The sequence below is a fragment of the Ctenopharyngodon idella genome, chromosome 23 (genome assembly GCF_019924925.1).
Source record: "Ctenopharyngodon idella isolate HZGC_01 chromosome 23, HZGC01, whole genome shotgun sequence".
Classification (NCBI taxonomy): Eukaryota; Metazoa; Chordata; class Actinopteri; order Cypriniformes; family Xenocyprididae; genus Ctenopharyngodon; species Ctenopharyngodon idella.
This window is the reverse complement of record NC_067242.1, coordinates 23528044-23600132: the sequence shown is the minus strand read 5'-3', so window position 1 is coordinate 23600132 and position 72089 is coordinate 23528044. Positions and strand designations below refer to the sequence as shown.

The following is a 72089-nucleotide window of genomic DNA, read 5'->3' as shown; positions in this document are numbered from 1 at the left end:
CAATCTGCTTCAGGCTTGTAATGTGCAGCCTGTCCTTCTCTAATTTCTCTGTAAGCATCTCTTATGTTTTCCTCTATCTCATCTATTCATCTATTACTGTCAACTGGCCACCACATAAGTCACCAATGATAGGCACCCTACTAGCCCTGACCATCCCTAGTGCAAGGGACAGACAATGCATAAAGGCTTGTCTGAGGGGGACTCTCTGGCCCCTATTCAGGATGGTGACACCCAGCTGCTTAGCTGCGTCCTGCAGACTGTGGCCCATTGTATTGCTTTAGTCACATCTTTGCCCAATAGACTCCCCCTGATGATCTATAGCTGGGCGGCAGTGCCGACCCAGACCGGCTCCATGGACCTTGCTGGGTGTCTCACTCCTGGGGTTGACGGATAGCCTGTCAGTTACTGTTTTCCACAATAGTGTCTTAAATGAGTGACTCATCTGTCAATATCATACATTTCTTCCACCACGCAGAGGGTCTCTATCTGAAAATCAGTTTATTTGCTTACATTTTAAGTACTGTATTTTTTGGAAGCTGTTTACCTATTGAAACAAGACTTTTTTCATTTAGCAATGACACAAATCAAACAAAGTTTTTGTATTCTTCGTTTTCTTTTCCCAGTTCTTCGATTCCAAATCAAAGGGTAAACACTCTAAATCTCTGCATGGTTTCAATCAAATTCAGGTAGAGCAGTTGTTTGGCATTAAAGACAGGCAACACAGGAGATGTGTCCCGTTAGCCCGAGCAGTCGTAAAGGGTATATTAATGGTTTATGTACCTCACTGGTGCATTGTTAATGGCAAATGACATTTACTGTGTGATGCAGTCCAGGCCATTGTGAACACTTTATGGTTGATCTATCATGTCAAACGCTCAATAAAAAAAAAAAAAAAAAAAAAAAAAACTCTTGGTAATGTCAAACGAGACTCAACACAAAGACTCTATCTGAGGACTAGAATATAAACCCCTTCACTGCTCTTCACACCAAAATGAATATATATATATATATATATATATATATATATATATATATATATATATATATATTATATATTTTTTAAATCTTCCAGAATTTAATTAAACCTATTTTATATATAGTTTGTGGATGTGTACAAACTCACATTTTGCACAAACCGCAATTTGTGTCACTCCCACAGTTATACTAAAAGACATATATATTGTGAGCACTTCCCATTCTGTGACGTTTGTTGTATTGTGCCATTAAAAAAAAAAAAAAAAACTCTACCTCTCAGAAGAATTCAATTTTCATCTTTATTTCTTGTTTTGCTTTTTGCTGTTTGGTGTTTTCCATACTACAAATGTGCCAGTGATAATAATGACGATAATAATCAGAGCCTAATGATGGTGCGTCAAGGATTTGTGTTTTGTGGACTGTGACAAACATGAAAAAAGGGCAAGAGGGAGCAAATGGTCTTCTTTTAAAAAGCGTGACGCTTGATTGAAGTGTAAGGTTTGGGTTAATTGCAGCCAGAGCTTCAGACCAGGAACAGATGCCACACTCGTGCATCAATAAATGCTTATAAGTTACTTATTTAGTGCTGCCTGCCATGAAGGGAAATGACACGACTTTAAGCACAAGTGCCCCAGGGGCGATTCCCCCACTCTTTGTCTTGTCATCTCATATCTTTGGATCTACTCTAGAATAAACAGCTGTAGACAACAGGACATACTGAAAAATACAAATGACATACGGCAAAATACAAATGTTCATGCTTTACAGGCATGTTATTCCTTCTGTTTGGGTGCCTCACATCAGAACAATTCTTGACTGGCAGATTTCTTATTGTGGAGTTTATGGTAATATTGGGCATGAGGTACACACACACACACATTGTGATTCAAATACAATATTATTCAAAATTATTTTACAATAGTACAATATTATTTTCAAGAGTGTACTTGCCTCTGACAATGACTTTTACAGTGATGTGAAATTATTTTTCTCATTAATACTTATACAGAGCATATAGTGAACATCACTTTTTTTTAAAGGATACTGATATTACTGAAAAATACTGCTTTTTTATTTAGTTTCTTGTTATTCTTCCAAGCTAAATACTCACTCGACAGATGTGTGAGTTATTCCTTTGAAGTCAAACTGTCAGATGCTTTGACACTTTCTCTCATTGTCATGAAATATGCTCTCCCTTTCTCTCTCTCTCTCTCTCTCTCTCTCTCTCTCTCTCTTTCTCTCTCTATGTCTCACAAACACATAAATTCAAGTTGCTATCGAATTGTTGCAGATCTGGTTAATCAACTTCTATTTGCATATTTGAGCGCAACCTGGTCTCAGCAGCCCTCACAGTGACAAAACACGGATCTGAGGTCAAGGTAAAGAATACTTCAAAGGAAGCTCATGTTTGTTTGTGGCTAAGGACAGACACATTGTTACTTCACAAATGCTAGAAGAAGGACTGCCACATATAATAAGTGCATTTGCACATTTGCACAATACTATGACATGGGCGATTTGTAAAGAATGTGCTTTGAATTACTTTACATTGAACTGAATTACTTTGCTAGCTCATCCATATATAAGCATAGATTTGAATGTATGGGTATATATATATATATATATATATATATTTTTTTTTTTTTTTTTTCTATTTTAAAATAGATATACTAAAACCCACACAGACACACAGCTACAAATGATACAACTGTTTAAAAATTCACGCATAACCTCACTACCATCCGGGTCAAGGCACCAAATAGAACCCCTCCTGTTCAAACCGCCCGCTCTAAGCGGGACTCGAACTTGGGTCCGCCAGCATGGGAGTCAGGCACCATAACAAGGAGGCTAAAGACCGCAGTCTGTAGCGTCAGTTGCTAAAGCGCTCTTGAGATCAGTGGTGTGAGGTTTACATGCACAGCTCTTACTGGCCTACGACAGTTCCACTAAAAAAAGAGTAGAAAGTGGAGAAGCTGATTTAAAGATCAGGAATCACCGACATCTGACCAGCTCAGCTGATTTCAGATTTCGGCCCAGCCCAGCACTCTGGCCATCCTGTCGTAGCAAAAGAGTGCAGATCAGATCACTGCAACACAGCTCAACAGCACAGCCAACTTTTCCATGACATCATTCATCAGGCATTAACCCTGTTAGCTGGTCATTATTTGCAGCGTTTTCTCCATCTTCCTCTTGCTCTCCCTTTCCATGTGCATCTCACCTTTCCCTCTCTTTGTTTTGTTGTGGGTTTATGTGTGTGTAGTGGCATTGTGCCAAAGATCTGCTTGTGCATTTCATCTTCAGGCTAATTTCTGCTCTGTGTTTAAATGGTGAATGAGCACTGTAGCCCTCCACTGCCCTGTGAGCATATGTACGTGTGTGTGTGTGTGTGTGTGTGTGTGTGTGTGTATCTGGTATTCCTTATGTTATGGGGACCAAATGTTCCCACAAGGATAGTAAAACCAGTCATTTTTGACCTTGTGTGGACATTTTTGGTCCCCATGAGGAAAACAGCTTATAAAACATACATAATTAAGTTTTCTGTGATGGGTATAGGGGTAGGGTTATGGGATAGAATATACAGTTCGTACAGTAAAAAATCATTGTGTCTATGGAATGTGTGTGTGTGTGTGTGTGTGCGTACGTGCGTGTGTGCGTGCGTGTGTGTGTGTTTGTGAGGGCCCTGTGCTGTTAAAGGTCAGAGTGAGGCAGCGTTAGGACAGGGGTAAGTGAGTCACTCTTTTTGCTACTCTCTGTCATATACTCTGCTGTTCCCCAGACACTCACACTTGACACAACCTCTCTCTCTCTCACACACACACACACCATTATCTGTGTGCGTAAATTTAGCTAGCTTTAGCCACACACCATCTCTCTAAAACCCCACCCTCCAAAGAAATGTCAGCTAACCCGATGTCTGCAAACCTGAACGTGCAAAATAATTGACAGGTAGGGTGTGTACATTGGCTAGTATTCTGAAAGCACAGGCTACTCCTCTGACTTGTATTTCAGTTATATTTGTTAGGTAGTAAGGTAAGGATTCTAGGGTATTTTGGGTTGGCAGGACATTGCTGTGCAGTTTGTGGGTGGCTGCCTTTTTGACGCTCAAGTCTCTGATATTATGCTCTCTAGATATGGTTCGGATCACCTGCTTTATCGTCCACTAGGTGACAATTGTTAGTCTGACAACTTAGATTTGATACCGCACATATCCTATGTTATAAGCGTAACAGGCTGGAATTTTAGTAACAGCATTTTACAGTTTCTAACTGTAATGTCATTCAGTTGTATACTGTTAATATACCTTTTTGAGATATTAAAATCTGTTTGTTACTAAAATGTACTGGTAATAATGTAGATGGTGAGCACACTTAAATTTAATCAAAATTGTCCAAAAACAACCATGTAAAGATAAACATGACACTAAACACACAGGTCACCAAAATTTAATATTGCTTTAATGAATAAATAAACATAAAACTCAAAATAAAATGCACATAACTGATAACAAAAATAAGATGTACATTTATTTAAATTAAATGTAAACATGTAGGATGGTTTAAATGCTCTTATTGGATGGTTTAAAAGGTTCTTACTTTACTTTTAATTCTTACTTTTAAAAAAAAACAAAAAACATAATTTTAAATATTTTACCATACAAAAAAACTTTTTTTAAATGTAAATATATTTTACTACACTATCTTAAAATGTTTTAAAAATATTTTATAATATGTTTACTGCAAGTGGTAAGGTGACAGTTAACAGGTTTTACTGAATTTTCTACATTTTTTTTATCCATTAAAATGACTAACATTTTATTCAGTGTACTGAAGAAAACTTTCAATGCATGTTTTGTAATATGTGTGGCGCATTCTAAGATCTCTGATTTACAGCAGTGCCAGCACAGCCTGCAATGAAGCTTCTCAAAGTTGCAGTGATGTCAGGCATGTATTTAGTAAAAATAAGGGCACTGCAGTCTGCCTGAAGACCGAAACAATGTACAGTGGGTACGGAAAGTATTCAGACCCCCTTAAATTTTTCACTCTTTGTTATATTGCAGCCATTTGCTAAAATCATTTAAGTTAATTTTTTTTTCCTCATTAATGTACACACAGCACCCCATATTGACAGAAAAACACAGAATTGTTGACATTTTTGCAGATTTATTAAAAAAGAAAAACTGAAATATCACATGGTCCTAAGTATTCAGACCCTTTGCTCAGTATTTAGTAGAAGCACCCTTTTGATCTAATACAGCCATGAGTCTTTTTGGGAAAGATGCAACAAGTTTTTCACACCTGGATTTGGGGATCCTCTGCCATTCCTCCTTGCAGATCCTCTCCAGTTCTGTCAGATTGGATGGTAAACGTTGGTGGACAGCCATTTTTAGGTCTCTCCAGAGATGCTCAATTGGGTTTAAGTCAGGGCTCTGGCTGGGCCATTCAAGAACAGTCACGGAGTTGTTGTGAAGCCACTCCTTCGTTATTTTAGCTGTGTGCTTAGGGTCATTGTCTTGTTGGAAGGTAAACCTTCGGCCCAGTCTGAGGTCCTGAGCACTCTGGAGAAGGTTTTCGTCCAGGATATCCCTGTACTTGGCCGCATTCATCTTTCCCTCAATTGCAACCAGTCGTCCTGTCCCTGCAGCTGAAAAACACCCCCACAGCATGATGCTGCCACCACCATGCTTCACTGTTGGGACTGTATTGGACAGGTGATGAGCAGTGCCTGGTTTTCTCCACACATACCGCTTAGAATTAAGGCCAAAAAGTTCTATCTTGGTCTCATCAGACCAGAGAATCTTATTTCTCACCATCTTGGAGTCCTCCATGCGGGCTTTCATGTGTCTTGCACTGAGGAGAGGCTTCCGTCGGGCCACTCTGCCACAAAGCCCCGACTGGTGGAGGGCTGCAGTGATGGTTGACTTTCTACAACTTTCTCCCATCTCCCGACTGCATCTCTGGAGCTCAGCCACAGTGATCTTTGGGTTCTTCTTTACCTCTGTCACCAAGGCTCTTCTCCCCCGATAGCTCAGTTTGGCCGGACGGCCAGCTCTAGGAAGGGTTCTGGTCGTCCCAAACGTCTTCCATTTAAGGATTATGGAGGCCACTGTGCTCTTAGGAACCTTAAGTGCAGCAGAAATTTTTTTGTAACCTTGGCCAGATCTGTGCCTTGCCACAATTCTGTCTCTGAGCTCTTCAGGCAGTTCCTTTGACCTCATGATTCTCATTTGCTCTGACATGCACTGTGAGCTGTAAGGTTTCATATAGACAGGTGTGTGGCTTTCCTAATCAAGTCCAATCAGTATAATCAAACACAGCTGGACTCAAATGAAGGTGTAGAACCATCTCAAGGATGATCAGAAGAAATGGACAGCACCTGAGTTAAATATATGAGTGTCACAGCAAAGGGTCTGAATACTTAGGACCATGTGATATTTCAGTTTTTCTTTTTTAATAAATCTGCAAAAATGTCAACAATTCTGTGTTTTTCTGTCAATATGGGGTGCTGTGTGTACATTAAAGAGGAAAAAAAATGAACTTAAATGATTTTAGCAAATGGCTGCAATATAACAAAGAGTGAAAAGGGGTCTGAATACTTTACGTACCCACTGTATGTTTATAATGAATACAAGTCTTTAATTCAATATATCTGTTCTGCACTTAGAGGAACAAGTGTAAAGTGCAGACGAAAGCCAAGAAAACCGAATCTGGTGTCAACAAATCTCATGCTGCATCAACATTTTTCTTATTCTTTTTTGATCTCATTTCTTTCACCTTTTTTTCTTTCTTTTCCCTCCTCTTCTTCTTTTCCCCTGAAATTGATTTCTTCTTGTTTGTCTTGGCAGTAATGAGATCAGCTGTGGGATTACATTTCAATGGCATAGCACCTTCAACCCCAGGCAAATGATTTGTCCAAACTTAATAATAAAACACTTACAATGTATTGTCAGAGGTAAACAGTAGTTGTAATAAAACGTTGCCTGGGGTACAGACTTCTTTTAACTTGTAAAACCCTATTTGGGTTGGCCTACACACCTACTGTAGCCGCACCGATATGATAAAATGAACTGCATTTAGACGTGAGGAGTCCAAATCTAAGCTATCTGCTGGATGAGGAAAACCCAAATATCTGACCCAATGAGACAAACAAACCAATTAAACAAACATTCATTAAGTCTTTTTAACACAAATGTATAAAACAGTCTGTGTGCTGAAACAGTCTTTTCTGATGTGTGTGTTTGCATTGGAAGGTATGTGTCGTCTGCATACACCTGTAAAATATTAGCTATCTTGTTAGCATTGCATTGTAAAAGAAGCTAACTATACTGAAGCTACTTAAGGGGCAATATCTTCTTAAATTTATAACTATCAAATGATTTCATTTAGGTGTGTTTTGTCTGGGACAAAATGTATTGAAGGACCCTATTTGGTGACACGCTTTATATTTTGTGTCTTTAACTACTATGTACTTAAATATAATAATAATAATAATAATAATAATAATGTACTTATTTTGTTTATGTTGTATTGCAAAACTCTTTTGCTGCTATAGGATATATGAGTAAGGTTAGGGAGAGGTTTAGTGGTATGGTTATGTTTAAGTGTGGGTTAAGGTGTAAGGCAAGGGTCAACAGTGTAATTAATTATAGATGTAATTACAGAAATTAAATACAGCTGTAATTACATGCAAGTATTTGGTTACACTTTATTTTACAGTACGTGCACTTACAGTGTACTTACCTAAGAAAGTACTGGGTATGGTAACTACATGGGTTAAAGTTTTGGAGTAGGTTCAGGGTTAGTACCTAGTTACCCAGTTATTGCAATTACTATAATAAGTACATAGTATGTACATGGGGAACAGGACTGTAAAATAAAGTGCTATATTTTTAAAATACAATGTAAAGCATGTATGTACACAGTAAGTGCATTGTATCAAATGATTGATTTCAAAGTTAGTACAAAGATGCTTTATATAAAGTGGGACCCAATATTTTTTTAATAAATAAACATAACAGAGTCATAGATACATTTATACTAAAACTAAAATGCACCTTATAAGTTGAAAACATGGATTAATCACAGGGATGTATCAGTGAATTTACATGTCTGTCTAAAAAATATCATAGCAGATTGAAACAGACCTTTTCAATGCATTTGTTTATTATGTCAGTTCACTCAGCAGTAAAGCTTTCTGTGTAAGCACTTAAACAGTGATGTAGCGTTTTATCATCTCTACAAAGTAGCTTGTAATACCGTGAAAGCTGAACTACTGTTACACTTCTAAAAATGCAGTTACGTTAGTGTTCTTAATTTTAATTAGTTTTTCTCCAACAGTCTTGCTTAATTCTATTAAATAAAATGGTCAAATTCAATCTTCCCCAAATTTAATTTCTCATTCTGATGCATTTTGACTCATCCACCTAGACAGTCTAGAGTAGACTGTGACACAAAATCAGAGAAAAAGACATAATTTACTTAAGTATCAAACTAAATTACCAATAAAATGATGGTATTACTATGCATATTGTTTTCTTTTTGGACATGGTACTGTGGTACCTTATACTACCATGTACAGTAAATAAAATTAATTATTTAGTACCATGGTATTATTGTAACTGCACAATGGGTGAATTGAAAGGCTTGCATATGTGTGATTCTTTCAGTATGCTCGTGTACATGTGTCGGTACCACTGAAGTGCAGAGAGAGTGTTCTTATATGGAGTTTTCAGTAGATTAGTCAAACACCTGTTTGCAGTGACGGAGAACAGCAACCGTTAATAGCCTGTCATAAATCGCTCACTCTATTGTGCTGTCACCAAGTCACAGTACTACATTTTTGGTGGCCTGGACTTTCAGTTCAACTCAACAGTTTTTGATTAAGATCACTAGAGCAAAGTATGTTTCAAAGACAGCCCGAAGTGAGCTAAATCTGATAGAACTTCCTTTTTACTTTTAACTCAAAGATAATAATAATAATAAAGATTAATAAATAAAGCCAACAATGTAAATTTATTTTAGGGGTAAGGTAAGGGTTAGGTAAGGTAGACTGTATGTAATGTACTGTAAATTTGCTACAAATGTGGAGTAGAAAAACATTATAGGCTTTAGGAGTTGATACTGCAATCATAAAGTACTGGATAAAGTGTGTATGCATGCTTGTGTTTATATATTCAAAATATACAATCTTGCTGAAGTCAGTCTTATTTGAAATTTTCCCATTACTTCAAATGCGAAAACATTGTTTCTCACAAAAAGTGTGAATTTAAATATTGCACTGATTTGAATAACCAACACTGAACGGGTCTTACACTGCTCTGGGGCTGCTTAAATTTGACTTGTTATATTTTCATGTTAAGCACATGGTATTGCTTGAAATAACACATAATGCTGACTATATATTATTTACATTTTTCCCCCATGCAGAATACCACAATTTACATTCTCTAACATTGTCAGTGTGAAGCGCACTTTTATCAAAACAAATGCTTTTGACTTGAAAGATGCTGAGCATCAGATTGGAGGAAATGAAGTCAGACAGTCTTAGTAAAAGAGCTATTTGAAACAGACGGCCCTCTCCATGTGGTTAACACATAAACACAAAAATCAGCAGCATGCTCTCTTTTGTTTTCATTTTTTTCTGTTTCAAGTCACACAAAAGAAAACGAGCAGGAGGGGAGGAAAAAAGAGAAAAAGCAACACCAGAGATGGGATCAGTTGTGCACGGTCCAGAAAAAAAAAAAAAAAATTTTTAAAAAGACTCACCTTTTGGGCCAAGCCCATTTAAAGCTGACACTAAAGAGAGCGAATGAGAGGAAGGGGTGGAGGACTACAGGACGCAAGGGCTGCGCAGACTCTGCCACAGTCTCTGTCTGGTTAATGCGGGTAGGCTGTAATAAAAAGCCACCATGTGCCAATTGAGCTTCCACAATTAACAGATTAGGGTGATAAAGAGGTGCATGACTGCGAGGCAGGGCTGCCCCCCTAGGCCTCAGGGCATCATGGGTAGGGAGTGGGCCGCTCTCCTGATGAGGGGGCCAGATAATCTCCTTCTCTCTCGCTTTCCATCCATTCTTAACCTCTCTCCCCCTCACAACCTTGTGCCCCGAAGCACCTCTGCAAATACCTGCTCAATATTCAAGCGAAAAGTGTGTTCAGGGCAAGTGGCACGTCTGCAAAGGAGAGATACAAAAGCCAGGCGGAAACAAAAAGTGTGACATCTGCTAAAATGATTGCGAGTAAATATGTTTGACAATTATTGTTTACAGTGACAGTGGTAACAGTTCACGAGATCCAACCACATTTCTGTTTGCATTGAGGCAGATGGGCCTACAGCGATTCATTAGCAGCCTGTCAAAAGCTTCATTCCCAACTTACTTTTATTGTGTGGATCTGTTCAACAGTGGGAGGAAGCCGCTTATTTGGCATAATGATCACGATCAATTTGCCTGTTATAAATCACTTGCTTTTCTGTCATTCTTGTTGCTGTCCTTTTTCGATCTTTAAATTTTCTCTTTTCTCTCCCACTCTTTCAAGTCTACCAATGTAAATATTTACTCTTCAGTGATGGTTCCTTGAGTTTGTATCTTTGGGCCGTAAGTTAAAATTTGCTTTTGTGTTACTGAAGGATGACTTTAACCTTTGAGAATACTTGGAGAGGGAAACAGCCGTGATGATGTCCCGAGGGAAGCAACAGAATCTTTCGGCAGCCAGAAGATTTTTCCAGGATCGTTCGTAATCAGCCAACATTCTGGCTTCCATTGGAATGGTTAGACGCTTTCAGGATCAAACCTCCTTTTTCTCGATAAACCTCATAATCTGTAGATGTGAGTCATTTCTAACCGCAAACAGTATTATGTTGGTGTGTGTTCTTTTTCTTGCCTATATCCCATTACACTATTGATAGTCTACAGGGGCAGGTGCGTGCAGTTATAGACATGCAAAGCGCATGGTTTGAATGTGGCACGCAAATATGCCTGGCGTGATCTGACACAAGAAGCTTTGAGAGTCCCATACTGACAATATTTAGCCACCGTCTTTAACACTGTGAAACAAGGACACAAATAGAGACTAATAAATGAGTCCCTCTCCCCTTGAGTCCCCATCACTGCTGATCTGATCCACTCAATCAAATGTGTTAAGTCATAATTAACCCCAGCTCCCGTTGCTCTAATTGAAGCCTATTAGAAGGCGCGTGATGCCGGCACAAACGGAGGAGGAGACCAACAGCCGTTGGATTGGTAAGCAAAGTACAGCGACACCTCACACAGTGAGCAACCAACACTTAATTATCAATGAGCTTTTCTCAGCTCTCTACCCTTCTTTCGTTCTCTGTCGCTCTCTCTTTCTCTCTCTCCTGCTGCTATCGGGCCTCAGGCTCTACAAGTAATGGACTACTTTAATGAAACTTGTGTTAAACACAGTCAAGGATGAGATATTTATTGTGCATTTGATAACAAACATCAGGGAGGGAAGTGACAGTGCAACTGTCTTTAAAGCTATTTTATTATGTTTACATGATCATCAATACTTGGTTGTTTATTTGCCCTTTGAAGGTACATATATGGCCATTTCTATACACAGTTAAGATCCTGAAGCTGATAAAATGACAAATAACAACTTTAACAAGTGACATACTGTACGCTAAATCACGGTCTGCATGTTACCAATAATTCCGTTGTCATCTTTCTGATGAAATGATGGCTCATTAACAAGACTTACTTAAACCAATATGATAATAAAATCTAACCAAATAAACCAAACCCTAATGTAACGGTAATAAATTATTTTTTTAGTAATGATAAGCTGAACCATTTCAGTGTTTCATGCAGCTGAGATGAAGCAATAGATGATGGGTTAAATAGGAATTGTTGGGAAACACCTTCACTGACTCAGGATCGTTTCTTATGAGCGTCTTCTATTCATGCCCTAAAAGAGTTCTGGCAAATTAGCATGAATTAGGAAAAAAAACGCTGACACATAAAATGAATTTCAAATTGCTTAGCGCAGAATTTCACAATAATGGGGCAGCATAAGCCCTGATGTATTTTTGATTCTATGTTCCTATAATTAGTTATCTGAGTAGGTCCCTACTCTCAGGAATCACCCCTAACCAAAATAAAACTGTTACCCTGTTGTGACCTTACATCTGTTACATGCAAAGGCCTTTTTTCTGGCTGGATCCTGGAATACCACAGGAGAAGTGATCAGTTGTGCTGCATGATGTAGCATTAAACCATTTCACCCTCATTGATAGATCAACATTCCCGGAAGATGAAGTGAAAGAAAGGGGAAAAAATGACACTCCCATGTTCTTTCCAAATGCTGCCAGGTTTGATAACAGAGGAAGAGAAATGGGTCGGGTAATGCCAAGTATTTTCAAGATGTTGTCAAATCTGGCCATTTTTTAGATCAACTTACTTAAAACCCCGGTGTTTTCCTGTCGAATTATTTTTGTCTTGCGAATTGGTGAGGAAGAATCAACTGCTATCAAAATTATTTTGGATTAACCCTTTCAAATCTTTTTAACAATGTTTAGCAGCGGGCTATATAGTCCCACAAACAGTGTTGACATATACTTGTCGATTCTTTTCAGATGTCTCCAAGTCTTGTAAGCGGATTTGAAGTCTTCTCTATCGCATAACATTGCAAACAATTAATTAGATGTTTGAAACAACAGACGCGTAGTTTCAGCATATTCTTAGAAGGTTTACTTTTTGATTATAACCACTAATTTAATTATTAATTACTTTTATACAACAGAAATATACCTACCAATGAGTCAGACATCCTACAGCTTATTTCACAATAAAGAATAATATTAAAGCATGTTTTAAAACGCAATTCCCAAAGGGGTTTCAGTCAAAGAAAATATATATTATATGTTTTGATTTTTAAAAACATGGGTGAAACGTAGAAATGGTGCCATGAATGCTGTTTACACCTGGCATTACTGTTCGTTTCTGGCAAAGTAACGGGACGACGCTAACTACAGGTCTACATTGGTTATATATATATTTTACGGAACACAACAAATAAAAAGAAAGTAGACTAAATAAATAAAAACAATTTTAAATGATTCATTAATGTCATTAATTGTTTTAAATGACATGGCAAATAAACTCATCTAAAGCTTGTTATGGTTTAAGTTGTTGGTTGCAGATTTTCTTCTTAATTATCATATCCTAAGAGTTATTATAGCTATACACACGTTTTATAAAGATGGTACTGAATCCAGCATGCTGAACAGAAATGTAAGATTCTCGTCTCATCAAACGTGTGTTAAAATAACAATTTCATCAAATCAAATTTAAACAGATTCGCATTTGTGCTGTACCCTCTGTGATGTTTGTATAAATAAATATATCCGGTAGAGGTGCAATAAGCCAAACTGAGTGTTGTGTGTATTGTGGGGGTAAAAAATGAAGAGAGCAACACAAGTGATCTGGCGAGCCCGTGTGTGTTTAAGTCGTTTATCAGGGTCGGGCACTGGCGCTGCCTGCAGCTATGAGTCGCCTGGAGGAAGATTCAGACCATCATCATCAAACTTCATCATAACAGCACAGCTGCGCTCTGATGGAACAGATAGAGCCACATGAAATAGTGTTCTTCTTTACTGTGAAATTATCACGTCTATTAATTCACTCTCTCTCTCTCTCTCTCTCTCTCTCTCTCTCTCTCTCTCTCTCTCTCTCTCTCTCTCTTCTCTGTCCCCTATCCATGAAAACATGCGATTCCCAAGCAAATGGACCGTTTTACATACTACTTTTTCATCGTTGATTCACCGAGAAAAGGTTAAGACAGAGTAAAAAAGAAAAGCGTTCAACAAGTCAGGAAAACAAACAAAATATCATGAACAAATTTCATGAGCAAATTCACCAAGAAATCATTATATTTAGAAAGTAAACATTACACATACATATTCAGTAGTAGTATGCCTATATCATTTATTGGTTACATATGTAATGCAGGTAAATCAAAGCCTACAATGTACTAATAACATGTACACAATAAGTAAATTTAAATGCACAATTAAAGACCTAATATAAGGTGGGTCCTTATTATTACTGTTATTATTATTATTATTGTGGGTTAGCTAATCGCTATTTCTTTATTAGAATTTGAATGAACAAAGGAAGTGGGTCAATTTTCAAAAGTCAAAAAAAGTCAAAGTCGAAAAAGAAAAAAACAGGCTGTTTAGCCCATGTGTCTAATTTTTTTTTTAGTTTATTTATTCAGTGTTAAGCTTTTTTCTTCTTCTTTTTTTTTCTTTTTTTTTTTTTCTAAATGTTGACTTCTTTTTATCGGTTACATTATATTGTATAAATTACTCTTATTTCTGTTTATACAACAGAACTACTACCGCTACTGCATGGCCACTGTATAACCCCTGACCTTCATATACCCCTTGGAACTTTTGAAGGTCTACATTTCGATTTCTGAAGAACAATATTGCATTGGCATGAGATTATTTACTCATGCATGATCATTCGCGACAGAAGAGGCGAATGACCTATCGGGTGACAATTGACAATTAGTTGTAATTGTTTTCAAAATGTATTGGTTTATTCAACGTAAACGTTCCGTTTAACTAAATATGTTATTATATCTAAATTAAACATATTTTTTATTCGAGTAAATAATATATAGACTAATATAATAAAGTGTCAAATTCAAGTATAGATAGAAATAGGCACTAAACAGAGCGGGCTGATAGTGTCGGCATTTGTCACAAGATTTGGCTTTTGATAATTTCACAGTTATTTGATCATTTGACTCGTCGATGAAATTGACCCCGTGAGGCATCACTTTGACAGAATACATCCGGATGAGCAATGCTATGAATATAACTCTAACCAACAAGGAAATACAAACAAGCATATGAATAATAAGATGCAATAATGAGACTGCAGGTCCCTTCATACGCAATGTACATGCTCTTGGTGAAGCGTGAAGCGGTTTGTTAAATGTTCACATCATTGGCGAGGTTCTGAGGTTTGATAAAAAGAGACAGCCCTCAAAAGCAGTTGATTGAAATGGCGTGTGCCTGGCTGACGGGAGCCAGAGCGGGACAAAGCCCTGCGAAAGCACGGCCACTCCAGCAATTATTCCTGCACGCTGAATTTGGATTAGTGCAATGGAAAGAAGCATATGTTTGGCCCGCGGCGACACTCCCCCCGGCTGGCTTCAGAGAATGAGAGGAGAGAGAGGGAGGCAGAAACTAGAATATCAACTATTTGTAGGAAAAGGGAGAAACATAACAGTCGTGGATGCTTTATTTTGGGGTGAACATGAACACTATGTGAAGACCTTGGACGGAGGAGGTCAGGACGTGTAGTTCGATTCAGATTTTAATGAATGAAAAACAAACAGAAGCATATGACACTGAAATGATGAGTTCCTATAAGCTACACGGTTAGCATGATTAAACATTTAATCTTCTTCAATTGTCATTTTTGTCTTTTTATCTCAGTTTTTTAATTTATTTATTTTTTTTTATTGCGCCCTTCATTTTATTTACTTAGCTTTTATTTTCCATTCCCTTCACTCATAAGGTTATAATTATAAACATAATGTCTTGCAGGTCAGACGACCGCCTGAGGAAAAAAATGTATTCTTTTATTTTTTTTTTTTAGAAAATCCAGAAACTAATACGTGGATCTGAAGATTCTTAGAACATCAAGTAAAAAGAACCATATTCAATTCAATATGGTTCTTTGCCGAACCTATTTTAAGAGTGTATATTTTATATTTCTGTTCTGTAAGTACTCTACACCCTTTGGCAATAGTGTGTAAATGTTAACAATCAAGCAATGAAGCGCTGACTCTGAGAGAGAGAGGGAGAGGGAGGGAGGAGGGTGTAGAAGAGAGATTCATTCTATCCAGACCTTATATTTAAACGGAACATTTCTACATTCAGAGGTGTCCCCTTATTTACAATAATATGTTTATTCAAAGGCACTTAATGTTATCTAATCGATTACCTTATGTCTCAAGTAATAATGGGTGATTTGATGAAGCTTCTGACCTCTTTTGACATTATGGGGGCCCGCTCTATTTAGTCGGGAGGGGTCAGTTGAGGGGGTGATGAAGTTACGAGTCCAGCGCAATTAACCATTTTGCGCTCCATTGAAAACTAGAATCACGTCATTTGATTGCGGACGTGTGTCATTTGTCTAGGAACTTGCGTTTTTCCTTTCCTAAAGCATCCCTAAGTATCAGGGTTAATATATGCAATCTGCGTGAGACAACATAGGCCTAGACTATAATAAGTCAAAAAAAAAAAAAAAAAATTCTTGTTTGTATCATGAGCGTCATCATTTGTTTCCATTTGTTTCATAATGTTTACTCATACTTATGTAGGCTAAGTAGTGACAGTTTTATGGATCGCTTTGCATCCTCCATTTTAATTTTATTAACGAAGGTTAAAATATTACTGCGCATTTAGTTTATTATTTATTAAAAAAAAAATACAATATGCTCGATATGATTCAGTTTAATTAGTTTCGCGTTATTCGCTTACAACAACAGTGCATAATATCAAATGCCGATTTACTGGTTGTGCTCTTATGATCATCTTAACTCACTTCGTAGTCGTTATTTTACTAGGGGGCAGCGGTGTCCAAACCAGCACACAGATCGCCCAATATTACATAAACTTTCTTTACGGGAGCTGTCAAGTCCAGAGGTGCTGAACTAAGGCCAAAATCTTCTTCAGTATCAAGGAGTTTTTCTCCCCAGCATGTAGTGGAGTATCTGTAGATGCGTGGAATGTTATCAACGAACAGGCTATGTTAATCAATTGAAAAAAAAAAAAAAAAAAGTTATAAATGCACAACTACATGAATAATAACCAAAATAGCTCAAGATGAACGCATGTAATGAGATTATGAAGAGACACTTTGTGTATTCATATATTATACGGTTTAGCTTCTAAACACTGTGCTACAGATACTTGTGTATACCAATGTGCAACATATGTGACTGTCATGCTACATCTAGATAAGGCTATAGGAGAAAATTTGAACTTGCCTCTGGAAGAAGATAAGGATGAAGAACAGAGAGGAAGACATTTAACACGTTCACTCAGTTGACATTTGTTGGTTTTATTTAATTGTAGAAAGTATTTATTTTAAAATTAATATTATTAAGAATAGCCTATTTCATAACAAGACTGCAACAAGATATTTTTGATTATTATAGGATGCCCACAAACAGTTTTAACTTATTAGTCCGTGGCTTTCGTTTGTACTGAGATTGTTAAAGCAAGTTCAAAATAAAACAAGAGTTACAAGTAAAGAGTTAAAGGCAAATCCAAAGGCGCCTGCGTAAATGTCTATTATACCCAAACCCTCCTCTACCGACACACACTGTGTGCACACATGCATAACAGACCGTTTGTGTGTGTGTGTGTGTGTGTGTGTGTGTGTGTGTGTGTGTGTGTGTGTGTGTGTGTGTGTGTGAGAAAGAGAGAGAGAGAGGGAGAGCGAGAGAGGGAGAGAGAGAGAGGCCTACTACATGTCTGTACATTCTAATATTTTTCGAAATCGAAAGAATTGTGCAAAATTCTATTCAACAAATGAATAATTATTTAGGGAAAATGACATTAAATGACACATGTTAATTATTACAGACGAATTATGTGTAATTGATATAACTGGTGCGGGAGGTTATGTAGTGAATGAACCGAATTCAGCTGGGTATTGCAGTAAACTCCAATTTGACTAGCCTATTCTGCGTTTTATTTTCATTTCGCTGCAAGGCATAGTTGTGTTCAACTAGTTCAACTAAAAAGAAATGGGTAAAAAAAAAAAAAAAAAAAATACAAATCTAAATTACGGACTACCGTCTCTGTATTGATGTAAATACACGCGATGCGTATTTTGTTTTTCTTTATAAATCAATGCGAAATAACGCTCTTGCTTTGTGTGGCGTATATACAAATGCAAAAAAAAAAAAAAAACGTTGGACCTCTAATATACTTAATCAATGACATTAGCGTTAATGACACAGATCCACGTGAAGGAATTCCTAATTCCGATGAATACGATTTAACATGATTGTGATTTCCCTTAAAATGACTATTCATGCGCTTTTTTTTCTGCGCCTGAACAGGAGGAGCAGCCGGGTATCCTTTCTGGGAGAGCTATTGTGCCCGAGGTTAGAATCCCACACACAATCTGAGAAGCAGCCAACAAAAACAGTCTTGACAGACAATGCCTCGCTTCACCTGCTGCTGCACTGTGCATTGCAATTATGCCAAGGACATGTACAGTTAGGCTCCGTTCATGTTATTTGAAAACAACTGCATCTGAGTCGAACAGACTGTCTGAGCACAAAAAGAAAAATTGCGATTTTTTTTTAAACGAATAGCCACTATGGTGAAAATATTGTGCAGGCAGTTCTTTCCTCAGTGCAATGACAGACGTCTTCTGTACATGACCAGAATGCATACAGCAAATCCAGCAAGCTCTAATGGAGATTGATTTCCAGGCGCGTGCTATCAATAAACAATCAAACTCTATTTGAATCTGAGTTATGCAATGCACAAAATAACCATGCGTGTTCGGGCACGACACTATCTGCAAGTGTACCCAATGACTCAACGAAATTGGATGAGTAAAATTATGACATGGATGCTGCTTTTCGTTTTAACGCCGAAGTGCCATGCCTACAATTTATTTCAAGCGAACTGTAAACTGATATCAGCAAAATATTTAAAAAAAAAAAAAAAAAAAAAAATGGATTTGCATTATAATGACATAAATATTTATTATAGCATGGCTGACAGTGTATTAGGAAAAGTAAGGTGCACGGCGTCTACAAATAAAGGCATGGAAATGGCGACTGCACTAACCTTCAGCTGGATTCTACATCTGACTGATTTAAAGAGCGCTCTAGCTCGAGGGCTAAATCTACACACATTCACTTCAAACACGAAAGAGAATTCATTGTTTTTTGTGTCATTTGGCTTGGCAAAAAAGCTCCCTGCCATATTTGAATGATCCTGTACTCTGAACTAAGAGTTGAAAGTAAGTTTTTTATTATTATTATTATTATTATCATACTTGAGGGAAACAATGGGTTCAACTGCTTATTGCATGGAGCAATCGTCAAGGGAGAGTTAAACTCAATTACAGTAACTGTGCTGAATAGAAGAGAGAGAGAGAGAGAGAGAGAGAGAGAATACAGAAATACATGGCAGCAAGCAGTGAATAAAAATAATGAATAAAAATCGACATGAAGCGTATCAAATATTTATTTTTTTTCTGGGCAACAAAGAACTATAATACATTGACAGGCATGGGAGCTATTGCCAGCACAGGTTTATACAATACAGATAAAACCGCCTCCAATTTAGACAGTGGACACACAAGATATCAGATGGTCCCAAATGTTGAATTTATTCGAAAAAAAAAAAAAAAAAGAAGAATTCATAAGACAATATCCATTTATTGCTCTTGTGGTGCTTTGAGGGAAGAACAAGAGGTGATTGGCACAACACATAAAAAGCTCGTATAAAAACAAGAAGATAGAAACACAAAACTAGCATCGGGGTCTCCGCAATGACCTTTTTCGATCTAAAACTGAACGGCATAAGGATAATATATAGAGAAATGGATGTTTATTTCTTTTCAATTTGTTCACTTGCTTCAGTGTCGCCTCAACATGCTACAAGAGGGCTGAATTGAAATATCCCAGAGAAGAATACCCCAAACTTCTGTTTTCTAAGAACCATAAAACCACATGAAGAACTAAGCGAATATTTAAACCCACTAAAACAGGAGGCACCAGATAAATAAAAAAAGAAGTTTGAACAGACGTACCATATTTACAATTCCCATTAAATTACACATAAATAAATATATACATACATGAACACAGATTCCCTCATATAACCGTGAATCGTGTTAAAATTCAAAGTTCAAGTTGGTCGCTTGGTCGAGTGAAAAGTCAGTTCTTGAAGTCATGGCATGGAGCTGTAGATTTTTTTTTTTTTTTTTTCAAGTTTATTATTCACAATACTGATAGAAAATCTTCCTCTTTCAGCTTCTTGTTGTCACATGGCTACAATCGTAAATGGGGATACTGAAGGGAAATCGCTGAATTTCAGTCCGTTGAACTCATACAAAGGGAGTTTATGAAAAGTCCTGCTGTGGCAGATCAGTACTCCTCTCATTGGCACACTGCTTTATTTTGATTCAGAGAAATGCCTTGTCCGCGAATCCCAAAGTGAACTGTGTTTTTTTTTTTTTTTTTTTTTTTTTAATAATTAAAAAAAATCAAAAATATTTCAAAATGTCAAGATCGGGAGGTGGTGCTTTCAATGTTTCATCTTGATCACTAGTGTGTTTGTTATGTATTTTGTCATATATCAATTGGGATGAGGTGGTTGGACATCACTTTCTGTGCTTCTCGTCTTTGTCACCCGCTTTCGACCCCGTCTCATTGTGACTGTTGGGATTGTTGTTCAGGTACATTTTGTCCATGGCTTTAATGGCCTCCGTCAGATAGTTCTGCAGCGCCGTGAGGGCCGCGCACATGGCGGGAGTCCCGAATCCGTGAGAAATAAGACTGAAGTGGGTCAAACAGCTCTGAATCCCGGGCTCGAGAATGGGCTGTGGACGTGAATTCCCCAAGGGCGAGCGGTCTTGAGAGAGCAGGTCCGTGAACTCTTTGCAGATTTGTCTAGAAGGAGACACAATGCAGGATGCGTGTCAGGATGAAGCTAATTACAGCTGAAGGTATGAAGTCAGAAATGTATTAGTAAGACTATGTGCTCCTTATGTGTCCCTTAATCAATGGCACACGTATTCCTTCTGACAGCAGCTCGTTGGACAGTGTGGAATCAGAGCGATGGACAACTCAAGTTCAGTTTGAAAAGAGTGTCGCATATACGTCATAATACGTCAACCGGAGACGTGAGAATTGGATTACACTTATTAGGCTCCATGACATCTAAAGAAGAGCGTCGCCGTGATGATACTTTTTTTATTGGTTATTTTTATGTGTTTTAATTAGAAGTGGTGCGCATTTTTTATAGTTTGTAGTTTATAGTTTGACTTTTTGTTTATTTTTCATTTGTAGAAAGTCTATAAAACAATGCAAGGAAAAACAGACTACTAGTTCGTTAGGCTACAGGTTGCGAATATATAGTGTAAATATTTGTGTATTTTACGAAACCACTCGGCCTCAAAAAGCAGGCATTGGATCCAGTCCTATTTATTAAAAGCTAGCCTACATAGATATTAGCAGCTCTGTGGGCTATCCAGCAGAGAGAAAACTCCAATAAATACAACACGACAATTAACGCGAAAAGACGCAGTCATAAACAGATAAATGCGCTTTGACATCTGAATAGTGAGAATAGCACTTACTTCGTTGCCAATAACATGTTTTTTCTTTGGACTTGTTCATTTGGGTCTGAATGCTGTCGGTTCACGTATTCAGCTACCGCCTTGGCTGGAAACTCAGTCTCGCATACATAACCGAAATCTCTGGCTAGATGCACAGCTTCACCTAGAAGAAAACAAGAGTCAGTATTTATGTTACTGCACTAAAATGTAGATTGATGAACATCTTTAATAATTGCCATATAATTAAAGTCCTCGGCCAATGAGCAGGACATCGCTCTATCAATTCTGACATCATTATGCACCTTTAATTTCCCTTGCCTAGTAGAAAATTGAATTTTGTCAAATACATATCAGCATGCACATTCCTTCTGAGATTAACAGAATATCGGATAATAACTCCAAAAGATGTCATTGATTCTTGATCCTTCTATCAATATTAGAAGGATGTAGCCTACGAAAGAAATTTCAAACGGCTAAAAGTAAACCTTCTTCTTATACTTTAGCCATGTAAAATAGGTTACTCCGGCTAGGTCAGTGTGTTTGGTTGATTTTTTCTCAAGTCTTTGGTTTAATTTCCTGAAACAGTTGGAATTTTACTGCGAGCCTTCCTGTCATAAGCCTAGAATCCGGAAGAACGCATGCGCCAATTAGCATCAAAGCTCAACTCTACTAAACTGCTTTCCATAAAATGGAGCAGATCATAAACAATAACAGCACTTCAGAAAGCCAATGTCCTCCGACTAAATCAGCGTCTGCTTGCGTGTCCACCACCCCCACCCCTCGCCCTTATCTCGCAGGAATCATACATTTCTTCAGGCTCATTACCATACAAGACTAAATTTCAATGAAGCACGATGAATATTACATTCAGTCTTCAGCGGCAATGATTAACAGGAGCCAATGAACCGTCTCCAGCTTTCACCTTTAAAACCCATGGCACACCAAATATCACTGCACGGAATAATCACCTCCAACTTTGCAAGCAAAATGGATTTATTCAACAGCAATGGCATCTTCGCAGTGCAACATAATTAACTCATTTATATTTTATAATAGGCTTTCAACCTACAGGTCAACTGAATCAAGCCGACAAGGATAAAATCCACACATAATAATAATAATAATAATAATAATAATAATAATAATAATGGTATACTAATTTTCGGATGTGGTGCCTTATATCCAGCAACTGCACAAAACAAACTGCCATAAAACAACACTGCTAGCATGGCACAAAGTAGGCCCCAAAGACAACCGAATCCACACCATGCTCAAATTTAAAGTCAAGTGGTCCTGCTGAAAGGGAGAGAGAGAGAGAGAGAGAGAGAGAGAGAGAGAGAGAGAGAGAGAGAGAGAGAGAGAGAGATTCCTGTAATCCCACAAATTTCTTTCCGAATTATATCTCCTGATTCCGTTTTCTTTTCTTATATCCTTCAACATTGTTGCTTGCAAGACAAACTCTCCATTTCACGGATGAATGAAAATGCTGATTTAGAATGAAAGCTGCATTAAGCACCTGCTTTATTAAAAATATATATTTATCAGGAAACTTACCTTCCACCAGTGACGTCAGAAGGGTAACGTTGGCAGCTTTGCGTCTCCCTGCTGGTAGATTTAATCCGATTTTATCTAGTTTTTCTCTTAAAGATCTTCCGCCATTCTTAGATTTGGCCCTTTGAAATAAATAACAATAAAAAAAATTATTATGTGAAGTTATTTGCCTTACTAATACATGCAACATATTTTATGTAGTTATACATTCGCTATATTTACGTATCGTTTATATTATAATTTATAATATTTATAGGCTATTTCCGACTGGAGCGCGCATGAACTTCAATAATTATTATTAAAAAAAAAAAAAAAAAAAAAAAAGTGTCCCAAGAGCCTTGTTTATAACAGCTCTTTGAGTAACTTTTCATGCTAAAAGCAAGACCTCTACTTTTAAAGACTTTGTTGGGGGATGCAATGGAATGTTTCAAAATTAAAAATCTTTTCTAATTATAACAGTTTGTCATATTTGTTATTAGCCCAGTGCATGTCATCACGTGAGATTTAATTGCTACACTAAGGAAGTGGCCATTAAACCGTCTTGCATTAAAGACATGAGAGCATGTGCTCATCGCAATTTGGTAGGCCACAGTATTTTGCCTTTGTTGGGGTATGACTTCAATAGGCTACCATGTCGTTGGGTTTGGCGACGGAAAGCGCTTGATAATATATAATTACTGATATAGCTTATGCAATGGACGTCCAGCTCACCTCCTTAAGACCCCGCCGAGCAGGGAAGCGTTCAGGCACTCAGGCGGAGAAAGGCGTCTCTGCACCTCCGCTACTGTGACTTTGTACTTTGACGTTGAGCTGAGAAGAGACAGACGACCCGGAACCGAACAGAACACTTCGTTTGGGTTTACCACACCTCCGAAAAGCCCGTCTTTATTTATCGGTATGGCAGAGACATTGCTGTTGTTCTTGGATATGGAAACAGGACCTTGAAAAAAAGAACATGATTAGGCCCCCCATTCGAGACTACAGCACCAACCAAATGGAAAAAGATGAATTACTATGCAGCAGGCAGCCTTTGAGTAAGATTAGACATATGCGTTTATATGCACATCATCTCGCACGCCTATGTGGAATCAAAGGCAGTATGGTCTTATCAGAGAGGAAGGAAAATAGATACCACAGCAATAGCTTTTCATTCAGCTCATGAATGTAACTGCTGGAATATGCCCCAAGTAATGAAGTGGCCCAGCCATCAAAATATTTCATTTTATATCGCAATGGTGACTCCACACCAAGCTCGGTGAAAATGACAGTTCAACATGCATGGCATTGCTTCAAATTTTACACTGTTTGGACGTCATTAAACAGAAACTGATAAACGAAAAAAGAAAGTGGCATAATCCACGCAAATGTCGATAAACTCGTTATTGTTACTATTATATTATTATTATTATTATTTAAATAAATAAATGATAATGATAATAATAATAATAATAATTTAATCCAATACTTTCCACAAATAAAAATGCGTTATTTCTCTTAATTCCAAATTAGTTTTAAGCGTTAAACAGTCCCTAACCACGGCACACAACGCCATGTAACAATACCCACAAATTCAAATAGGCTGCTTAGACTCACACACGAGCGCTTACAAATAAGTGTTCCGGCCTAAATCCTGCTGCAGCGCCCGTTGTTACTTTATGTGCTAACCGGAAACAAAAGCACAGGCACTTTTGGATAGATCACTAGTGACATTAATAGCTCAGGGGAGACTAATAGAGACAAGAGGAGTTAAACGAACTCGTGAGATCGCAATTATTACGTGTATGTGCAACGAGTATTTTTGTGGATTTATGCATGGTGCATCAAATTTAACATGTCAAAGCTTTCACATTGTTAAAGCGAAGAAAATCTCACTGCAGCGCACTTTATGAGAAAACAACCCGATCGAACACTCATTCTCCTGCAGCCCACACTGACCAACTGCGATCCAAACGAAACAAAATGACGTAATTGCAAAAATGACTTAAATTGAAAATTATACAGTAGGCCTTTGTTAAATCTATTTCAACAAAAGCGTTTCATAAACGAAGCCTCTACACGCGTTTCACACATCATCTTTGAATGAAACATTTAGCAAATTTTATTAAAGGCTACCATTTTAAATGTAGTCACAGACTAAGCTATAAGCCAAGCACCATCATATTAACACAGACAATAGTGTCCGCTATGGAACACTTTGTTAAAATGGTTTGTGCCTTATCGCCAGGCTATCTCAAGGCCTACAAATTAACCCGATCCGTCTCCCAGCAAGCACGGGTAGACTTTACGAGCGTAGAGCTGCTAGTGGAACCACGTACGGTATTTGAGAGGAAATTGCTTACCTTTCTTGATTACAGTTTGGTCTGGGATGTGAATTCCTTGATCCTCAACATGCTGCAAAGATCAAAAAGCATGTTAATAATGATCAAAATTTGAAAACATCGAACTCTTTTGCAAACGAAATTAAATGCAACCCAAAGAGAAAAACCGCACAAACGCTTTAGTAATTTTATGACTACTCGCACACTATAAACTGCATCTTTAGATAAAGTAGCTATAGATCTTTGACCTATAAGTCTGTACGTGCAGCATGCGCCACTTATTGAAATAATAAAAGGTTTAAACGATGCTGTATTATATCATAAATATAATAATAGTAAATATATTTATTTTAATTTTATCTACCAAGAAAATTAACAAGAAAACATGCAGCGGTGGTTGAACAGAGAATTTTGTCTAGGCTCGTTTCGTCAGATCTCTTCAGCAGGCACACTGCAATCAAATTACTTATGAAAAGGGGGGCAGCCAAGAATCACGTCCAAAAATGACAGACAATATTAATCAAAAAGCTCAGCACACCACTCACTTTGTGTTGCTGGGGCGAACAACAGTGAATATAAGAAATCCAGTAAATAATTAATGAAAAAAATGAAATTTTCTTTATATATTTTTTTAATTACTCGCGCTGTCGTTCAAAAATACAATTTTACATAAAATGACATTTATTTTATAAATTGTTTCCTCACAAAACATGCCATGTTCATCATAGGCCTTTAAGGCAAAATATCGAACGTATAAATCACCAAATATAGCCTAAATTTAAATTGAAAATGTTACATTAAAACAACATTTTAAAAACTGCCACTTTTTTACTGTGGCAAACACCGTTGTTATACATTACCATAATATTTTCCAATAAAACAACAACTTTAATAAAAACAACTTAAATATGTGACCCAATATTTGACTGCCCGAGATTCTTCTAATAGCACCAGCAGCAAATCTGGATAATGGCAATGGGAGTTTAGAGGTTGCATGTTATATTAAATGACTTCAAATTTTTCTCCTCACCTGAACATCTTCTAAAGAGTGAGGTATTCCATGGATAGGGATTGAATCCGTGAGTCCAGTCTCAATGCCGTGACCCGAGGGAAGTAGCACTTCTCTGCGGTACTCTCGGCACAGCTGATGCGGTAACCCGCGGTGCTGGTGCAGCAGGCTGCTCTCTTGACTCTGCCGCTGGCCAGGCCAGCCCGGGTGCTGTGGCTGCGGCTGGGCGTGTAGAGAGTTGATGGAGTATGGGTCGTTAACGTGAGAGTAAGGGTCCTGAGACTGCGGGTAGATGGGCTGGTAGGGTGGCGGAAAGTATGGCGGCTGGAAGTCTGAGTTGGGCGTGTGAGAGAGCGGAGGAGCGCTGGTGTACGGAGACTGGCCCACGCTTCCCAGCTGGGGTAACCGGGCTGTGCCATTGCTGGTCCCGTCATGGCGATCCTTAGAAGAGAGAGAACGATACAGTGCTATTTTATTGCTGTTATATATTTTTTCTTTTCTTTTCATTCTATTTTTTAAATTTATTTTTAAGAAGAAAAAAAAACGAATAATAATAATAATAACCAGAAGTGATTTGTTATCGCACTTAGGAAGTAATTTGTTATTTCAACAGAAAACCGATCAAGCTTTTGATTTGGTCAAGAACAACAATATCAAATACAACAACACTACATTATAATTATAATTCTAATTATACCCCCACGACTATCAGAATACGTGCTATTCTACATTAAAATGGACATCAATAATTTGCAATTCATTTAGCAATTAAAGATCCTACTGAGAGGCAAAGAAAAATAACCAGAGCTCACATCAAGTATAAAGTCTTTGTAATAGCATTTGATGCTACCAAGAACAGCTTGCATGATGGAACAGACAAAACGACAGGATAAAAAACAAAAAAAAACAAAAACAAAAACAAAAAAACAATCGGAGAGTAAATGTTGAGCGCAGTCTTCAGATCTTTACTCCCGACAGTCACTCACCATCGCGGAAAAACTGTGCACTAACATCTGCGAAGATTCCCGAGGACTTCAAAAGGCAAGAATTTCAGAGGGACAAAACGAAAACGAACGTGCAAATTAAATCAAGCCAATAATAATTGTAGGGCGAGGTGGCGGTGGCCAGCGTTCAAATAAAGCAATAATCCATCACAATCTGGGTAAATTCCCAATGTTCTTCATCTGCTCTTTAGATGCAATGATTTTTCTCTAAAGTTTCTTAGATCCCCTTGGCGTCTCCCGGCTCTGTCAGTGAGCTGTTCCCTCGCTTGAGCTCATGTTAGCACAGATCTGCCTCTTCCCCTGCACTCCTAATAGTAGATATTCATGACTATTAATATTACACGAATACTTAATAAGAGAAGAATGGTCGGAAATCGAGCGTGAAGCGAGGAAGCAACTCAAGGCAGACTGCACTAAATGACGTCCATTGAATGAGGAATCAGTATATCTAATCAGAGATGAGGAGAGAGAGAGTGAGTGGGAGAGAGAGGGAGAGAGAGACAAAAAGAGGGACATTCTCCTGCGTCTGACGAATCAGAGAGAGGGGGGAACATTTTAAAAGGTTCGAGGGCAAGCAAAAGTGAAAGAAAGACAGAACGAGGGGGAAGAACACAAGGAAGGAAACAATGTGCACCTCTGATTCTGGTGAAAATCCAGCGAACGCGGAGGGCATCTGGCCTGGCACATTTTTACTGTTCACTGGATTCTCCTCTACCTCGTTGTTTTTCACATTAGTCCTCGTCTGTTCGTGCTCCATGGCCCACTAGAATCCCTCACCACGAATTTAGCCACGGCCAAGAGACATCAACACACGCCGATGCAGCTTAACTCACCGCCAGAGCAAATATTCAACAAACTTTACGCGTGTATACGCATTCTACATAGTTTTCACATCACGCGCGATTATCATGAAACCGAATGTAATTATTTATTACAAACAACGCGAGTCTATGCGCTGAAAGAAGACACGCAAAGTGCAGAGGTTCTTTCCTGATCATGGCGTGTGTGATTCTCCACAAACGAGCGAAAACACGTTTTACTGGCTTCGCCACTGCAAAAACTACTCCCATATATTACTGCATTCACCACAAACACATCGTGCCAAATAGAGGGGGAAAACTTTAAAAATATATTTTGACAAACACATTAATTTTAAAACTAATTTAACCACTGCAACATTTGATTGTTTACCAAACCTACGTTTGGTAAGTTTGTTTCTTGTCTTTTATTTTTATACACACATTTCGATAATAATTTTAATGGTCTTTTTTTTTTTTTTCTATAGACATTCTACAGTCAATTAATGGTTGATATGTTTATTATTATTATGCTTGAAAACAATTACATGTGTTCTGGATCATGCAGTAGCCTATTGCAGTATTTTATTTATCATTTGTTCTTGTGTTAAATGCAATGGTGCCAGTTTAAAATTGCAAGCAAAGCAAGCCAGTTTAAAATTGAAATTAAAGCTGACTGAGTGAAAAGTTAAACCGTTCCGAATTTTGGTAAATATCATGCAACATTTTGTATTAAAAGCCTGGATAAGCCGCTTACCTCGCAGTCTTCATATTTAATATTATCAGTTAATTTCCAAAGCATTTTCATTGGTTGTGGATAGAGTGAAGTGCGCCTTCGCTTGAGTTTGACACAGTGCACAAGGCTCGAGCTGCGCGCTCAGATCTCCCTCTAATGGTGAAAGAGAGAGACTCGAGCGCTACTGTAATAACCCTCATTAGCATATCAAGAGACCAAAGCCAATGAATATACACAGGTAGAAACTGCAACGAGAATTCCTGTAAGAATACCTTTACCGAGTTTCATTTGTATTTCAAAAGGGAGCAGTAAATGCAGGAGTTGATATCAGTGCTGAAGGAGGACTTCACCTTTTCATTTGAAATAATCATCCAATTGAATGTATTCAAAGTGGACTTGATAGGCCAAGAATAACCTCAACTAAGAAAAATATTTCTCTTTTTATCATAGAGCAGACTCTTTGCATGCATAGACGCATTTTTTAAGAAGTTCTAAATGTTCGAATCTACAACTCAAGAGCAGCCTGTAAAATATATATCAAACAATGCTAAACTACTGCAGCATGCACGTGCTTCATTTGGGCAAACCACACTGCTTCCAGTCTGACAACTGTAAACTGTTGTTTTAGTCCTATAGTGAACCTGGGCTTGTAAAATACTCTCAATACTGTTATGCAAAAAAAGGCGATTCTTCAGTAGGTATACATCTATTTAGAACGTGTAACGGCGCAATTTGATAAATGTAAATAATTAACACAACAACATGGCTTGTTAAATGTGAATGAGGTCAGGAGACAGGTCGCCGACTCTAAGGCGTTGTCTCTCCCTTATCTCCATTACCATTTTTGGTGGGGTGAGTCCAGTTGTCATTAATGAGAGGCCGAAAGAAACTAAGACACAATGACGATTAAGAGAGGCAGAGAAACGCGCAATAGAAATGGATGGCTGTGCTGCTTTGTTGTTCGCTGCTTATTGATTAGGGGTCCGCATCATTGAAACCAATCGCACAAAAGAAAAGCAAAACTAGTCTTCATTCTTTAACACTATTTGGCAATCTTAACTGCGGGAATACTCGTGTCTAAATAAACCTAGCCTAGTCAGTTATGTATGGCGTTATATTCATAAAGTAAATTACCGAATCACATTTATTATTATTATTATTATTATTATTATTTTTATTTTCTTTTTTGTTTGTGTAGCCTTTGTGTGTGTGTGTGTGTGTGTGTGTGTGTGTGTGTGTGTGTGTGTCATAATGGACCGCATCGACTTAAGGGTCGTGTTTGATACAAAAAAAAAAAACCAAAACAAAAAAAAAAACACACAAAGTTTAAAAAGAAAATGGTAAATGTAATAATGAATGTAGGCTACATTCAGCCTTTCCCGTTTTGCTACCATAGGAAATGCATTATGTAGCCTAGTATGCCTGCACAGAATGCAATTGCAATATCTGAAATCAGTTAATAAAATTAAAACATTTACACCAGTGAGCAAAATAAAATAAATACGTATCCAATATCTAACAACAAATTTGGCCTATATGACAACAGTTCCTTATTTTAGAGAACTCTGATCATACGACTATTTTTGTTTCGCCATTGCCTTCACTCTTGCGGTCTCAAATGTAAACCGTGTTCTATAGCCTACAGCTTTTGTGTGTAGAATTTTATTTACAGTGGTTAATGACCAATAGGCCTACTGTCTGGAAAACTTTTTGAAAAAGCTACCCTGGATAAGACTTAATTCTCACTTATATGGAAAAGTAAAAGCGTGCACCGCATCACCCTCATATACCTTAAAAGGAAGAGAACTTACCTGCCAGTCTCCCATTTTGCCCATTAGTGACATTCTTGTGTCCTCTTTCTGAATGTGGTACATCACACCGTGTTATCTAATTGGGTCTTGTGTCCTTAAGCAAAATTCCACTTTACCTGAACAAAATCTACTCACCTGGCAATAAAAACAGAGGACCACCTCACGGCGCATGCGCTCTGATACGGGCACGTGTAAGGCAACGACACCTGGAAAAGGTAAAAGCAATGTTGAGATTCCTGCTGCACATAAACATGTACAGAAAGCAGCAATAGTTTGACTTTTCCACCTGCTGTTTTAAGTGTCAGATATTAAAACTGAATCTTGCACAGGCAGCATTCATAAAAAGTTTTCAGATGCATTAGACATAAGCACTTACAGTATATGCGACATTCTTTATCCCTAAAGGAAATAGTGTTTTATCCTATACATTTAACTGAATATATTTTCACTAATTCAAGGGCAACACTGGGGTTTTTTTCCCCAGTTAATCTGACCATACAAAAAAATTACTGAGCGAAAACAAATAGCCTATAGCCTATCACCCGTATCACACATATGACATTCAGGGTAGGGCGAAATTCAAGCTGTAATATTTTATTTATTTCTTTATTTTTATTTTTTCCAAACACAGCGCTCATCGGTTGTAAGTGTATGTGTGAGTGAATGAACCAAAATACCTTAAAAATAACTCAATGCGCATCTCGAATAGTGACTAATAGTGGGCCAGATGAGAAATGAGCCTTTTCAGTATAGGCCTATGCTGTAGCTTAAATGATGGCACCCCCTGTCGCTTTTAGACATTACTTTATTATGCTTTATTTTAACTGCACATACCAGAAATTCATATATTAGTAGAAGTATTATTATAGCACTAATTATTAAAATAAAATGAAAGAAAAAGAGAGGACAGTGGACGCGATCAAGTAATTTCAATAGACGCTACACCTTTAAGCACAAATAAATCATGCGCACAAATGTAGGATACCCCAGTCTGACAATGAAATGTGTGGTCAGAGGTGTCTTTCTGGTCTATTAAACATTTTTAACATTTTTTAAAATAATATTTTTTGATACACTTTATGATTACAAAATGTAAACTCTAGTAAGACCTGGCGACAGCAGGTATTAGAAATAGCCTATAATACAAACATAGTATTATGGAAAACATGTTTTTTAGAAAGTAAAGTAGTAAGTAAAGTAGTCTAAACAAATATAATTTTAGGCTACATTTCGTTGTTGTTGCTTGCCACTAATAGACCTATCTAAACCTCAACTTTTTTTCTAAAGAACTATAGGTTGAATGTCTTACAGAAAAGCTCTATTAAAATGAGGCTCCGTCAAAAAACAGCTCCGGGGTTTACTGTAGCTTTTCTTTTACTCATCCAAGACATCAGTTAGGTCTTGATTAATATCAGTATTGACAATACTACTGTACATTTCATTAAAATCAAACCAGTTTATCTTTTTGTGCCAAGCGTGGAAAATAAGAGACATTTTCTAGACTAGATAATGTCAAGCAGCCTAGGCTAAATGTTCTCCCTCTAATTCATCTGATGTTCTCTGGCGCCCTCTATTGGACACTAGTCTGCAGGAGACCTTTCCTTTCCATGTTCTGTCCACCTTATCGACCAGTTAAAATCCCTTCTCCAAATCGACTCATTTGACCTTCTCTATTATGAATCCACGAGAACCTTAAAAAAATTCTTATTTTCCACAAATTACACGCTGATACCTATTTATGAGCATATAGGCTATGCCTACTTTTAAATAAATATTAAAAACAGAACTTTTACATAAATAAACAAAATCAAATAAAACATGCCATTGTTCCCATTATTCCTTTTTTATTATCACAACCAACAAACATGTTATTAAATATGTCTACTAAATAAGTTTCTCATTTGGTCATCTGGCGCCATCTAACGATGGTATTTAAAACTGCAACAAAATACAATTTACTTAATTACTGTAAATTGCATACATAACCATGTATTCGTCTATAAAGGTAGATGGTTAAACTGGAAGAAAAAAACTGGCTGGGAAAAAAAATGTCTACATACTTTTAAGCAGCTTTGTTGAATACTTATGTAAAACTATTAAAAAACAAAAACAAAACAAAATAAAACAAAAAAACATTATACACAACAGACAGTTTCAGTTTTTTAATTGATTTAATTTTAATGCCATGCCACAAATGATAAGCATAATATTTTCCATCAAAGTAAGCCATACCCTTGCAACTATTAATTTTACATTTACACTTTATTTTGATGGTCCACTTTAGACATTCTAATAACTATAAGTAACTTTGCAACTACATATCAATTAACCCTAATTAGAGTATTAAACTTTAAGTTTAATAATAATAAGTTTAGGCTATGGTTAGGTGTTAGGGTTCGGGTTAGTAGAATAAGTTGACATGTAGTTGCAAAGACATTAGAATGTCTGTTGGGGGAGCATCAAAATAAAGTGTTAGCAGATATTAAGCAGTCAACAAGTTAGTTGACATGTAGTTGCAAAGTTACTTATAGTTAGTAGAATGTCGTAAGTGGACCGTTGAAATGAATGTAAGTTCAGAATCTGATCTGATGCTGTTACAGGGAGAGGAGGTGTTTGTTAAGTGGGACTGATGTTGGGTGACTAAAGGAAAAGCATTTGGCAGGTGTGTGGGAAAGATCAGATTTCCTGGAGACTTTGGACTGTTTCCAGATTGTTTCACCATGGCAACAATAAGGCCCTAACTCTGCTCTGCTATCTAGACAACAAGGAACAGGAACACTGACATATTGCTGTAGAAATATATTCTTAATTTGTTTATTTGCTTTTAATAAATTTTCTTAGTTGGTGAACAACATTGCTATCATTTTTAAATTATAGGTTACAAATAGGGCATGATGGCTCAGTTTCCTTGCATGTTCTTCCTGTGTCTGTGTGTGACAACCCAGCATATGAATTGGAGACAGTGAATTGTCCGTAGGTGCGATGAGGTGTGTGCCAGTCTACCCTGTGATGGGCTGGCTGTCTGTCCCGGGTGTTTTTACCATAAGGGGTTTGGAGAATGAATGGATGAATTACAAATATCTTGAGTTCACCTTTACAACTGCATTCACTTGTACAAATAATAGAACAATTTTTAAAATAACTTTTGATTTAACACCAGACAATTTACTCCAAATAAACCACAAGTAAACTTGAAAAAAAAAAAAAAAAAAAAAAACACAAACAAACAAACAAAAACTATTTTTTGTAACTGTTTATTGCAAAGACAATGCAATAAAGACAATGCAGTGCATTTCACTGCATTTAAAAAACAGAGAAAAAAGGAAGGAGAAAATATACAAGTAGGACAGGAAATCTCAATCAGTAAGACAAGTAAGATCATAGTCCTTAAGAAATTTGATATTCTTCTTATCTTCCTAATGTCTTAATTTCCTTATTTATTCTTATTTGTTAATCTCTTATTATGTAAGATATTTTTAAGTATTGGAATTCATATACATATTAAGGGTTATAAGTATGATATTAATCAATAGTATCTAATTGTATGATGTATTCTGGTTATGTGGATAAAATCAAAATAATTTGAAGAAAAAAAAAGAGAAATTTTACAGAATTGGAAATTTCAACAAAAAATAAGTTCAACAACTGCCAGAAAAATATAGAAATGTACTTTTCAGCTATATATATATATATAAAGGAAATATATAAGAGCCGAGGAACTGCATTAATAAAATAAATGAAGCAAAGCTATGGGTGCTAGTTGGAGAGATATTATACAAAATATACTTCTCTAATTTTGTTAAAAATGCAACATTTTCAGCCTATAACCATGTTGTTTTGCAGTGAAAATTGTTAAAAGAAATTATTCCAGTAAAAGTTGCATTGATATGTAGTAATTGCTGTATTTCACTTTTTATCAAGAGGGCAAACTATACATATATATATATAAAATTGTAAATAAATACATTTTAAATAAAAATGGTTCCACAGTATTTCTTTGTTGGGAGAAAGGTCGTGCACAATTTTCCAAGCAAACAAAGATTTTTGGTGAAATTTAGAGAGAGGTAATTTAGGAACTTCGAAGTAAACTTCATTTCCCATAAGTCCACTTCAGAAACGTTGTAACGGATGTACGTCAGATGCGTAAGTTTTCATTTGCGTTTGAGTTTGTCAGTCATTATACGGTCATAAGGAACTTTACGCAATTCCAGTCGACCGCCACACGCACCACCAGGCAAGGACATCAGGCAGAACAGAACAGATTCAGGCAGCGAGTATTAACATTAATAATTATATTCCAGTGGTGTAATTTCGAATAGGCTATTTCGAGTAACACCATTAAATATTTTGAATAAACTGTATCAGTTACTGCACTCACAGCTAATAACAGACATGCAGTTTATGAACCGGTTATGCACTGATCTGAGATATGAGTTTGTGTGTAGTGTATGTGTGTGTTTGGGGGAAAGAAAGAAAGAGAGAGAGAGAGAGAGAGAGAGAGAGAGAGAGAGAGAGTGTGTGAGTTAGTTAGTGAGTGAGTGTAAGTTTCAGTGTTTGAGTCAGCTGTACAATAATATACCCATGAATTCTACTGCAATTGTCGTTTTTAAACAGGTGCGCAATTGCAAATAAGTCACACACTGGCTGTAAACTGGCTGTTTAAAATGTTTCTGTATGTGTGTTCAGGTGTTGATGATGGCAGTGGATTGGGCTGGTTATGGATACGCAGCACTAGTAGCATCTGGAGGAGTCATAGGATATGTCAAAGCAGGTAATAAGAAAGCTCAAGAGGTTACCATGTACATGGAGTTTACATTAAAGCCCAAGCTGGTTTGCTGGCCATTAGTTTGTCAGGCTGGTATACTGGTTTTAGAAGGGTTTTCAGCACTGGTCAGCTGGTTAGACTTGGAAACTGGCTAAGCCTGACCAGCTAAACCAGCCAAACAACAGCTTTGTCAGATTTTATGCCAGGCATGCACCTCCTTTAAAATTGTGTTGATTTCTCGATATACCCTTTGGGACCAGAAAACTTCCTTAAAGAGGTCTTTAGTACTCTACTGATAAGATTTTTTTTTTTTTTTTTTTTTGGATAACATGCACATCATGCTCAAGAACAAAACTTGAACTGAATTGGTTGATGATGCTGTTGTCTACTGTAGAGCTGCTTTATAGCCAAATCGAATTTGTTTTTTTTGTTTTTTTGTTTTCTTATAAATGACGAATTTTGCAACATCAACAGTTATTGAACTGAACTGAACAGACATTGAATTGTCTTAAGCTGAATAATAATACTATTGTCTTTTTGGAGGTGCTTTACAGCAGAATTTTAATTAGTCTCATATTTGATGAAGTTTGTGTCACTGTTATTATCCTGTTTATTACTGCAAGGCTGCTATATCTATTGTATAAAACACTATATAAATAAAGGCGACTTGACATGACACCTAAATGCTTTTGTTTTGTACTTTGAACACCTCATGTCTCTTTATACCATTCATTAGTGTTTTAGTATATTTTATGTTTTCATTCCTTTGTCCTGCAGGCAGTGTCCCGTCCCTGGCAGCAGGGCTACTCTTTGGGGGTTTGGCTGGTTTCGGTGCTTACCAGACATCACAAGATCCCAAAAATATTTGGGTGTCTTTAGGTTTGTATTTTTTTCAGGACAGCAATTGTTTTTGTTTTTGCAGTCAGAAAGTGATCTAGAGGCAGTATATGTGATTGTTTTATAAAATTAAGTAATAGTGATGTTGAATTACAACATCTGACATCAATGTTTTTCTCACTCAGCTGCATCTGGAACACTTGCTGCTATCATGGGGAAGAGATTCTATAACTCACGCAAAATCATGCCAGCTGGTCTCATCGCTGGAGCGAGGTATCTAACACACATCACACTTCATTTGTCTAATACAGGGATTCCCAAAAGTTTTGTGTTACTATTGTAGTAATTTAATCGCATACTTGCATTTCTCTGATGTTGGTTAATGGTCAAATGACATGCAATATAATCAAAAGTGTTTTTATTTTAAAACTATTTATTTTTTGTTTTTACATTTTCATGATTCAGTCAATTTTTATTTCTGCAATGCCCTCATGAAGCAACCACAGTTTGGAAAACCCTGGTCTAAAATCTTTCTGTTCTTGGCTGTTAGTAAAATAAAATTTTAATTAACATCTAATAAAAAAAAAAGACAAATAAGTCATATTCTCATGCATACGCATGCACACCCCAGCCAAATGTGCAAAGGGGAAAAAATGCAGAAATATTACATTATAATTCTGTTCCTGGACAGATATGTATTATATGGACTGCAGCCAATTATCAACTTGCAGAAGCCTTATCTGCTGGACTTCAGTTCTTCTGAAGTCATCTCAATAGCTTTGAGAAAAGAACAAAACTTGTCTTTTATAGAGCTTGAAGACAGAATTTTCAGTTTTGGCTAAACTATTCCTTTAAATGTTCCTTGCAGTGTCTTGATGCTGGCAAAACTTGGAGCCGGAATGCTACAGAAACCTCAGCAATCATGATGCCCAAACAGAAATCACTGTCTGCATTCATTCAAATGTAGTAATGCTTGCTGAACGACATGTCATTATTGCTTATTGTCCTTATGGGTATTTTGTATAAAATGTACAATAAAAAATAGTTGTAAGGTGAATTTCTGAATTAAAGACTTGTGTTAAAAACATGCCCATTTTATGCTTATAAAATACTTACAAAACACTATTAATTTGAGTTCAGTCCAACCCAATAAATGCTATCTACATTATATGTTCATGTTATAGTTCTCAGTATTGCTTACAGAAAAAAAATGAAACAAGGGATGCTAACATCAATGATACAAGAAAGTAAAAAATAACACTGCCTTACAGCATGAATCACAGTAATGCATAAAAAGAAAACAAGAATATATTTAAAACTGGATACTATAAAAATGTCAAAAAGGGTTACAAAAAATAGATGCAATATGTGGAATAAAGATCTACCCATTTCATTGTAAAAGGATTACAGGCATTTGATGCATAAACTGAACAAAACTGAAAGTTGAAAGATGATCAAATTGTTAAGTTTTAAACAGCCATTGTTCACAGATTCTTGCCTTTATTGAACAATTAAGGAGCCATTGGCTTACATGGTGTGGTGTGGATCTATCCTAGCTGCTCCTCTAAGAAATATAAAGATGTTATATGATATGTGTTTATACAGTATTCACGAGTGTTGAAACAGACTTTAGTCCTCATGGCAGCTGTAGCTTGCATGACATGTACTAGCGATGGCTTCCATATTTTGCAGCCCAGTCAACCCGTCCATGCACTGGCGGAACCGGTGGAGCGCGACCGATGAGATTGGCGGAGTTTTTGCCTAGAGCTGAGTAACTCGTTCCTTTGAGTTGGGTTCGGTCTGGTCTCCTTTTCCATCCATCATAATCTGAGAAATCAGCAAAGCCAAAGTTTAAGGCTACTTTTGACAGAATAACAATGAAGAGGCAGAGTCTAAAATTAACACTTGCCAAGTGCCAAGCAAAAGTAAAAACTGTATTTGCTAAATAAAACCAGTTGGCCAGTAACTTAATTAGAAACTGTTAATTAGGATCAGTTATTCAAATCAAAGACATACAAACCTTCTAGCGACTTGTATGTGGAATATTCCTTCCTTTGGTAAAATGGTAATATGAGGGGTTGAAAAAAACTCTAATGTGTCTCAAAGGGATAGTTCACCCAAAAATAAAAACTGTCATTAATTACTCAGCCTCATGTCGTTCCAAACCCGTAAGACTTTGTTCATCTTCGGAACACAAATGAAGATATTTTTGATGAAATCTAAGAGCTTTCTGTCCCTCAGTAGACAGCAAAGTAGCTACCACTTTGACGCTTCAAAACGTTTATAAAGCGATCGTAAAACTAATCTATATGAATTGAGTGGTTTGGTCCAAATTTTCTGAAGAAACTTGATCACTTTATATGATGAACAGATTTAATTTAGGCTTTTATTCACATATATGATCAGCGAACATAAACAGAAGCTCAACTGAACCTGCTTGACGAGTGACAACAAACCTCTTGCGGAAGCTCAAATGTGCTGCGTAACACACATGAATGAACCTCATTGGTTCTGGCACGTCAAGCAAACACGCTTGAGCTTCTGTTTACCACAACTGATGTGTGAGTTGATGAATGTTTATATGTGAATATAAGCCTAAATTAAATCTGTTCATCATATAAATCGATTGAGTCTCTTCAGAAAATTTTGACTAAACCATTCAATTCATATGGATTAGATTTACGATCTCTTTATGAACTTTTTGAAGTGTGAAAATATCAGTTGCGTAGCTGTCTATGGAGGTTCCGAAGACTAACGAAAGTCTTACAGGTTTAGAACAACATGAGGGTGAGTAAATAATGACAGAATTTTTATTTTTGGGTGAACTATCCCTTTAACATTGTTGTGACAGCTGCAGTTTCACTGAGAGACGCAGACTGACAACTTGTATATGATGCTGCAAGTGACAATGTTTTCAGTGTATCTGTCACTAATAGCAAGGAGTCAGTTAAATAATTCCACAGTACAAGGAACAAAATATATTTAATTAAAAAAAACAAACAAACCTGGCAGGTGTGCTGAACTTAATTTTGGAGTAGAGGTGTTGACTAAGACAACTATTGTTCTGAGCTTTTACCTTCAGAGATCTCACTGACTGAAACTGTAGAGGAAGGTTTGGACTTTGAAGGTTTAGCTTTGCCAGTTTTAGAGTCAGCAGTGGCAGAGAGATCAACTAAGAGTAGATATAAATGAGTTGAGAGAGAAAGAGATAGACAGAGAGAGTGGATGAATAAATGAATGAAGAAAGATACGACAGATCTTAAAAGAGCTCGAGCAACAGATGTGTAGAACAATATAAAGCAAACACATGTCAGTTTTTTTAAAGAGCAAGAAAATGAAAAGCTTGAAAGCTCTAAGAGGAGTTCAACATTTTGAGGCTCAGAAGAATAATAGTAAGTATAAAGGTAAAGCGTGTAGGTTTTATGGCATTAAGTGTCACCAGATGGATTTTAAACTAGACTGAGACAAACAGATAGTCCCATCTCAAACCATTAAGCCATTATCTAAGGCAATGTTGCTTTGTCAGACTAGTAATGTATAGGATGGTGGGGGAAGGCTGTTTTCATCATGAATATTAATGTGCCTTCTACTATTGTTTTGGAAATTTTCTGGTTGGTTGGGCTGCTCAAACAAACAGAGCAATGTTTTAATAGTGCCATTGTGTAAGAAAGTGTAAACAGAAGAAAATATTTTACAAAATTACACACTTTACCTTTAAATTCAATATTAGTATCAGAAGCCAACATAATCATATCAATATATGCAGGCCATGTAGAAAAGCATAAAAATGGTGATTCCATAATGATCAATCAGTCTTAACAAACACAAAAAGTCAAAACACAGAGAGAAGTAAATTATTAGATATTGAACTCTTACGTGCATGCTGGTGTCCGAGAGGGGCGAGCTGAATCCTTTGTCCTACGGATCCCACTTCCTTCTTCTGGAAAGAAGGCATGTATCCTCCAGAGAGATTGTATGTGGTGGTTACAAAGTTTCCTGTGAGTAGAGGCCACAACTTAGAGTCAAGAAAGAGAACACAACCAGCTAAACAAACAAGTGTTTGATTCTCTATTTTTTTATTTTTTTTTATTTTTTTTTTTTTTTTTTTTTGCAAAATACAGGTGCTGGTCATATAATTAGAATATCATCAAAAAGTTGATTTATTTCACTAATTCCATTCAAAAAGTAAAACTTGTATATTATATTCATTCATTACACACAGACTGATGTGTTTCAAATGTTTATTTCTTTTAATTTTGATGATTATAACTGACAACTAAGGAAAATCCCAAATTCAGTATCTCAGAAAATATTTCAAATATTGTGAAAAGGTTCAATATTGAAGACACCTGGTGCCACATTCTAATCAGCTAATTAACTCAAAACACCTGCAAAGGCCTTTAAATGGTCTCTCAGTCTAGTTCTGTAGGCTACACAATCATGGGGAAGACTGCTGACTTGACAGTTGTCCAAAAGACGACCATTGACACCTTGTACAAGGAGTGCAAGACACACAAGGTTATTGCAAAAGAGGCTGGCTGTTCACAGAGCTCTGTGTCCAAGCACATTAATAGAGAGGCGAAGGGAAGGAAAAGATGTGGTAGAAAAAAAAGTGTACAAGCAATAGGGATAACCGCACCCTGGAGAGGATTGTGAAACAAAACCCATTCAAAAATGTGGGGGAGATTCACAAAGAGTGGACTGCAGCTGGAGTCAGTGCTTCAAGAACCACTACGCACAGACGTATGCAAGACATGGGTTTCAGCTGTCGCATTCCTTGTGTCAAGCCACTCTTGAACAACAGACTGCGTCAGAAGCGTCTCGCCTGGGCTAGAGACAAAAAGGTTATATTCTCTGATGAAAGTAAATTTTGCATTTCCTTTGGAAATCAGGGTCCCAGAGTCTGGAGGAAGAGAGGAGAGGCACACAATCCACGTTGCTTGAGGTCCAGTGTAAAGTTTCCACAGTCTGTGATGGTTTGGGGTGCCATGTCATCTGCTGGTGTTGGTCCACTGTGTTTTCTGAGGTCCAAGGTCAACGCAGCCGTATACCAGGAAGTTTTAGAGCACTTCATGCTTCCTGCTGCTGACCAACTTTATGGAGATGCAGATTTCATTTTCCTACAGGACTTGGCACCTGCACACAGTGCCAAAGCTACCAGTACCTGGTTTAAGGACCATGGTATCACTGTTCTTAATAGGCCAGCAAACTCGCCTGACCTTAACCCCATAGAAAATCTATGGGGTATTGTGAAGAGGAAGATGCGATATGCCAGACCCAACAATGCAGAAGAGCTGAAGGCCACTATCAGAGCAGCCTGGGCTCTTATAACACCTGAGCAGTGCCACAGACTGATCGACTCCATGCCACGCCGCATTGCTGCAGTAATTCAGGCAAAAGGAGCCCCAACTAAGTATTGAGTGCTGTACATGCTCATACTTTTCATGTTCATACTTTTCAGTTGGCCAAGATTTCTAAAAATCCTTTCTTTGTATTGGTCTTAAGTAATATTCTAATTTTCTGAGATCCTAAATTTGGGATTTTCCTTAGTTGTCAGTTATAATCATCAAAATTAAAAGAAATAAACATTTGAAATATATCAGTCTGTGTGTAATGAATGAATATAATATACAAGTTTCACTTTTTGAATGGAATTAGTGAAATCAACTTTTTGATGATATTCTAATTATATGACCAGCACCTGTATAGCCACTTAAGAGGTGTGTTACTCATTCTAACAAATGTCTGTATTAACTAATCAATTTCCTCAATGACTGCACTATTTTTCTTGAAATGTTTTCCAGATATTTACACCCCAGACCAACATCCATGATAATGTGGTGAAAAGCAGAACAGCACTATTGCTATATGTACCTTTGACCTGTTCATTTTGCTCTAGTGTCCTTTCTTTAGCTTTATCTGTGGCTTTACTGCTGCTTTCTTCTGAATCCATGCAGAGAGAAACGATGGACAGTATTACAGTAAAAGTAGACAAGATTTAGTATAACATGAAGCTGGGTTGTGCAAAATTCAGAAGATTTTAAGATTTGGTTTCATGACAATTCGTACATTGAAATTAAAAAGATCTGGCTACTGAATTTGAAAATGGAAGGTTAAAAATGTACTGAATTGCAATTCAAAGAAATTCAAAAAAGTCACACAACAAAAAGAATTTAATTATCCATTTACAAGTTGTTAAAAAAAACAATTATATTCTTTTAATTTTAACCAATTATGCCCATTATTGCCTGATATGTAGAATATTGTTTCTCAAATGCTTTAACAATTCTTTAAAATCCTATTCTGTCGTAACAATTATACAGCCATGAAATTTTGCCATATGACACCACCAAATATCTACCACATCATTTTTATAGGCATTTCTATATTTTTAATAGGTATCTTTTTTATCTAATTACACTACCGGTCAAAAGCTTGGAAACATTACTATTTTTAATGTTTTTGAACGAAGTCTCTTATGCTCATTAAGGCTGCATTTATTTAATAATAAATACAGAAAATATTGTGAAATATTATTACAATTTAAAATGATGGTTTTCTATTTTAATATACTTTAAAATATAATTTATTTCTGTGATGCAAAGCTGAATTGTCAGCATCATTACTCCAGTCTTCAGTGTCACATGATCCTTCAGAAATCATTGTAATATGTTGATTTATTATCAATGTTGGAAACAGTTGTGCTGCTTAATATTATTTTATAACCTGTGATTTATAAAGTGTTAAAAAATATCAGCATTTATTTAAAATAGAAATCTTTTGTAACAATATACACTACCGTTCAAAAGTTTGGGGTCAGTAATTTTTTTTCTTTTCTTTTTTTTTTTTGAAAAAAAAAAAAAAAAATACTTTTATTCAGCACGGATGTGTTAAATTGATAAAAAGTGATAGTAAAGATTTATATTGTTAGAAAAGATTTATATTTTGAATAAATGCTGTTCTTTTTAACCTTTTATTTATCAATGAATCCTGAAAAAAGTATCACAGGTTCCAAAAAAATATTAAGCAACACAACTGTTTTCAACATTGATAATAACTGAGTACCAAATCAGCATATTAGAATGATTTCTGAAGGATCATGTGGCACTGAAAATTCAGCTTCGCATCACAGAAATAAATTATATTTTAAAGTATATTAAAATAGAAAACCACAATTTTAAATTGTAATAATATTTCACAATATTATTGTTTTTTCTGTATTTTTTATGAAATAAATGAGACTTCGTTCAAAAACATTAAAAATAGTAATGTTTCCAAACTTTTGACCGGTAGTGTATATGCTGTGTTTTTGATGGGTAATGCATAAAACATGAATGTATCATTAAAAACTACACTACACACTGTTTTCTACTTTTCAATTTTGAATTACAATTCTGCATCCTGTTTGCTATGTCAATTCAAATTCAGGAATTTAATTTTTTTTTTTTTTTTTTTAAAGGCATTGTCAATTTATTTCTGAATGATGCTCAACACTGAAGTAGTGAGATGAAGTGGGGCAGTTTTATACAAGTTGGTTGCTACAATGTCTAATTATCCTAGAATGCATAAAGGAGGTCAAATTGACTCATGGTTTTAAAACTATGTTAAAATAAAAAGTACAACTGCATTTTAAAAAATAATAAATATCATCTTTTATTGAACAAATAGAAGTGAACAAATAAACACATTGTATAAATTAAAACATTTGTGTATCATCAATTCTTTTAACTATTTAACAAGAAATCTATTCATTTTAAGAAAACCAATAAATGCAGTACAGTTAATTTTGACCCAAAATGCATTTGTGTAGGTTGTTTAGTTCATGCATTCTAGGTAGGGTAGGGATGCACCGATATCAGTCCGATACTTATATTTTTTTCATTACTTGATACAGATACCTGTATTTTCATTGCATTTTTATTTTTTAAAAATACTGGGCAGAGAAACCAAAAGAATATGAAAAAATTAATCAAATTAGTTTGCTTAGCAAATAGATATTTCCTTCAGTTATTTTCATGCTTAATTATGCCTATTAAAATGTACTGTACTGTTTATGTACTGTAAAGCTACTGTTACTTTCACTGTTAATATTATTGCTCTATCATATTTTATCTTTAATTTAATAGCACAGTAAATATTTAGAGCTGCTCCAGCAGGGCTCAACCAGCCAAGAGCAGTGAGTGATTTTCGCTCTGTCTTTTGTTGTTAGTTTATCATTAAGGACAAAGACAGCAGTAGGTTTATTAGGCTGCTGTCACTTTAAAAGCTGCATGTACCCGTTACAAATGCATTTACTTTTTCAACTGTTTACGTTCACTTAAGACATAACCGACAAGGATACTTTCCTATACGGGCATTTTGAGATAATTTTGTGTGAATTTGTCTATTCAAGCACAAGAAGACATGAAAGAGAACTCAATTTAATAGGCTATTTGTGCGTTGTATGAGAGGCAGCTTTCTGGGCATGGGCTTCGAATGTTTGTGCAAAGAAAATTTCTTGAAAATGTCATGTGATTACTGTACTGTCTTCCTGTAATAATGTAGATAATAGGACTGCATGATTTATTGCACGATACGAAAAATAACATTGAACTTAAACGCGATTATCACTTAAATGCGATTCTTAGTGCAATTATGAAATCGCAAAGGCTGCGACTATTTTTCTTATGCGCAGCTTATCAATGGAGTATGACTCCAAATGCTAATCCATCTGAAAGCACCGCAAGTTTGAGTCGCTTATAATGTACATTTGAAAAAGTAACATGCGTCAAACATCTTTTCAGACAAGAGAAGCATTAACATCTTGTTCAACAAAAGACAACATTTAATAATATGTTTTTACTCCAAACTCACTTCATAATGACAGTTGAGCATCCTTCTGTGAGATGATGTGGCTTCTTACACAGAATAAGGCAGTCATGTGTTTATTAGTCATGTTTAATCAATCAAAGCGTTTCAATCTTCTGTTTATTCAGCTACAGCGATATGAAGCGTGTTATCTTCTTCTGCGGCAGGGCATATTTGCAGTTTCTGCGCAAGAGCACTCTCTGGCTTTCAGATAGAGAAGCATTTACTACTGATCACAGAGCCCTACAGCTCTGACAAGCTGCGCATTAAATAATCGCAGCCTTTGCCAAATCGCGTGTGGTTTAATCGCGATAAATTGTGCAGCCCTAGTAGATAACCACTCATACATAAATCATGTAACAGACAGTTCATGTTTTTACTTGCACATACGATTTAGTTTTAATTCAAATGACACGTGTATGCTGAGTGAACGAACATAAGTGTGCTCTCTCTCTCTCTCTCTTTACCATCGGTTAACGTTAGTAATATGCTCCTCATTATACTTTCTATGCTATTGCCTTATCTAACCGAGCTACAAACTTTCCAGCGATGTCTGTGAAAAAGGGATGTGCGCTCAACAAGCTCACGCGTCTGTGCCACTGCGCGCTCTATCCACTTCGCATTCTCTTATCAGCTCTCGCATAGCAGCTATAAAGGTTAAAGCACTGTACTGTACATGGTGCGTGGTATCGGTTGTTGGTATCAGAGCCGAGTATGAGTACACGAGCACAGTATAGTTCCCGATACCGATACTGATATCGGTATCAGTGCATCTCTAATTCTAGGGTTAAAAGACGTCAAGCACTATGTCTTAAGAATGGATGCAAATGAATTTGAGGAAATTGTGTATTGCGTATTGATGAAGTCTCTGCATTAATTCACGTATAATATGAGGTGTGTGGCTGTTTGCTCACCTGGGCTGATTCTGGACACTGGCGCTCCTCCAATGGGTGCGAGAGGTTTGTTCATCAGAGCTGAGGTGTCCCACAAGTCTTGTTGAGACTCCTTGTTGCTCAGAGATGGTGTGTTCTTGCTTATTAACCCTAAGATTGACAGAAACAACGAGTAAAAAAAAACGAACTCTTGATTAATTTTAGCCAAATAGCGATTTGCTGCATGAAAGGAATATTCGTTTACAATTCCTTAGCTTTCAACGATTTACGTCTGTTGGCCATGTGTTGTGGCTCAACAAAGTCGAGAAAAGTAAACCTTTAGGCAAATGATATGCAGATTGCATTGACATTCGCCACATCACGTGTGATTTGTCTCCTGCGAGATACTCCTCTGATTTGTCTCCTCCGAAGAATGATCTGTACACGCAGGGTTATTAACTTTAAAAATGTGTGGAAAGCCGTGTCAGGAATTGAATTGTGCTTGGGTTTGATATGCATTGATAATCATTCATCTTGTTCATGATATGATGTATTGTGCACCACTACAATTTATACACAAAAGATCAATCACCACACATGAAGTGACTAAATCAAACTGAGATCTTACCTGGCAGGTATCTGGACTGGCGCAGGTAATGTTGTCTGGCTGAAGAGGTGCTATGGTGACTAGAGTCTGGCTGGTTCAGTCTGCTGGTGTTCGGTAACTTGGTTACAGTGCTAAATGTGTAAAGGGGTTTCTGGTCCTTGGGTCTGCAAAGTTAAGTTATAAAAGAAGGAAAGAGTGAAATCTGAAATGAAATAATTGAAATGGAAAGTGCAATAGCGAAACATAAATGTCTTGTTCTCAAAACTGTTCTCAAAAATAGCAGCCATAAGACTAGATTATTTGTATTAATACATTAGTATTAAGCGTTTCTTTTAATACTAAAATATATTGACAAAAATAGTTCAACCTAACATAGTACAACCTAAAACTGTGCTACTTTAGTCATTACTCATGAGTTCTGTGTGTTTTTATGCTTATTAGAGCATGACATTGTTATCTTAGCAATATGCTAATTACAAACATAAACCCATGATATGCATTTCAAATTATATGGTTCCATTTCAGTTTGGATGCTGTGTTAGTAGGTCAGTCGACAGCAAGGCTGCTCACTAGGTTTTAGAATAGTGTGCTCATTGAAATGTGCTATAGATGAAGTCAATGTAAATACTGCTGATGTTAATCTTTGAATATAGCGATCATACTGTGGAGTAGTTTTCTCCTCTTCAAGGCCTTTGCTGGGTTTTTTAGAGAGGGAAGCTGCAGTCTCAGAACAGTCAGACTCATCCCAGCTGTCTGAGGGTTTCATGTTTGTCTGTCCCCACCTTCTCCGACCATTCTTCAGTCCGATCAAACTGTTCTCACCCCCGACCACCTCATGTTAGAAACACAAAGCATCATTCTACTGATGTTCATATAGTTACTCAAATGCAATAGAGAACTAATACAGGTAATCTTTAAAGGAATCTCTTTATATATATCACAATTTTATTTAGTCAAGAAAGATAGAAATGGCTCAGTGGACACTTGGCTTAATTAAGTAACAGACTGTACCTCAACATACCATTAGTAATGTTATTAAAGTAACATTTTGGGTCATTTTCTTTTTCATGCCTATGTACTGCAACTGTGACATTACAGAAAATAATTTTACCCATCATATAGGTGCATGGACTTCTGGTTATGGTTTATGTGTTATTGATGTAATTCCTGTGACAAAGAAAAAGGGCTGTATAGAAAATTGCATGTCTTCTATGTCCCATTATGGTATCCTCACATGTATACCAAAGACTAACTGGGTTTTCTTTGTTTTTTTGTTTGTTTTTTTGCTGATCATGACATGAGTTGATTGGATATATAGTAATTTTGCAAAGACAAGGTTGGTAAGTGATTATATTACAACAGTCTAGTACTAACATATAAAAGGTATTAGTGAAATGGCTACACTACAGGTCAAAAGTTTTTTTATTATTATTATTATTTTCTTTTTTTTAACGTTTTTAAAAAGAAGTCTCTCGTTGATAAGTGCTCACCAAGGCTGCATTTATTTCATTAAAAATATTATAAAAATAATAGTAGTAAAAATAAAAAATAGTATTATTGTAAAATCGTCTTTAATATATTTTAAAGTGTAATTTATTTCTCTGAAATCCTTCAGAAATCATTCTAATATGATTACATGTTTAATAAAAACCTTAATTATTCCAAACTTTTGATCTGTACAAACTTTTGTATATGTTGACAACTTGACAATGGAGTTGCCTATTTTCAACATTCATTTATGGTGTTGTTTACTTCCCCACTGATTTCCACGGTTTTGATTAAATATTGCGAGGGGCAGGGCACATAATTTTATTTTATTTTTTTATAATAAATACTCCAATATTCCATAATAAAATAAAGATTTCATGTTGACTTTAAATTTGATGTGGAGGTTTTGTACCTTTTGTGTGTATGAAGCGAGAGGGTCTGTCTGAGAGAGAGACTGAGGCAGAGGAATCTGCTGCAGTGGCTGATGGGAGTTTCTACTTTGGCCTTTAGTCTGTGATGGCAGCACTGGTTCTGAGACAGACTGCAGCTCTGATCTGGGTTCACTGGGCAGGACTGGCTTTATCTGAACCTTCCGTACATCAGGGGTCATGGGACGGGGACCCAGAACTTGTCCCACTTGAAAGTAGGGGTATCTGAGCGCCTGAAATTATGTTTAGAATCAATTACTTACAAAAATATTAATACTGTCTTCATAAGAAGATTTAAAAATGATGTTTGTAGATGTCTAAAATAAACTAAATTAAAATAACCCTTTCAAGATCATTTGTTATTTCACATTTGGTTTGATGAACCAAACCTTTTTAAGTTCTATTCCACCCACTTCCTCCATTGCTCACAAGTCTCTTTACACATTTATATTCATTACACATTATTACAAGGGTTAAACAGTGACACTCTTGTTTCAGATGTACCGACCACCGTTAATACTAGTGGCATCTGTTTACCACCACAGCTAGGTAACACTTTTAGATTTGCAATTATAGATGTAAAGAATGTGAGATATTTGCTGTGGAAAGAAGCATTATACTAGTATTAGTAGACAAGCATGCAATACTTTTACATCATTAATAGTAGTTGACTGTGAGCTCTGCGACTGCAATACTGGAGTCAACATGAACACATACGTATGTACCTTTGCAGCAGAGGGTCTTTTCTTTGGGTCCCACTGGAGGAAGTCTCTCATGAGGTCTAAAGCCTCATTGGTGGCGTTGGGGATCAGAGTTTTCAGTGGTGTAGGAACACACTGGGGGAAACGGAAGTTCATCGCAGAAGCTAGCTGATAACCCTCCGGCCAGTCTGACTGCAAGGGAAAATAATCCATGTTTACTATAACAAGCACTTTTTACCTATTTACCCATGAAAATAAAAATTTTAATAGAGATTAATCTAATTAAACACATCATTAAGTGATCACAGACAATAATTCATTATTAAAAGACCATGAAACCCTGAAAGATTTTAACAGAGTTATGTGTGTTGAACATCAAAGAAGTCAATGTTATCATCCATTAGTTTTGACTGTAGGAAAAAACTAGTTAATTGTAAAACGTTTTGCAATTTTCAACTTCTGGGTTTTAATTTGTCTTCGTGTTGACGTCAGAGGATGTGATGTTTTCTTGTACTATAGTACATCGATGACTCATCAGTGTCTCATAATTATTCATGAGACTTCCTTATCCTATGAGAAGACACTTCCCTTAATTATTCATGACAGAACGCACCGATTTCCTATGACAGGCGCTTCAGTGAGATCGCATACAGTAAGTGAGAGATGCATTAATGGATCAAAAATTAGTTTGTTTTTGCTTTGTAAAGAGTTTCTGCGTTGCATAAGTTCTCTTCAATAGATCCTGTGTCTTTGACACAAATGAAATTCATCCACATTGTGAGTGTAACCGGTCTTTATGGCTCTTTAACCGATCAAAAGTTATTAAAAGATGCAACAGCATGTTCATATATGTTTTGAATGCAGAGAACAAATGCAATGCATGACCCTTTGTCACATGTAGCTCAACCTCATATATGAAGGATGCCTGGAGGTCAGTCTCTACAGGCCACAATCTTACGCCATTCCAGCTAATTTTTCCAGCCAATTTTCAGTTGTAAGACTCATTTATATAGTCGTTGGAGAATCAGAGGACTCAACTCTGAATTAATGAATTAATGGCCCAACCGACTCAAAGTCAACAACCAACTTGCTTGAAATTATAATTCAGTCACTGGGGCTGACTCTCATGATCGTGACTAATTAGCTTTTTCCTCACACAGAAAAACTTACATATCACTGTCCTCAAAAATCAAGTAGTTTCAAGTCTGCTAGTGTGACGGCACCTCAAGCTGCTGTGACTGCTCCAAATTCCCTGAAAAAAGTTGGTTCATCTTCACATGATCATACCTTCTTTACTGTACCAAGGACCTGGCAGATCTTGAAGATCTCATCCACCTCACTGTTGCCAGGAAACAGTGGTCGCAGCGTGTAGAGTTCAGCCATGATGCAGCCTACTGCCCAGATGTCTATGGGTGAACTATACACTGGTGACCTCAACAGCACCTCTGGAGCTCGATACCTGAACACAAACACATAAAGAGAGAGCTTGGAAATGCTCACATTTCAGCCAGTAGGGAAACTGCTGCCAGTTGGACAACTGAGCACATTCTCAGTTACACTTTGAGGAATTTTGATAGAACTTTTATGCTCTCTCTTTTATCTCTAGGTTGTTGGTTTAAAAATGAATTAAAGATGCCATCACTGTCATTAGCAGGCATCATTTATAACAATAGATATGAAATAAAAGTATGACTAAACTGAAAGACTGAACCTTTAAAATATTAAATATTATTTTATTAAAGTATCATTGTTGCTGTCCTTGACTTATTGGCAGATCTATATATTTTATATAAAAAGGATTTAACTCATTTCATATTATGTATATCCCACTTTGACTTTTGCTTGAAACACATATTATACCTGACAGTTAGAAGAATTAGTACCAGATAAAATGCACATATATTTCTTTTTACTAAAAGATAATGGGCAGTTTTGTATTTTAGAATTACACAATTTTCACACAAAGAATTTTCTTAGTTTTGCTGGTTTATGTTGTTGCGAATTTTTCAGGTTGTAAAATTGCACATTTGTTGAAAAAATATTTTGCAATATATACATATATATATAAAAAATGCAATCCTCAGCCCTTCTAAATATTAGTGGTGCAACGGATCACAAAACACACTGTTCGGATCATATTAAGGTTTTTGAGTTATGAATCGGGTAATTTTCAGATCAGCAAAAAGTCAAGACAAGTGAATAGTCAGTAAATAAATAAGAACAAATACACTAATTACAAGTATTGATAAATACAATATAACAAAGTTACAAATAAAATAAGGTCTAACAGTAGTATTCAGGAACAGAAATATAATAATTAAATGTAAATAACACTGTATAGTGTTCACTGTGTAAATTAAATATAGATTAATCTTTATTAAAGCTGTCTTTTATTGTTTGATTAACATTAATGACAAACAGCAGCAGGTATTTATAGGCTGCTGCCACTCTAAGACCTAATGCACAGATCCAATATAATGATACATATCCGATTTCTTTCTCATTTACGTTACCTATTTACGTTCACTTAAGACAGTGATTTCCAAACTAGGTGGCATGGAGTTATGAAAAAGGGGGCTGCGGCAAGGCTGATGGATAGTGCACACAGTCAGCAGATTATTATGCGAAAGAAACCTCTGCAGGCTGATACAAAACTACACTGCGTAATTATCCTGCTTATTATGCGGCTACTCGCCAGATAAGTAAATAGTTGGACACAAAATATTAATTTGACATTTTTATTATCTCAAAATGCCTCGCAGTACGCGCTTGAATGGTCTGTTACCAGCTGTAGCGGTTGTTGTCATGCAATAGACCATTAGATGGCGCGAATGAAGAATCAGAATGGAGTACTGTCGGAAGCCGTGTAGAAATACAAATGAATGATGCATGGTTCTGCACCAAGCATGGACAGTTTTGTGAAAGGACTGCCAGTGCCGGGTAAAAGTAAACCAGATAATGAATATACTTCCGATTCACCAATACCAAAACGTCTACACCCATTAGAACCCATTGATGTTCAATCAGTGATGCTGTTACTGGATGCAACATGACATGTGCATGTATATTCATGTAGAATCCTGAAAAAATAGTTTCCTCAAAAATATGAAGTAGCACAGAATAACCAGAAATGTTTCTTGAGCAGCAAATCAGCATATTAGAATGATTTCTGAAGGATCTTGTGTGCCAAACCTTGGGACCTGGTCCGTACGGATCACAGATCAACTATGATTCATTACACCCCTACTAAACAGTGATAATGTGATGTCCTGTTAAACTTTTTTTTTTTATACACTATACCATCGTGTTGAGACGTAGTCTGTGTAAGGAGGCCTAGAGCGGATCTCTCGAGCCAGTCCGAAGTCAGCGATTTTCACCAGTTCTGGACCCATACACAGCAAATTCTCCGGTTTCATATCACGGTGAAAAAATCCTAGAGGATCATGCCAAAGAGATAGTAAATGTCAACATGCAGATTAGAATGCATCTTTATTTGTATTTTTTGCACCCAATGCAAATACAGAGATATGGAGTCTATATAACACCATTAAATTTTTTTTTTAAGATTTTAAGTAACAAATAACACATTATACTTGGATTGTGTACATGGTGGAAAATTAACACCCATTACCAGTCAAATCCAGGTATTTTTTTGGCAGTGGCTGGTATTTTTCTTTACCTGCCAGACACTGGTGGTCAACCTGTTAGACAATCATTTTGTTAAAAAAAAAATGACCTGTTCCATATAAAACTGCTTTAAAGGATTAGTTACACTTTCAAATTTTCAAAAAATTTAAACAGATTTTTCAAAAATACTGTTAATATCTTTAAGATATCATATCTTAAGTTGATGATTTAAAAAAAAAAAAAAAAAAGGCATTCACCAGCCTCTGTGTCTGGTGGGCGAAAAGGTCAATTTCCCACCCTGACTGTAGGTGTAAAATAACTTTTTTTAAAGAAACATGCCACCTTTCACTATTTAAAATGTACTAATTAGAGGGACTAATTAGAGTTCATAAGGGTGTTATAAAGCTCCTTAAAGCATTTGAGAAAAACAAATGAAAGTGTATTGAAAGAGGAAATCTTACCATGCTTGTGCACAAATGCCAAACCAGAGAGAACTTGAAACATGATGTTCCTTATTTCATTCTCAGTAAACATCTTATTTTCCCTGATGCCAGAGAATTTCACACACAAAAGAGTCAGAAGAGAAAAGAAAAAAAAAAAGAAACAGAGGTAGAGAATAAGAGAGGAACAGTATTTCACCCACAAGATGTGTGAGACTCAGTGGTTTTCTGTTTAGTTACAGCTCTTTGGAAAGTAGTATAATATATCTTTGAAGAGATCATATCATGGAAAAATAAATTCAATTTTAAGAGGTCTTTGTAACAAAAACAGACAAAAGTGTCTGTTGCCGCTGGTCAGCATCTGTCAGTCTAGTGTGAATTAGTCTTTAGAAAGGAGTAGCTAAAATGTATTTTTAATAAGATCCCTGATCACTTTGGTTTGATCTTAACAGTTTGAAGGCACATTTCAGTGACAACTGTTAATGTTATTGAGGGATAGGGCAATTAAAACTATGCTGAACTCAACACACATCTGCTGAACTCACATCTTGTGAGTAAGTGCTGTTAACCATTTCACAAGGCAAGTAGTTAGCCAATCAAAAGGCAGCGACATCAAAGAAAAACATTTTAATAAACATGATATGACCCCTTTAACTGCTTATAATACAATGTGTCTGATGGGAAGTCATGGGCATTTCAGATTTTACAGGATTTAGTTTAACATTTTGGCAGTAGCTGAGATACTCACACATCCTGTCACCACAGAGATGCAAGAACAACTGAGTCTTTAGCAGAAAGTCTATAGTAGATTTCATGTAGTTCAGTCTGCAGTAGGTCTATCTGATACTGGCCTCAGACTCAGTTGTTCTAGTTTGTTGGACATGAATATGACGGCCCTGTGACCTACCATTCTTATGAATAAATGATAGTCCCTGCAATATCTGAAAACTTATATTCCTGATGACTGACTCTGGGAACAATTTGGTTCTGGAGATAGAGAATCAGCACAGCTGTCAAACAATCAATGTGCCGTTCATCAGCCACAATGACCATTTCAAAATATTGTGACCAAGTTTTATTTAATTTGTTTATCAAAGGCATCATGGGCACTTAATTAAAATGGCAGATGGAATATGGAAACTCTTCATACCTGTCTTTCATGAGCTGGTAGAGGTTTTCTTTCATGTATTCAAAGACAAAGTACAAGTGATCGTTCTCTCGTATCACCTCCTTTAACTTCACCACATTAGCATGATTCAGTTTCTTCAGTGACTGCAACACAGACATGAAGAAAACCAAAAGAAACACTATGAACACCCAGATTTAACAGTTTAACACAGCGCCATAACCAACACAACAGCGATACATGCCTTGCAACAAGGTATTTTATTTTTGTAATGGTTTCTATTTCTGCAACGTCACAGCTGGGAACAAGAATTTAATAAAAGAACTGTGTGTTTAATGACAGTGATAATCTTAGGTACTGATTACCGTTATACGTTATACTTTGTATAATCTTAAAAAAGGTTTAATTTTAGTTTGAATATCACTGTGTGTGATGTTAACACTCATCATGAAAGCAACAATAGATAACATACATCAGATTTAAAAAATAACTGTAAACTGTGTGTGAACAAACAAGTGTATTACATGACGACTGTATAAGTCAATAAGTACATATTTTTAATGATGTTAAATTTTGTATAAATTTGTTTATTGAGACAGCACTTTTAAAGCCATCCCACATGCTCCTCTGATTGGCTGTGATTTGTGATTGATTTTGTCATGTCTTGTAGCCTTGACACATGTGGTGTGGACAAATTGCTTGTCGCTGGAATCTTGTTGCATCATTTCTGGTTAGGGCACAGTGTAAATTCTAAACGTCTGTTGACAATTTTTATTTTTTGGATGAACTATTCCTGAATATGTATTACCTTGACCTCTCTCAGATTCATGCACTCTTCCCAAGAGTAGAACTTCCTCTTCATTCTGTGAGAAACACAATGACTGATTTCATCTCCATGGTTTCATTGCCAACAAACAGCTTAGGTAAATCAGTCAATTATTAGAATCTACCACCCTATTATTAATGGAACAATGCTAATATACCTTCACATGTGATATCATCAGGTGTGTTCATGATTACACAGAATCACTTTTTTAGTCTCAGAATCTATTCTAAACTCCAACTCAACAATTTATCAGTGTCATCATTAGAAATGTTCACAGAAGTCTCCATGTGGCTTTTTTCATATATTAAATTGTGTAGTAAAAAAAAAAAAAAATAGATATGCAGGTATTGCTGTTTATTATTATGTACAGATATACTACTGCATTTAAATGATTTAATATCATTCCTGCTTGTGTTTCATTAGTGAAAAACATACCTTAATTATTTTTAATAGGTTTTGACTGTATTTTAGTTCTTGCATTGAACTTTTAAAATCTAATTTGTACTTTTCTATACTGACCAGCCTATGTCCATGTCAGATTTTCCAGTTTCTAAAAGAAAGTCTAAAAATCTTAGTATCCTTATAATTACACCTCTCCAGCAGCTGATATACAGGACTGATTGAGAGCTAAGCCTGAAAGTCCACTTGGAATTATGTAAGAGAGAGCAGTGTTGATACTGAAGCAGGCATGGCTACTTTCACCGCTTTCACTGTCACCCAGGTATCAATTTGCATAGTGACCGCCTGTTCCTGCACAGCTATTACTCCTAAGAGGGGCATTTATAATTCACATCACCAGCCCCCATTCAATGAGCAGACGCATGTGTTGGGTGAACCTGAACTTAGGTGAATCCCATAGGAATGTCTGGGTGAGGTGGGTTTGTTATGACACTTACTATAAAAAGAAGATCCTCAAAGAATGCAATATATCATCTTATGTCTTATTTTTCTAATGTCAAGAGTTTGAGGAATGCTAAAATGAGCTTAGGGGTGAAACATACAAACCCAAGATGCTGATTAATATTAAGCACTTCAGGAGGTAAAACACTAGGACAATTACAATAAACCATACCATATACATGGTTCTCATTACTAAACAGATTAAAAGTCTTCTCTGTCTGAAAGCCAATCTGTCTCTCTTTCTTCAGGATAGGTACGTGGCTAAATTACATCTAGTATACTCTTCAAGTTCCTATTTCCTTTTATAAACTGATTTCTGAGTGAAACAGTTTCAATGATGAAAAAAATATTAAAAGGGACTTGAATTTATACATCAGGAATTGACTGAATATTGAAGAGAGGGCACTGGAGTGTCAGTTGGAATGAAAAGACGTTTAACTGCCAGAGCAAGCTATTACATTTTGATGAAAGATTCTGATTTTTTGTTCAGTATGGTGAGCACCAATAAACGTGTTTTAGGAAAGTAAATGTGGTCAATTCATGTTGACCTCAAATACTACATACTTAGCTAAAACTGCCTTTGAGAAGCAGAAGAGCATCAGATCTGCATGTGTCTGAATTCTGGACAGTCCAGGGCCGGCTATCTGCATTAGGCTATTAATGCAAGTAGCAGGCTTTGCGGCCTCCTCAAATTGCCTAGGTCGTGGGGCTCCTCTTGATATTAGAGTAAAAGCGCTATGCTGAGCTTTAGTTCCCTAGTGGTGTTAGGCACAGACAGATAGTCAGGTGTTGTAGGCTTTCGTAGAAAGCCTCCCCGGTGGTTATCTCTGAGCGTTGTTAGACTTCCTCTCATTTAGAGAGTGGAAAGCTCTATGCTGAAGTCTCCGCTCTCTAAAGCTTTGGTAGTAGCTTTATCTGGTCGAGCTTAGAGCAATCTCTCAGCCATAAGCTCCTTGATTTTTATCAAGTCGTGGTCGGGTGTTGCAGGCCCCTCCTGTGGAATTTCTTCCTGTTGGGGCCTCCATTCCTCCAGAGCTGAGCTCAGACGGTCTTTCTCGTCTTGGAGCAAAAGTTTTTGCTCAGGTTTTCACCCTTGAGCTCTTTTTCGGTTTAGCTCACTTCGCTCCCAGAGCTCTGTGCCCCATATGTGCACATCACCAGCGATGCTCAGGTAGAGCGTATCAAGTAGTCCCTCCTTTCAGGGCGAGTTGAGCACGCTCCCTTGGAGCTCGAGCATTAGCCCCGGGCCTGTGGCCGTGTTAAGCTAGAGTGGTAGGCCCTATCTGAGGCCTCCTAATAAGCCCGGCCGCATAGATTTGTACTCCCCTTGTTTTAAGGGTAGGAAGCGTTATGCTCAGTACACGGCTCGTTATGGCAATGCAAACGAGTATTCCAAGCCTGCAATACCTCTAGTGGCTGTTTCTGCTGGAGTTGCTTTGCTACCAAGTAGCTGGCCCTCCTTGGGTCTCCTTGGGAGCGATCCTCCTGGTTGAGCTAGGTTCCTGCGTGTCCTAGTTCCCTAGAGTTGAGCAGATGGTTATCAGGTAGCCCAGGCTCCAGTGGAGCCTCCCTGATACTAGCTCTGGAATTCTAGATCTGCTAGCAAGTAGCTGGCCCTCGAGTGGGCCACCTTGAATGCGATCCGCTGGGTCGAGTAGGTCCTTAGCACGTCCAGCTAAGTTTGTATCCTAACTCCCTAGAGTTATATCAGAGTGTAGGCTCTTCAGGAGCCTCCCTGGTACTTGCGTGAGCTTGGTCAATACTCATCTCGGTTAAGTCTAGTTTGTACTCCCCTCGCATTGAGGGTGTTCCTTAGAGTACAGCGCTCCCGAGTTCTGGTCGGAAGGTCAAAGGTCTTTTGTGAGACCTCCCTGGTAGATCAGTATTTTAGGCTGTATGTACTCCCCTCTTTTGTGTGGGTCGTCTCATAGAGAACCTCGCTCCCTAAGTTGGTCTTAAAGGTTTAAGAGATTCTTTTAGTGAGAGCTCCCTTGGTAGATCAGCTCTTGTTGGGGCTGGAGGTATGCCTCTCATTAGGGACCCTATGTAGAGTACTCAGCCTCCAGGAGTGTCTTGTTTTAGAAGCACTCTGTAGATCCTAGGCGGAGCGGAGTAACTCCCCCCGATTACAAGGGTTTTAAGTGCTTTGCTGAGTCCTGCTCCCCAGGATGCCCGTCTCTACGATCCGGTCTGAGTTGGTTACTGCCAGTTTGCAGTCCCTCTTTCTGGACGCCTCCTCTGGAGGCAAGTGCTTTAGAGACTCTGTTTAGGTAACAGACAGGTTGCTGGCCACTAAGATAGGACCAGGTCGGCCTCCCTGATGGTGTTAGAGGTCGACTATTCTCCCCTGAGAAGTGACTGGCCGGGGCTCCTTTCGGCTCCCTGGCCATATTCCCTTAAAGGGGCCCCTTCTGTTTGAAGTTGTTGGTTCCAAGTCCTTAAACTGCCTTGGTAGGCCTCTGGATGTTTCTGGGGGCCTCTTTGAGGCTTATAGCTTGACCGTTGGTTGTAGGGAATGCTGTCACTGCACTGTCATGTTCTAGGATGCAATGCAAGTTCCCTTTCGAAAGGGAACGTCTCAGGTTACGCATGTAACCATGGTTCCCTGAAAACAGGGAACGAGACATTGCGTCTCCCTGCCATGCCTCGGGGCCGCCTGCTGAACAGTCCCTTCAGACAATAAGTGGTCGACTTGTTCTCTAAGCGCCCTTATGTGCGTTCGGGTCGCACTAGTAGTGACGTCATAGGCTTTCGCCAGCCAATACGACTGGCGTGATTTGATAGCGTTTCAGACACCGGTTCCCACAGAGGCATTCCCCATTAGCGTTCTAGGACGCAATGTCTCGTTCCCTGTTCTCAGGGAACCATGGTTACATGCGTAACCTGAGACGTTTTGGTGGCTGATGGAACAGTTTAAGTTTAAAGTGGTAATTAATTTATTTTCATTTAATCCATGTCCCTTTTTTTTTTTTAAAGGAACACTTCACTTTTTTTGAAAATAGGCTCATTTTCCAACTCCCCTAGAGTTAAAAAGTTGAGTTTTACTGTTTTCGAATCCATTCAGCCGATCTCTGGGTCTGGCGGTACCACTTTTAGCATAGCTTAGCATAGTTCATTGAATCTGATTAGACCGTTAGCATCTCGCTCAAAAATGACCAAAGAGTTTTGATATTTTTCCTATTTAAAACTTGACTCTTCTGTAGTTACATTGTGTACTAAGACTGACGGAAAATGAAAATTTGCCATTTTCTAGGCCGATATGGCTAGGAACTATACTCTCATTCCGGCGTAATAATCAAGGAACTATGCTGCCGTACCATTTGTGCAGCAGGTGCAAAGATATTGCGCAAAACTCAACTGTATAACTCTAGGGGAGTTGGAAAATGAGCCTATTTTCAAAAAAAGTGGAGTGTTCCTTTAAGATTGTATGATTATTTCAGCTGACAAGCATTCTAAAGTTCACTTGAATTTGCTCTATATCATGAGACGTTATGCTGCCTTGGAAGCCTAAGTTTCTTTAGAAGGTGTCTTCATACAAAGACAAAGTGACTATTAAGTCGCTAACAGGCTGGGAAGAAAAACATTTGCTTTCGGTTTTGGATGAAGACTAATTGTTTGACGCACCTCTTGATGGCCACTAGCTCTCCAGACTCATTGCTTTTCCCCATCAGAACACTGCCATAGGTCCCATCACCCAGCTGCTTGAGTGTTGTGTAACGGTTCATCTTCACCTTCACCCAGAGAAACAGTTGACAGATGGACGTCTCTCCTCACAGATCACCTGATCATACCAGTCTTGTAGATGAGCTTAAGAGAAGTCAAGCAGTAAACGCCACTCCATCCCACTTTTGGCACTGAAGAAAAAAAAAAAAAAAAAAAAAACAGAAAATAGAAGATAATGCAATGTTTACTGTATCTATTGAGTAAAGTCCTGTATAATGTTGTGTAAATCTAATTTATTGACATTAATCTATGCTTCAAGATATTAATGATAGCAATTAATTTGAAGAACTATTATTGATGTACACAGTTGTATATAGTTTGTTTATTAACTGACACATAACATATCCATGGACCTTTTTTAAACATTTCAGCATAGTCTGCATGAAACGGAAGTTCCGACCCACTTTACTACTGAAATGGCTATCAAACAATCAAACAATGTATTAAAAAACAAAAACAAAAACTAAATAATAAAAAAAAAAAAAACAATGTATTAAAAAATAATGAATTGTTAACAATAATAGCAACAACATGCATGAAAATAAACAGGGTCAATTTTGATTTTATGACAACTTAATGTAAAGCAAAGTGTATACCTTAGGTCCTGTAACTGATCATGACATATTTTAAGTTATCATTTGATCACCTTTTTGCCTTTTGCTTAAATATTCCATGTAGTTTCTTATGAGGCCAAAAAAGCTGCATGGATAGTTATAGCAAATTAGCAAAATGCTGTCTAAAATATTTTAAAATTGAGTACAGCATGTCAAACCAAAGGACATCAACTATCCATGTCCATTTCCAATTTAATGAGATCTCTAAAAGGAGACACTATACACCAATCAAACATTTACAAATAAATCTTGTCTGTGAGCGCAGTGAACCTTCTCAGTGTTGTATTTTGGCCTTCGGCTGGTTATTTGAGAAATGCCATCTCATGTGTTCCTGCATTATTGCTGCATGGCACAGCACACCACAGCAACTGAACACATACCTGATAAAGAGCTTATTGCAAAATTACATCAATTTCTTCAATTACTGCTCCTGTAAATTTACATTGTTCTGTTAGCATGATAGGAGATCATGTTAAACATTTATTTTTTTAATGTGGACTGCAGTCTTGTGGGGCAAATGAGTCAGCCAGAATACAGATTATACATGTCGGTGAGATCTCAATAGGATCTTGCATCATGGTCACACTTTTGGGACTAGAGGTGCTCTAACCATCAGATAGCAGCCAATGGGATTTACAGGCCGAGCAAACAGCTCCAAGGTTCCTGCGCTTTTCATTATGGTCCCTGTTGGTGTAATGGTCAGGTGTTTGAATGCTTTTGTCAATATAGTGTATATTAACATAAAATAAAAATGTTCATGTTAAAAATTTAAATACACAATGCTAGTATTGTTATTTAGCTTTTAACTATTATTTTATTTCATGTAACAGTTTATCACAGTACTGTACAGTACTGAGAATCTGAATAAAAATCCCGGTTTAGAATAATGATAATAACTTGATAACTGATAATTATTTTTTTTTAAATCCAGATGCATCATGGGCAATACAGAGAATTTGGGAGGAATGTGATGTCATGAATGGACCTTTTTTGTCAAATAGTGATGAACAATATTAAAGAACTCCACAAAAGACAAAGCTGCCCAATTACTGCACACAGGAGATCGATGCTGATATCTTTCTTTGTTCTGCAATGACATACAGTAGTAATACTGCTCTGTAAAATCAGCTGCATGCAAATGGAGTGAACTTCACAAAAAAAAATGTCCAGGTCAATTTTAAATCCCAAATCAAAAGAAAAGATGGCAGCATATTTTGCACAAAGAACAATAAGCCTGTTTTAGGTCCATTACAATTCATGACAGCATATTCCTCCCAAATTCTCTGTACCGTCCATGATGCATCTGGATGTTTTTTTTTTTGTTTGTTTTTTTTTTAAATAATTATCAATCATCAAGTAATTATCATTATTCTAAACAGGGATTTTTATTTAGATTCTCAGTACTGAACAGTACTGTGTTAAACTGTTACATTAAGTAAAATAATAATTAAAAGCAATACAACAATACTAGCATTGTGCATGTAGATTTTAACATGAACATTTTTATTTTTATGTTAAAGTCCCTGTGAACCGGAAGTTGCAAACGACTTTTCTCCAGTGTTGTGACACATTTAAAAGTGAAACGGAACACTGAATAGAGGGCAGGGTTTTACTTTAGCACTCCTCCTCTCCATCTCTCGCTCATAGCAGACTAACGGTTGAAGGGGAGTGGTTCAAGCGTTTTCAACCCAAGCCGTCAAACTGACGTCATCAGAGAAGAAACGCCGTTCCAGACCGGAAGTAACATTTCAGATTTTGAATAAAGATTACCACGACAAACAATTTTTTTGTGTATTAACTTGCACGGATTAATTGTTCACCACAAGATTAGTAATATGCGCTAGCGAAGTAAACAGGGTCAATTTTGATTTCATGACGACTTTAATATACACTATATTGACAAAATCATTTGAACACCTGATCATTACACCAACAGTGACCGTAATGACATTGCATTCTAAATAATGACCGTAATGCCTTCTGGGAAGGCTTTCCACAAGATTTGAGTGTTTCTGTAAAAATTCATCCAGTATGATCATGCACTGACAATCTCCATTCCAGTTCAATTTAAAAGGTGTTTGATGGGGTTGAGGTCAGGGCTCTGTGTGGGCCAGTCAAGTTCTTCCACACCAAACTCATCGAACCATGTTTTTATTGACCTTGCTTTGTGCACTGGGGCACAGTCATGCTGGAATAGAAAAGGGCTTGCCCACACTGTTCCCACAAATTTGGAAGCAGAGCATTGTCCAAAATGTCTTGGTATGCTGAAGCATTAAGATTTCCTTTCACTGGAAGTAAGGGGCCAAGCCCAACCCCTGAAAAACAGCCCCATATCCCTCCACCACCAAACTTTACAGTTGGCACGATGCAGGCAGGTAACGTTCTCCTGGCAAACACCAAACCCAGAGTCACCCATCAGACTGCCAACAGAGAAGCGTGATTCGTCACTCGACAGAAAACATTTCCACTGCTCCAGAGTCCAGAGGCGGTGTGCTTTACACCACTCCATCTGACACTTGGCATTGTACTTGGTGATGTGAGGCTTGCATGCAGCTGCTCGGCCATGGAAACCCATTCCATGAAGCTCCGCACAGTTTGTTTGCGGATATTAATGCCAGTGAAAGTTTGGAACACTTCAGCTATTAAATCAGAAGAGCATTGGCGACCTTTATGCATATTTCACACCGTTCCTAAACGCTTCCAGTTTCAAATAATAATCGTGAAATAAAAGTGGAATATCTAGCAGGGATGAAATTTTACAAACTGACTTATTGCAAAGGAGGCATCCCATCACAGTACCATGCTTAAATGTACTGAGCTCTTCAGAACATCTCATTTTTTTCCAGAAATGTTTGCAAATGCCGACTGCATGGCAAGGTGCTTGATTTTATACACCTGTGGCAATGGGTCTGATTTTAACACCTGAATTCAATAATACACATACATATATGTATATGTATACAGTAGTAATGTAGTTTGGGTAAGACAATTTGTTAAGTAATCTTAAAAACAACATCACAATCCAAGTTCTGCCTTCAGTCTCTTTATACAAAACATAATAGCTTCTTTTTTCTTAATTTTTGGTGAAATATTACTCAGATATGTTCTTAAAATGCAAGACCTTCACATATAAAGAGACTTTTGACCGGTCAGACTAAAGAACATTTAAATGAAATAAAGTCATCAGGCCGATTATATAACATCATTTAGGTCAATCCATCCTGCTAAAAAAAAAATAAATAAAAAAAAACACAACTATAAACAGCACACACACACACACACACACACAAAAAAAACTAACAGCTACCATCATTAGATTGAATCCTCATACATTATAAATATGCTAAAATACATGAGGCCAAACATGAATAGTGTTCTGTATGAGTACAGGTTCACAAAACAGATCTCTTGTCAGTAATCTGGTTTAAGAGGTATTACTGGATCTACAGAGGACACATGGAGTTAAGATGCTCTTCAAGGTCACTCAATAAGCTAAACACGTGTGAATTAACATGGGGGGAAAGAAAAATCAACCTATAAACAAAATATAAATTGAAACATGATTTTACTAGTGTTCCGTGAATGCGTTTAAACATAACCAGCATTATCTGTCAACCCTTAAGTGTTATCTATCAGTATTGCAACATAAAGACGTTTAAAGCCATTAGCTTTGCATCGTTCATTACCATTCACCATTATTAATCTGAAATGTGTTTTCATTTGATTCTTGTGGGCTGACTGTAAATGTTTTGCTCATTCGCATGATCTTCCAAGCAGTTCTGCTCAGTAAACTCACCCGTTGTAATGGCACTCCTCCCTGTTAGTCGTTGCCTGTTTGTGTAGATATGACAGATGTGTTTAAGAGAGATACAATGTGAGTTTATCTCTCTGTTAAAGAGGTGTGATCCATCCTCACCCTGGCAACCGACACTCGCGACAGCTAACAACATACAGCCAGCCGGAAGTCTGAGGTCACATGGATGCGCAAAGGTTCATGGGGATTGTTGTTCAAAAGAGTGGATTTTGATCATTCATTTTTATTCACGTGGTGGGAATGAAAGGAAGTGAAGATGCGGATAGACTAGCAAAAAAGCATTAGTATAAGACATTGTAGAAACTGAAACTTTGCAAGACAGAGAGAAGTCAATAATAAAGTAAAACATGATGTTAAAAAATGATTTTATTGCATTTTAATGAATGCTGTAACTGCCCCTCAGGACTGTTGCAGCCGTCCCGTTATGTCTGTTTAAACATTTGACTTTGTCTATTCAAGTATAAATTGTACATAGCCTATGTACAAATGTTGCAGCAGTGGGGGTGGGTATCTGACAGATGTGTATTGTATTAAATGTTTGGCTTTCCAATACAAACAGTCTCTGAAAAATTCGGAGGATATGCAGTTGCAACCCCTGCTGCTGTGGAGCTGGAAGTAAAATCAGAGCTTAACACGCAGCACTGGTTGAATTTTTGGCTCTGATATGGTTGGGGAAATAGGAGGGGTACTCATGAGGAGAAAGCAGAGTTTCTAGTCCAAGTTAACAGTAGATGGCAGTACTGATGAGGGAAAAGTATTTTCAGATCAATGGGCTCTCCAACCTTGTTTCATTTGAGAGCTACTTTTTAAAAATGAAAGTGGCTGAGAGCTACTCATGTTGTACAATACTTAAATCTCTTAGATAATGTATCATAACTTGTTCTGTTACCTTATGAAAATAATGTTGTTGTTGTTGTTGTTGTTGTTTTTCTTGAACGCTGCCTTTACTCATCCTGCATGAATCATAATCATGCACTGTTCGTTTGTTGCTATTTATGAACAATATTAGGTGTCCTCGACTAAGCAAGCCTGAGGTGACAGTGGCAAGGAACCCAAACTCCATCAGGTGACAGAATGAAGAAAGAAATGGAGAAACCTAACTCAGTCGGGGGACCAGTTCTCCTCTGGCCATGCAGCAAACGAACAGTGTAATGTAATTAATCTGGTGCAACTTCACATGTCCAACAAGGTGCATGGAATAAAAACAAAGCTATTTATGAACAATACCAGCAACACTTGTGGTGTTGAGGGATCAGAAATAAACAAAAAATAGAGCTAAAAAGTAAAATCAATAAAAGATCAATACTTTATTTTGCCAACACGTTTGTTGGCTAGAGAAGGACTGGTCCCCAGACTGAGTTAGGTTTCTCCATTTCTTTCTCCATTCTGTCACCTGATGGAGTTTGGGCTCCTTGCCACTGTCACCTCAGGCTTGCTTAGTCGAGGACACCTAATATTCAACAATATTACTGATCTGCCTGCACTGACACCATTGTATGCGATTATGACATTACTGTTTTCTCCAGAGCTGCTGTATGGATAAAATTAATTAAAATGAATAACTAAATTAATAACTAATGATTTTTACAACAGAAATGCATCAACGTGGAACTTTGAGAAATTATTCACAATTATTCAAGTAGAGGAAAATAGAGAGAGAAGGATAATCAAATCAAAAAGAAGGGTAGCCTATGTATAGGCCTACTCAAAATAAAAAGGAGGAATTTAGTTATTTGTAAATGTCTATATTTTGAAAGCTTTACAGCTTGAAAGACTGAGCCTGGTTTCTCCCAAGGTTTTTTTTTCTCCATTTTAACACCTGTTTGCCACCTGTTTGCCACCTGATGTCACCTGTTGGAGTTTGGGTTCCTTGCCGCTGTCGCCTTTGGCTTGCTTAGTTGGGGACACTTGACATTTGATATTCAACAGTGTTTTGATCTGCCTGCATTGACACCATTATATGCAAACTGAACTGAGCTAGATGATGACATCACTGTTTACTCCAGTGCTGATATAGATAAATTAACTAAATTAATAACTATTGATTCTTACATCGGAATGAATCAATACTGAATTTACTTAAGATGGATAATGACACTATTTTCTTTCAGAGCTGCTGTGCAGCCAAAATTATATACCAGTTATCACTGTAAAGCTGTTTTGATACAATCTGCATTGTTAAAAGTGCTATATAAATAAAGGTGACTTGACTTGACTTGAAAGTCCATATAGAGTTTCACAATGTATCTTCATGTCAGTCTTGAAATGGGGTATTATTGTTGTTGTTCTTGTTGTTGTTATCAATGCAATATATATATATTTCTTGCTAATAGTGCCTGGTAGCCATATAAGCCCCACCCCCCTCTCTCTCTCTTTATATATATATATATATATATATATATATATTGTCGGTTGTTATTCTGTTATATTGTACATCTGCATGTTCATAAATAAATAAATAAATAAAAGAAATAACCTCACGGCCGATATCAAAGAAATACTTGATTTGCGCTGGGGGGTGGGACGCCTGTCTATATTAGCTCACTCGGATTGGATGAAAAGTACGTCTTGGCGAGCTGCCTCCAATTAGGCAGGAAACGGGCTAATAGCATAAACTGTAATAATAATAATAATAATAATAATAATAATAATAATAGTACCTCACGAGCGACGTGTTGGAGACCCCTTTTCTGATCCAAGTTTTGAGTAGATGGCAGCGATTAGCAAATAAAAGGATAGAAGAAGAAATATGAATTAATGTTTATTATGCTGTTTTCCCTGAGGCACTGGTCAGTCGAGGTTTCCTGTGAGTCATTTTACACGTTACCATCCCCCATCCTCTCTATATGAGATCTGAACATACAAGATGCGGAGTCCGACTTCCCAGTTCTGCTGACTCTCATAAATTTGTTTTTCATGCAACTCGACAACAAAGCATATTTTCATGTAATCCTAATCTTATGTCATGTTTATTAATGGATGAATAAGGAAAATAAATTGATCAGTTTGGTATCGTTCATCAAAGCAAATAAAAAATGTAGCCTAATATGCAGTCGGATTCACGTTTTTAATGGTTAGTCTGTCACTGGTAAAATATCAGCATAGACCATATGCAAAAAAAGAAAGCAAGAAAGGTTCTGCTGCGCCTACTGTATCCGTAGCTGTTTCACCGACAGGTGGCGCAATCTGCTTACTCAAGTCCAGATGACTGCAAGTTATGTTGGAAAGCCAGAATTTTTTTTCATTATTTCCACCTATTCACTGCACTCTCCTTGTTAATACCTACTATCACCATCTTTTTAATGAAAATGGAGAAAGATAATTTGTGTAAAAGGAAATGCTAAAAAGAAATGATTTACATAACTGTTATCTTAAAATATATTCTATATTTATTTATTAAATATATTTATTCTGCCTTAATATTGCATATTAAGTTCATTTCAACAAATTATTATTATTATTATATTATTATTATTTTAGAAGTGGCTCAAATTAAAAATCTTATAACATGTTGAAAAATTCTTATAAACTTCAGGCCTCTTGTGAGTTGTGACAGCTGAAAACGCTAACTGATAAACAAATAAAATGTCACTTTCATGTTGTACAATACAACAGAAACATGTCTTTAGTACATTTTAAAAGTAAAAGACCTTACAACAGATCTTTGTGTGTGTGCGTGTATGTGTTTTCATATCAGTCAGGGTGCACAGGTACACAGATTGAAGGCCCTGCAAGAGAGTCAAGTACTCTTAACAGTCACAGAGGTCAGAGTGCTGTCCCACAGCGGAAGTGCTGCTGAGTGTTTATACCAAAATGAGATGAATATGAGCAGGTGAAAGCCAGTGGGCCATACTGTTTGATACAGGCCTATGAAGGTCAGGCCGGATGGGCAGTGAGGTAGTTAAAGATGTCATATGTCAACATGATGGTAGTTACTGTTCTTTGTTTTTGCACTTTAATCGGAAGGGCTTTGTGCGGCTTAGGTCTCACCCAAAACAAAACACACCCTAATAGTAACATTAACTACAGCACCAGTACTACAAGGATTTTCATTTTGTAAGCCAACAAAGCTGTTATGCATTATTTGCCACTATGCAGCGGTGATTTCCTGTTTTATGAATAAAAAACTTCTTTGCATATTTTGACATCACTATAATATATTTTACTAGAGTTCTATTTTTACTATGTACATTTTGATACCAAAATTTCATTTTACAGAATGTACAAACTGTCTCATTATACCCAATATTTCTTAGTGAGCTACTCCATCAGGTGTAAATGTTAAAAATGTGAGGAACCAATAAATCCAAATTGATGATGAATATGTTGAGATATATAAATATATATAATATAAATATATATATAAATGCACACTGTAGGAAATGGACTATATGATAAAAAAGGGTATATTTAATACCTAATAAATTGACTGCAAAGTGATTTCACATTAGTTTATATCTGCTCTTCTTATAACTTGGCAATCCTGGGTTAGTGGTACAAAGAACAAAAATACATTTAAAAAAAATCCATAGCTTAATCTATTTTGACTTAATGCAAGAGTAATCCATCTGTCATTGAGAAGTTCAACATGATTTGGTTTGCATTGGAATTCATTAAGCATCACCGTAAGGGGGGATATCCTGCAGATGTCTGGGTTAAGTTTCATAGGGGTGTACTTTATTCTGCCACCTCCATTTCCACATTCAGTGTTGGAGTCACACACACAAAGTGACCTGACGATGACATTTGTGCTACCTTCTATACCTTCAATTTTTCATTGTAATATGAATATTGGATAGGTTTTATTCAGTTTTCCAATTTAAAGTATTGCTCTTGACAACAGCACAAATCCACAGCAGGGACTGAATTGTATTTTTTTTCTTTTTTCTTAAAAAGTCAAGTGAGTCTTTCCCTTGAAGCCAAAGACGAGATGCGCCCTCCATGTGAAACCAATGAAGTGTTGACAGGTGGGATTTGTTGCTGTCTGTGCTACACAGATAGACTGTATTTAATAGAAATTTCAGTAAGGGATTATGATTTAAGAACTTTCAGACAAACTGAATTTTGTTTGATTTATTTATTTATTTATTTTAGATTTGGTCAGAACAGAGGAGCCCTTAACATGAAAAGGCTTCTAAAAAAAACAAAAAAACAAGCAGAACAAGACACCAGCCTGGGTGACTTTCAGGTAATAATGTAGTAACACCTCAAGCAAGACAAACAGCATTTTGGTTTGGATCTAAATGTACATATCTTCAGGCTTGGAGTTGTCCACATTTGTTGTGTAAACACAAATGTGCACAGTGTGTCATTTTACTACATAGACGACATGATCCTCTTGATGTTCATGTGATGAATTCAGTTGGTAACTACATTACTGATCAAAAGTTTGGAAGTTTGGATTCTGGCCCTTTGATGATATTATATTGACTTTTTCTGGGCTATTGATGATTTCTGCTATTCCATAACCATAAAATATAAAGAATATATGGGTAACGCTTTACAATAAGATTCATTAGTTAACATTAGTTAACTACATTAGTTAACATGAACTAATAATTAACTGCACTTCTACAGCATTTATTAATCTTTGTTATAGTTAATTTCAACATTCACTAATACATTATTAAAATCAAGAGTTATATTTGTTAACATTAGTTAATGCATTGTGAAGTAACATGAACAAACTATGAACAGCTGTATTTTTATTAACTAATGTTAACAAAGATTAACAAATACAGTAACAAATGTATTGCTCATGGTTAGTTCATGTTAGTTAATACATTAACTAATGTTAACAAATGAACCTTATTGTAAAGTGTTACCAATATGTGCAATTTAATACTGCGGCAAACTGAAGGTTTTACAAAATGCATGCATTTTTAACAACTTTATTAGAAATGTGACTGTGACATTTTCTAGAAATATTTAATAGTCTTTTTGGAGTTGACAGTTTATTTTAGAAAAAGAGTGATGCATGTGCATACATTATATTTTTGTTTTATAACATGCTTAAAAGCATAACATATCTATTAATTCAGAGAAATACTCACCTCAGTAAATAACAGTTTCACAGTTTCCCTGGGGGATTGGTTCCTTAAGCAGACTGCATGATCTGTGTATAGGGAGCAGTGGCCCTGACTTGAGGTGTGTGGAAGCTTTAGGTAAGAGGGTGTGACTGAAAATTAAGTATAAGTATGGCATTTATGTTATAGAGGGACACACAGCAAAGTAATGTAGAGTAAAGCATTCTTCAAACTGAATGAAAATATTTTATAAAACTCTGTTGAAACGGAAATAAGTGACGACTATGATGGTAAATGTATGTAAAACAAAGAAAAATAAATACTTTGGCACTGAAATAACAGTAATATAGGTTTATGATGGCTGTTCTCAAAAAGAAATAAGAGTTCAAAAAAAAGAAAATGGAAGAAGATTTTCCACTTTAAACATGGAGTCTGGAAAATATTGACATGGTTCTATGCAGCATAACATGTCAAATTATTTCGATTTAAATAGATAATCAGATCCACTTGCACTGCAACATTACAGACTTTCCATGTAATATTTTCAAATCATCACCTCATCATAAATCAAACAGCACCCCTAACCTTTGACTCCCCGAAACACACCTGACTGTGCTACACCTGACAGCCAGGTGTGCCTGTTCATGTTGAGTTTTGCACTGTCCATCGATTATACGAGTGTGAGTGGGTGTGATGTGTGTTTATAGTACGCATCAGATTACAAAGAGCAGAATTAGGGGCCGTTGACTACACTCAGCCTTGTTGGGCTCATAGTTTGCACTAAATACTTTCCCCTGCATGTTTATGTTGGGCAGCTCCTGCTTGTTGTTCTTTGTTCCCCCTCATTACCCTAGAACTCCAAACACCAGCGCAGCCTGAAGGCAGGGGCACACAGTGGAGGTCACTACAGAGGGGCATTTTATCACTGCAAACCATTTTTTTAAAAAAAGATGTTTGTACGGTAAACCGAGTGTGAGGAAGAACAAAGATACATATAGGCATAATTGGCTTTTAAATAATCAGGATTTCTGAATATTGTCAGAATCTGTTATTCTGCTGTTAAAGAAGTACCATTTTTATGTATATTTGTTAGTAATTATTTTCTGTGAAAATGCTAAATTTGCCTTTGTCCTTGCACTTTCTGTTCAACCACTATGACATTTTCACCAAGTCTTTAGTTGACCACCTTGTTTATACTTGTAATGGCCAAACCATTGTAAGTATAAACAATATTTAAATTCTGTTATTGGACAAAAACAGATTTTAGTGTTTAATTGATCGATTGTTTGATTGATTGTCACTAATTACACAAGAATCCTTTCTGTAAATAACATACTATAGTAAAAATAACTAGCAAAGGTCATTTTCAACCCTGTTACGGTCATCCTAAAACATTTGGAATCAACAGGTTTTTAAGGCATGTTTTGAAAAAGAAATATCATTAATATTACACGGTTATTATAATATATTCATAACTGATATTAATTATATAATTTACAAAGCACACCAAATCTGAATGATACTAGCAGAATTCATCTGGCTTTTAAATTTTCAATTTTCAATTGGCTTTTAAATAATCAGGATTTCTGAATATTGTCAGAATCTGTTATTCTGCTGTTAAAGAAGTACCATTTTTATGTATATTTGTTAGTAATTATTTTCTGTGAAAATGCTAAATTTGCCTTTGTCCTTGCACTTTCTGTTCAACCACTGTGACATTTTCACCAAGTCTTTAGTTGACCACCTTGTTTATACTTGTAATGGCCAAACCATTGTAAGTATAAACAATATTTAAATTCTGTTATTGGACAAAAACAGATTTTAGTGTTTAATTGATCGATTGTTTGATTGATTGTCACTAATTACACAAGAATCCTTTCTGTAAATAACATAC

At 36.7% G+C, this 72089-nt stretch overlaps 3 protein-coding genes across 17 annotated transcripts; 1 reads left to right on the top strand and 2 right to left on the bottom strand.

Moving 5' to 3' along the window:
• Positions 1-19212: 19212 nt before the first annotated feature.
• tfap2a (transcription factor AP-2 alpha) lies at positions 19213-28883 on the bottom strand. Of its 4 annotated transcripts, none has more exons than XM_051881857.1 (7): positions 28765-28883; positions 26228-26647; positions 25219-25270; positions 23591-23819; positions 22883-23001; positions 21350-21491; positions 19213-20660 (listed from the first exon to the last, which is right to left on the bottom strand). In XM_051881857.1, exons 1-7 carry the CDS (start codon positions 28813-28815, stop codon positions 20372-20374), a joined length of 1302 nt encoding a protein of 433 aa, XP_051737817.1. In that variant the 5' UTR covers positions 28816-28883; the 3' UTR covers positions 19213-20371. The 4 variants fall into 4 exon arrangements, with proteins under 4 accessions (XP_051737817.1, XP_051737814.1, XP_051737815.1 ...); XM_051881854.1 differs by lacking the exon at positions 28765-28883 and adding an exon at positions 27845-28188; XM_051881855.1 differs by lacking the exon at positions 28765-28883 and adding an exon at positions 27019-27704.
• Positions 28884-34700: 5817 nt separating this feature from the next.
• On the top strand, positions 34701-37243 carry tmem14ca (transmembrane protein 14Ca). 5 transcript variants are annotated; one of them, XM_051881861.1, is made up of 5 exons: positions 34701-34824; positions 35241-35325; positions 36097-36198; positions 36342-36429; positions 37025-37243. In XM_051881861.1, exons 2-5 carry the CDS (start codon positions 35247-35249, stop codon positions 37080-37082), a joined length of 327 nt encoding a protein of 108 aa, XP_051737821.1. In that variant the 5' UTR covers positions 34701-34824; positions 35241-35246; the 3' UTR covers positions 37083-37243. The 5 variants fall into 5 exon arrangements, with proteins under 5 accessions (XP_051737821.1, XP_051737819.1, XP_051737823.1 ...); XM_051881859.1 differs by having other exon boundaries at positions 34702-34828; XM_051881863.1 differs by having other exon boundaries at positions 34717-34788.
• Positions 37244-37446: 203 nt separating this feature from the next.
• Positions 37447-64351, bottom strand: mak (male germ cell-associated kinase). 8 transcript variants are annotated; one of them, XM_051881845.1, is made up of 17 exons: positions 64272-64351; positions 64152-64186; positions 59643-59872; positions 55101-55155; positions 54317-54438; positions 53188-53270; positions 52400-52532; positions 50387-50558; positions 49124-49291; positions 48383-48631; positions 47145-47314; positions 46504-46646; positions 45918-46046; positions 42031-42099; positions 40033-40152; positions 39233-39328; positions 37447-37983 (listed from the first exon to the last, which is right to left on the bottom strand). In XM_051881845.1, the coding sequence occupies exons 3-17, from the start codon at positions 59741-59743 to the stop codon at positions 37823-37825; spliced, it is 1971 nt and encodes a 656-aa protein (XP_051737805.1). In that variant the 5' UTR covers positions 59744-59872; positions 64152-64186; positions 64272-64351; the 3' UTR covers positions 37447-37822. The 8 variants fall into 8 exon arrangements, with proteins under 8 accessions (XP_051737805.1, XP_051737807.1, XP_051737809.1 ...); XM_051881847.1 differs by lacking the exon at positions 53188-53270 and adding an exon at positions 54074-54153 and having other exon boundaries at positions 64152-64345; XM_051881849.1 differs by lacking the exons at positions 42031-42099; positions 53188-53270 and adding an exon at positions 54074-54153 and having other exon boundaries at positions 64152-64345.
• Between the last annotated feature and the right edge of the window lie 7738 nt (positions 64352-72089).

Coding starts and splice junctions, on each gene's coding strand:
- mak (XM_051881845.1), bottom strand. CDS start 59,743: ATGAACCGTTACACAACACTCAAGCAGCTGGGTGATGGGACCTATGGC. Junction 48,632..49,123: donor AAAGACCCTCTGCTGCAAAG/GTACATACGTAT, acceptor ACATAATTTCAG/GCGCTCAGATACCCCTACTT. Junction 47,315..48,382: donor TCGCTTCATACACACAAAAG/GTACAAAACCTC, acceptor TTCTAACATGAG/GTGGTCGGGGGTGAGAACAG.
- tmem14ca (XM_051881860.1), top strand. CDS start 35,136: ATGAATTCTACTGCAATTGTCGTTTTTAAACAG. Junction 35,169..35,240: donor CAATTGTCGTTTTTAAACAG/GTGCGCAATTGC, acceptor ATGTGTGTTCAG/GTGTTGATGATGGCAGTGGA. Junction 35,326..36,096: donor CATAGGATATGTCAAAGCAG/GTAATAAGAAAG, acceptor TTTGTCCTGCAG/GCAGTGTCCCGTCCCTGGCA.
- tfap2a (XM_051881854.1), bottom strand. CDS start 27,967: ATGGAGCACGAACAGACGAGGACTAATGTGAAAAACAACGAGGTAGAG. Junction 23,820..25,218: donor CCAAACTGTAATCAAGAAAG/GTAAGCAATTTC, acceptor CTTTTTTTCAAG/GTCCTGTTTCCATATCCAAG. Junction 21,492..22,882: donor TCTGACGTCACTGGTGGAAG/GTAAGTTTCCTG, acceptor GTTTTCTTCTAG/GTGAAGCTGTGCATCTAGCC.